Genomic DNA, 72,089 nt, shown 5'->3' on the forward strand with positions numbered 1-72,089 from the left:
CCCTCTGCCTTCAATCTTTCCCAGGAGCAGGGTCTTTTATAATGAGCTGGCTGTTCGCATCGGGTGGCCAAATTATCTGTTTCAGCCTCAGCCTCAGTCCTTCTAATGAATATTCAGGATTGATTTCCTTTATGATTGACTGGTTTGATCTCTTTGCAGTCCAAGGGACTCTCAAGATTCTTCTCCAACACTACAGTTCTAAGCATCAATTCTTTGGTGTTCAGCCTTCTTCAAGGTCCAATTATCACATCTATACACAACTACTGGAAAAACCATATCTTTGACTAGATAGACCTTTGTTGTCAAAGTAATGTCTCTGCTTTTTAATATGCTGTCTAGGTTGGTCATAACTTTTCTTCCAAGGAGCAAACGTCTTTTAATTTCATGGCTGCAGTCACCATTGGCAATGATTTTGAAGCCCAAGAAAATAAAGTCTCTCAGGTTCCATTGTTTCCCCATATATTTGCCATGAAGTGATGGGACTGGATGCCATGATCTTAGTTTTCTTAATGTTGAGTTTTAAGACAACTTTTTCACTCTCCGTTTTCACTTTCATTGAGAGGCTCTTTAGTTCTTCTTCGCTTTCTGCCATAAGGGTGGTGTCACCTGCATATCTGAGGTTATTGCTATTTCTCCCGGCAATCTTGATTCCAGCGTGGGCTTCATCCAGTCCGGCATTTCTCATGATGTGCTCTGCATATAAGTTAAATAAGCAGAGTGACAATATACAGACTTTACATACTCTGTTCCCTATTTGGAACCAGTCTGTTTTTCCATGTCCAGTTCTAACTTTTGCTTCTTGACCTGCATACAGATTTCTTGGGAGACAGGTAAGATGGTCTGGTATTTCTATCTCTTGAAGAATTTTCCACAGTTTGTTGTGATCCACACAGTCAAAGGCTCTGGCATAGTCAATAAAGCAGAAGTAGATGTTTTTCTGGAACTCTCTTGCTTTTTCTATGATCCAATGGATGTTGGCAATTTGATCTCTGCTTCATCTGCCTTTTCTAAATCTCACTTGAGTACCTGTAAATTCTCAGTTCACATACTGTTGAAGCCTGGCTTGGAGAATTTTGAGCACTACTTTGCTAACATGTGAAATGAGTGCAATTGCATGGTAGTTTGAACATTCTTTGGCATTGTTTTTCTTTGGGATTGGAATAAAAACTGAGCTTTTCCAGTCCTGTGGCCACTGCAGAGTCTTCCAAATTTGCTGGCATATTGAGTGCAGCACTTTCACAGCATCATCATTTAGGATTTGAAATAGCTCAACTAGAAATCCATCACCTACACTAGTTTTGTTCGTAGTGATGCTTCCTATGGCCCACTTGACTTTGCACTCCAGGATCTCTGGATCTAGGTGAGTGATCACACCATCATGGTGATGTGGGTCATTAAGATCTTTTTTTGTATAGTTCTTTAGTGTATTCCCTGATAGCTCAGTTGGTAAAGAATCTGCCTGCAATGCAGGAGATCCCATTTGATTCTTGGGTTGGGAAGATCCTCTAAAGAAGGGATAGACTACCCACTCCAGTGTTCTTGGTCTTCCCTTGTACTCAGCTGGTAAAGAATCCACCTGCAATGTAGGAGACCTGGGTTCTATTCTTGAGTTTGGAAGATCCCTTGGAGAAGGGAAAGTCTACCCACTCCAGTATTCTGGCCTGGAGAATTCCATGGACAATCCATGGAGTCACAGAGTCGGATATGACAGAGCGACTTTCACTTTCACTTTTCTGTGTGTTCTTCCCACCTTATCTTAATATCTTCTGCTTCTGTTAGGTCCATACCATCTCTGTCCTTTATTGTGTGCATCTTTGAATGAAATATTCCCATGGTATCTCTAATTTTATTGATGAGATCTCTAGTCTTTCCCATTCTATTGGTTTCCTCTATTTCTTTGCATTGTTCACATAGGAATGTTTTCTTATCTCTCCTTGCTATTCTTTGGAACTCTACATTCAGTGGGTATCTGTCTTTTTCTCCTTTGCCTTTTGTTTCTCTCTTTTTATCATCTATTTGGGAGCCTTCCTCAGACAACCATTTTGCCTTTTTGCATTTCTTTTTCTTGGGAATGGTTTTGATCACAGCCTCCTGTACTATAGCAAAAGTTCATATTGAAGTTTTGCATACAAAATTGCATGGAGAAATAAAAAGGATCAATGAACACTTCAGGAAAATGAATAATGCTGTCTTATGATGTTGTCAAGATTTAAACTGTTTATTTTAAAGTCATGGAAAGATTGCAACTATGGGAGATGGACTACTGTCCTTCAGCAAATTAATGTCTTTATTTTGCTCTAAGTCAAAATATGTTGAGTAATCTACCCATAAAGCATTTATATGGTGCATATAAATAGGTGGCTGGCAATAGAGGTAGCAGCCAATAGGTTTACCCTGTCGACAGCAATTTATTAAGATGACAAAAGATAAAAATAACATATAAAATGAGCCATAATCCTACTTAATTTTCATTTCAATGGTCACTCCAGAAGAAATCTTATTATCATTGTATTTAAATGTCTCCCTATTGAATATTTGGAGTGTTTTTGATGGAGAAGAGTCTGCAGAGTCATCAAGTTTGCTTTTGAATGACAGCAGAATGTATCTAGAGTGGCACCCTTTAGAAGGGAAAATTATTCTGAAAATATAGAAATTATAGGCTCTTCATGAACATGACATAAAAAAATATAGATGCCATTATTGAATAATGGACTCACCATTAGTTATCAGTAAGTCAAGGTTGTTAATATGTTATGTATTAATATTCAACTTAATATTTGATCATGTACATTATTTTTATGGGAATAACTGTAAGTGTAGACAGATTGCAAGTATAGAAAGATTGAAGGCAGGAGGAGAAGGGGACGACAGAGGATGAGATGGTTGGATAGCATCATCAACTCAATGGACATGAGTTTGAGTAAACTCTGGGAGTTGGTGATGGACAGGGAGGTCTGGCGTGCTACAGTCCAAGGGTTACAAAGAGTGGGACAGGACTGAGTGACTGAACTGAACTGAACTGTAGACCCTAATAATAACCTTCCAGTAAATGTTTAATTTAAAATAAATATTTGTAGATCATATTAAAATAAATTTTAATGAATAATTGTAAACCCTCTTTGGAAAATTTAGTTAAAATTATTAGTTCCAATAATTTGTTGTTGTTGTTTAGTCACTCAGCTGTGTCTGACTCTTTTGCAACCCCATGGACTGTAGCCTACCAGGATCCTCTGTCCATGCAAAATCCCAGGCAAGAAAATTGGAGTGGGTTGCTATTTCCTTCTCCAGGGAATCTTGCCTACCGAGGGATCAAACCCATGTCTTTGGCATTTGCAGGTGGATTCTTAACCACTAAGCCACCAGGGAGGTTCCAATATTAGCTAATATTTATTAAAATTCACTATGTATCAGGTACTGTTTAAAACAATCTACACCCATCACCTCATTATTTGATTGACTTATGGCAGCATATTAAAAAGCAGAAACATTACTTTGTCAACAAAGGCCTGTCTAGTCAAAGCTATGGTTTTTCCAATAGTCATGTATGAATGTGAGAATTGGACTATAAAGAAAGCTGAGTGCTGAAGAATTGATGCTTTTGATCTGTGGTGTTGGAGAAGACTCTTGAGAGTTCCTTGGACTGCAAGGAGATCAAACCAGTCAATCCTAAAGGAAATTAACCCTGAATATTCATTGGAAGGACTGATGCTGAAGCTGAAACTCCAATACTTTGGCCACCTGATGCGAAGAACTGACTCATTGGAAAAGACCCTGATGCTGGGAAAGATTGAAGGTGGGAGGAGAAAGGGACAACAGAGGATAAAATGGTTCAATGGCATCACCGACTCGATGGACATGAGTTTAAACAAGCTCCAGGAGTTGGTGATGGACAGGGAGGCCTGGCATGCTGCAGTCCCTGGGTTGCAAAGATTCGTACACAACTGAGTGACTGAACTGAATTGAATGACTTATGAAGTGGGGGCTCAGACAGTAAAGAATCTGACTGCAATGCATCCTTGGCTTGGGACAATCCCTGGAGAATGGAAAGGCAACCCACTCCAGTATTCTTGTCTGAAGAATCCCATGGATAGATGAGCCTGGCTGGCTACAGTCAGGGTTGCACAGAGTTGGACAAGACTGAGCAATTTACACTTTCACTTTCATGAAGTAGGTACTGTTATTATTATTGTTCGATTATAAAGGGTTCTAAAGCTAAAGTGGTCAGTGATGAGGTCTAAGTTACCAAAGTCAGCAATGGTAGAACTGAAACTTGAAATCAGTTTTGTCTGTCCAATGAATTTTAACCACTGTGCTCTATCTTGTAGAGCAAACTGGCAGTGCAAGAAAGAGATCTGGCTGAAATGTTTTTCAGGAGACTATTACAAATATATTTGAACTTGAATATATTTTGGCATGGCCTCACTTTACAGCTCTTTGCATTTCTGCATTTCTCATAGCTCTGTATTGCCTAATTACCCAGCTTAGTGCAATTGATCTCCCTGGCCACTGAAGACATCTGATTTTGAGACTCCTATTTAATCACATTAAAGACATAGAATGGAATAGTAAATGGTAGAGGCTGGGGGCAAAAATAAAAGAGTTTAGGATCAATAATACTAGCTGAAGATCCAGCAAAAGTGTACCTCAAGGCTCTAAATAACATCTGTGTCTATGCCTATGTCTGTATCTTTCTATCAACTCCATCTGAATTGTCTTTTAGAGCATACCTCATTTAGTTTTGACAACATATATGTAGCAATTTTTATATGCAGATATCTCAGTTTGGGATTACAGAAGACGGAACTAATTTAGAGGACACGGATCTGGCCCACAGGCATTTTGTTATCTGAATTAGGAGACATCTGGTAGGAAGTAGCTGAATAAAAGCACTATACTAAGAAATGTGAGCGCATAATTTGAGATTCAGAGCTTTATAATAGAAAGAGCCCAGGCTTTGGTGTCAGAATGACCTGAATAAAAATCTCAGAGATTCTATTTAATAACTCTCATCTCCTGAAAATACCTTGATCATTCTGTTTTACCTTTGGCCTATCTAGGATGAGTAGCAGGGTATTCCTCCCTTCTAGCAAGAGCTTATGGAGCTCTGAAATGAGTCCATTCACCTTTTTTATACCTTAACTTTCTGTGGCTATAAAAATCATGATATTTATACAGTTCATAGGTCTTTCTTTTTCCCCATAGGTCTTTTCTTTTGAATTGTCCTTTCTGCTTTTAGAAATATGAAATGACTTTCATTTTTACTGTTGTATTTTTTTGTTCTAGAATTGTCATTTGTTTGTTGCATTGTTAATTTTTTCCTAAATATCCCTTCATGCTCAGTACTTACCTTTTCTGCTGAGCATGTTAACATGTTTTTATAAGAGTTATTTTAAAATTTCTGTCTGTTAATTCTAATCTCTGGAATACATTTGAGTCTGTTTCTATTGACCATCCTTTCTTTTTTAAAAAATGTTTTCCTATTTTTGTATTTTTGGGCCACGCCATGTGGCATGGGGTTGAACCAAACCCCCTGCAGTGCAGAGGCTTAACCACTGGACCACCAGGGAAGTCCCATTTCACCTTTCTTTTGAGAATAGGTCATGTTCCTGTGCTTCTTTACCTGATTGTAATTTGTATTCTGGATATTCACCAGGGGCTTCCTTGGTGGCTCAGTCAGTAAAGAATCTGCCTGCAATGCAGGAGACACAAGAGACATGGGTTCAATCCCTGAGTCAGGGGAAGGCTCCCCTGGAGAAGGGCATGGCAACCCACTCCAGTATTCTTTGCCTGGAGAATCCCACGGACAAAGGAGCCTGGTGGGCTACAGTCCACAGACCTGCGAAGAGTTGGACGTGATTGAAGTGACTGAGCATACAACACACACATTGGTATAAAAGAATAGTGGATATTGAAGTAAATTATATCTGTTCCCATTAAAGATCATGTTTCTTCCTGTAATTTATATACAAACTGAGTCTAGAAGGAGTTGAAGTTTGGTTTAATGTCAAAACACCACTTGTTCCAAATAATTTGAGAGTTCAATTCGGACTCTCCTTCAAGCAGGACTTGGGATTTAAGCACCAATAAAAGTCTCGAGATATCTCTGTATTTTACAGTCCTGTGCTTTAGGTCACCAGAAAGCTCTACTCCCACCTTTCATCATTTCAGAGATCTCAATCTGTCTTCTTTTTCTGCTCTTAGTCCTTCATGAGCTCCCCTGTTCACAATATAACCCTCATGAAATTTGTGGAATTTCTTTCAGCTCTCCTGTTATTTCCCCAGCTTTGCCTTGTGTAATGGTGAAGACCCCACGGAAAAGAGTTGGCAGATGGGTGCAGACTTGTTCTACACCTGAAGGTCTTCAAGATTCTAGTCTGACTTATCAACATATTGTTGCAGAGAAGAAGCCAATTCTGACTCCCTGGTGGAAACTGTTTCTTTGACTTGCTTTTCATTAATTTTGTTATTATAAGCATACATAATGGCTTTCTTAAAAGGACCCTGCCCCTCTGCCTGACTGTTAAACTGAAGTGCCTTTGTTCAGAACTTTGTCCACCTATAGATGGCAGAAAGGAAGGAATGAACACCTCCCCTGCCTGCGGCTTGCCATTCTAGGAGATGTTTGCAAGATTAATGACCTTTTTATTTTGCTTCCTCACCTCCCCCATCTCTGATCTATTAAGGAAACTGGATTCCAGACCCCTGTAAGATGGTTATTTTGAGGTGCTAGGCTGCCTTCTTCTCAGTCAGCTGCTTTCGGAATAAAGTCATTTTCCTTGCCTCAGTGCCTCATCTCTCAGATTCACTGGCCTGTCATGCAGTGAGCAGAGTAAGCTTGGACTCCGTAGCATTAGGAGAGACTTTTAAAAGATTAGCTGGTTTCTCCTTGCTTTGCAACCTTATTGTCTACATTTGGCTTGCATTGTCTCCCACCATGTTTCCAGAGGTGAACACACCAGGAGACCTAGGAAGACACTGTAACGCTCTGAAGTTTAGTTCCATTAATGTTTTGTGTACCTCACCTCTCCGTGGGGTATAAAAACTCTAATTTTTGTAGTTCATCCATCCATCTTTTCACTTGTTCCATTAAGAGCAATAATCTCTTGTGATTTGTTTCACATGGAGTGAGCCAAGCTTGCCTTAACCATTCTCGGTAACTATTTTGTCATCTCTGAAAAGGAGAACGTTGTGAAGATTTAAGATAGCAGGTGAAAATTGCTTAGCATGATGCCTGACATTGGTAGGTGCATAATAAATATTAATGTCCTTTCTCCATTAGGTTGGCTATCAAGGAATGTTAACTAAAAAAAATAAACTGCTGTGCTGATTTTGCCTGAAAGCTTTTGGAAGGGGTTAGGTTTTGAAAACACAAAGCACAGATGGGCATAAAGGAATAAGAAAACTATGTCTCTGTCTGCCTTGTTTATTTCTTTCAGCTAATATTTACAGAATGTTTCCTTATCAACTGTGTTTATTATGATAGGAACTGTTCTTAAGAGACTTCTAAACCAGAGGTCTTGTGCTCACAGATTAATTTTTTTAATCCTATTAAAGTATCCACTTCATTCTACAAAACCAAACATGGTTATTTGCACTTAGGGGTTTGTTTAAAAGAGAGTGAGAGATGAACTGGAAGTTATGAACACAGAATGGAATCTGATAAAAGGAAAACTAAATTAGAGAGCAAAATAAGCACAATGTGTAACAAATTAAAAAGAAGTTAGGAAAGTTCTCCACAATCAAGGACAGAAGACAATGACTGATAGTGTTTATGTCTCAAGGAAGGAAATGAATTTTTAAATGCCTTGTTATATACCAGAAAAAAGCTATAGATCATTGTTAGGATTCACACCTGGAAGAATGAATTGGCTTACTGGGGACTGGAGAAAAGATCAAAATAGGGAAGCTGCATTGTCAGTTACATTTCACCCTGCTGGAGTCTTCTCTGGATGGTTTGCATCTACTCAGACCAAAAAGAATCTTTTTGTTCAGACTGCTTTTCTCTCCTGAGGAGAGCCAGATGGGTGATCCCAATAGGAAAATGAAGTAAACCTTTATGTGTTAAGAGATTGTTGTTGAACAGAATAATTACATTTGGGTATGTGAATTTTCATATCTTCCAAGTTCAGCATGTGATTCGTGGAAACAAAAGACAGGAAATTAAAAAAAACACACACATACACACAAGGAAAGAATAGAAGTGAGGCTCTTGCACATTTTTTTGGGGTCAGTCCCAAATTAAAACCTCAATGAATGGACATCCTTGTGGGAGTGGGAGCAGGAATAAATGTCACCATTTGTGATGGGACCTATCTGCTATTCCATGAGATTTCCCAGCTGCTGGCAAATTCAGTCCTTGCTCCCTGGAGGCAGCAGCTGGGCTCTCATCATCCCCTCTACAATTTCCTGCTTGATCTGGGAGAATTTGATTTAGAAAAAAATCTAACAAATTTTAAAGTCTATATGTTGGCTAGACACTTCATTTATCCAAAAGGCACTTTTTTTCATGACTAAGAATTATAGTGTGTCATCAGTTACTGCAACCATTTTATATCCTTTCCCTCTTCCTTCCTTCTCTGAATCTCTGTGGAAGGAAACATTTCATCAGAAGTCTGTATTTTTTAAAAAATTATTTATTAAATTCATTCATTTATTTTTGGCTGCACTGGGTCTTTATTCCTGAGCATGGGCTTTCTCTAGTTTCAGTGAGCAGGGGCTACTCTTCATTGAGGTTCAGAGGCTTCTCATTGCAGTGGCTTCTCATTGCAGAGGCTTCTCATTGCAGAGCGTGGGCTCTGGGTACACAGCCTTCAGTAGCTGCAGCCTGTGGGCTCCAGAGTGTGGGCTCCGCAGTTGTGGCTCATGTGGGATCTTCCCGGATCAGGGACTGAACCTGTGTCCCCTGTAATGGCAGGTGGATTCTCAACCACTGGATCATTAGGGAAGTCCAAGAAGCCTGTATCTTTCGCAGCTCTCTAAAATCAGGAATTAAGAGCCTCTTAATTTTATGATTGTCTTTGTTGAATATCACACCATATTTTACATATAATTTTTTCTCTTCTATTTATTGCTGATAGTACTCTAGGAAACAGCAATACTTTCTGAGGGTTTAACTTATAAGTCACTGACCTTGCTATTATTTCATAACTTACCCTCTCCAGTCTATTTGAAACCTGAATCACAGTACTGTGGGCTACATGCATCCCAACACTTAACATATTATATCTTAACTGGGAGATGTGACAGTATAGTAAAAAGTACATCCACCTTGATATCAGTGTACCACCTCTGATACTAGTTGTTTGACATTGGGCAAGTTACTGTAAAACTCACTTCTTTTACTTGTAAAATAGGCATAATAATAAGAAGCCTTTCATTGTACATTTTCAGCTTTGAGAAGCTTGGAATTAGTGCCAAGCAAAATTACTGAGCAGCTGAGCACGCACAGCACAGAAGTAGATAGCAGTTTTCAGGGTTCTTTTTTCTGTTTAACTTGATTGAGATTCTTTCCCATATTAATTCATCAATTTCTAAGCCTTTGGGGTCAAACAGGGCGTTGCACTAATCTTCCAGGATTCCTGTGGTTTATCCCCACTGTCTCCCTGATGTACCCCTTCCTTATGTTTCAGATTGGACCTGGTTAAAACATGTCAAAGACCCTGATCTCTAGAATTTAGTAGGGTAAAAGAGCCAATTTTTGTGGCCTATGCAGCTTGATTGAGGGATATCTGAGAGGACGTTATGCTTTATTTCCCAATTTAGGGTTTTTGGTGGATTTTAAATAACCTCTGATGATAGCTGTGAATATTAGAAACCCAGAGGAAAGGATGATAAAACTGATCAATTCCCAGATGAACATATGAATGAGAAGAAAAGTCTTGCTTTCTAAGAAATATATATATTTTTAAGCAAAGTTGAAGGGAAAACTCAATGAAGCAATCACAAAAACAAAAGCTCCCAAACTCCAAACCTATAGAATTTGATCTTCCATTTCAGTGAAATCTCTGAAAATCTGTCCCCCCAACCCGAAAAGAATCTCAATGTCTCTAGTGAAAATTTACCAACAAATATGAAGTCCTATTCATGCCAGTATGGTTTGTTCTATTCAGTCCATCTTGAACTAGCACTTAAAAAGGAAATGGTAGATGCTAATTAAGAGAGAAAGAGTTCTTTAAGGAAACCAGGATTGTGAAGAAACACACTTGGATTTAAACAGCCATTGTACCCATACAAGTTTCAGTTTCAGGAAGGAGAGAGTGTTCATAAGGTATGGTGTTGACAAAGAAACACTTTAAAACACTCCACTATTTTGAATTTGTGTCCCTAACTCCTATGTTCCTATACTATGCTCCTATCTTATAGGAGCCCCTAACTCTTCTAAGAGGCAGTGATCAAGACCATCCCCAAGAAAACGAAATGCAAAAAGGCAAAATGATTGTCTGAGGAGGCCTTACAAATAGCTGAGAAAAGAAGAGAAGCTAAAGGCAAGGGAGAAAAGGAAAGACATACTCATTTGAATGCAGAGTTCCAAAGAATAGAAAGGAGAGATAAGAAAGCCATCCTCAGTGATAATTGCAAAGAAACAGAGGAAAATAACAGAATGGGAAAGACTAGAAGTCTCTTCAAGAAAATTAGAGATACCAAGGGAATATTTCATGTAAAGATGGGCACAATAAAGGACAGACATGGTATGGACCTAACAGAAGCACAAGGTATTAAGATGAGGTGGCAAGAACACACAGAAGAACTGTACAAAAAATATCTTCAAGACCAGATAATCACAATGGTGTGATCACTCACCTAGAGCCAGACATCCTGGAATGTGAAGTCAAGTGGGCCTTAGGAAGCATCACTACAAGCAAAACTAGTGGAGATAATGGAATTCCAGTTGAGCTCTTTCAAATCCTAAAAGATGATGCTGTGAAAGTACTGCCCTCAGTACGCCAGCAAATCGGGAAAACTCAGCAGTGACCACAGGATTGGAAAAGATCAGTTTTCATTCCAATCCCAAAGAAAAACAATGCCAAAGAATGTTCAAACTACCACACAATTGCATTCGTCTCACACACTAACAAAGTAATGCTCAAAATTCTCCAAGACAGGCTTCAACAGTACATGAACCGTGAACTTCCAGATGTTCAAGTTGGATTCAGAAAAAGCAGAGGAACCAGAGATCAAATTGCCAACATCGATTGAATCATCAAAAAAGCAAAAGAGCTCCAGAAAAACATCTATTTCTGCTTTATTGACTATGCCAAAGCCTTTAACTATGTGGATCACAACAAACTGTGGAATATTCTTCAAGAGATGGGTATACCAGACCACCTGCATGAGAAATCTGTATGCAGGTCAAGAAGCAAAAGTTAGAACTGGACATAGAAAAACAGACTGGTTCCAAATCAGGAAAGGAGTATGTCAAGGCTGTATATTGTCACCCTACTTATTTAACTTACATGCAGAGTACATCATGAGAAATGCTGGACTGGATGAAACACAAACTGGAATTAAGATTGCCGGGAAAAATATCAATAACCTGATATGCAGATGACACCACCCTTATGGCAGAAAGTGAAGAAGAACTAAAGAGCCTCATTTTTTTTTTTTTTAAAGAGTCTCTTGATGAAAGTGAAAGAGGAGAGTGAAAAAATTGTCTTAAAACTCAACATTCAGAAAACTAAGATCATGGCATCCGATTCCATCTCTTCACGGCAAATAGATGGGGAAACAATGGAAACTGAGAGGCTTTATTTTCTTGGGCTCCAAAATCACTGCAGATGGTGACTATAGCCATGAAATTAAAAGACCCTTGCTCCTTGAAAGAAAAGCTATGACCAACCTAGACAGCATATTAAAAAGCAGAGGCATACCCATTTGAATGCAGAGTTTAAAGAATAGCAAGAAGACATAAGAAAGACATCCTCAGTGATCTTTGCAAAGAAATAGAGGAAAATAACAGAATGGGAAAGACTAGAAATCTCTTCAGGACCTTTGCCAACAAAGGTCTGTCTAGTCAAAGCTGTGGTTTTTCCAGTAGTCATGCATGGATGTGATAACTGGACCATGAAGAAGGTTGAATACCCAAGAATTGATGCTTTTGAACTGTGGTGTTGGAGAAGCCTCTTGAGAGTCCCTTGGACTGCAAGGAGATCAAACCAGTCAGTCGTAAAGGAAATCAACTCTGAATATTCATTAGACAGACTGATGCTGAAGCTGAAATTCAGATAATTTGGCTACCTGATACGAACAGCCAGCTCATTATAAAAGACCCTGCTCCCAGGAAAGATTGAAGGCAGGAGGAGAAGGGGATGACAGGATGAGATGGTTGGATGATATCACTGACACAATGGACATGAGTCTGAGAAAACTCTGGGAGTTGATGATGAACAGGGAAGCCTGGCGTGCTGCAGTCCATGGAATCACAAAGAGTTAGACACTTCTGAGCAACTGAACTGAACTGAACTCCTATGTAGTTTCAGTTTTCTGAAGAGTTAACATTTTTGTCAAAGAGAGTGAGGACCATTACTGATTCAATGGCCTCCTCTGCCCTCTCCAAGTCTTACATCTTATTCTCCAATAGGAAAGAAAAAAGAATCCAGGACACACACACCCAAGGGAAAAGAAAAAACACTGATCCCACATCTAAGGTGAGCTGTCCTAGGCCGTCCTCTCCAGGACTTCTTATACAGTTCAGTTACAGTTGCCCCAGACTTGCATCACCTCACCAATTGTGATTTTGAAAAAAATTCCTGTAAGTAGTCAGTGGATGGAAGCACAAAGAGAGGATACTAGCTTAGACTCCCTTCCTAAAAGGAGCAATGCTGACCTTATTTCTATATCAGCTCCAGGGAAGACCTACATCTAGAAAGAGATTTAGGGCCTCAAGTTTAATTGATTTCTTCTTTGGAAAATATCTATAATATATAATATATCTCCATTTTCAATTCCATGTTATATCTTCAGTTGTTTTTTTTTTAATTTCTGTACTCTAGAAAAGCATATAAATTTTTTCTGTCAATCAGAGTTGCCGTCTTATAGTTTCAGTTCTTCAGTTTATGACCTCGACAGTGGACTTAAGCTGTTCATACTTCATCTTAAATTTTCTAATATTTTGAAGTTATTTTAGTTTACTTACATTAACTTAGAAATCATTTATGAAATTCTTAGTTTACTGCACTCATATGGTTCTTCATCAATCTTAATTGTGAGACTAAATAGTTATTGTAGGCAATTACTTAAGATTTGTTAATGATAAACTGATGTTACTTGCCAAAGTTACAAAATATAATTTTCAGCATTTACGTGGACAAAAAGGAATTTTGTAACATGTATCTTGCTGTTTCAATATGACGTCTTTACAGTACAAAAATATTAAATGGGATAAGAGAAAATCTCCCAGAATGTAGAGCACAAAGCCAAAATTATAAAAAATGTAAAAGGGAGTGATGAGACATGGAAAATTAAATAAGAAAGTCAAACATACACTAAAAAGCATTTCTAGGAAAGTAGGAGAGATATTAGTCAATGAAATAATACAAGAGTTTTTACCAGAGACAAGGAAAAACATAAATCCTAAGATTAAAAATGTCGAGTAGTATAAGTGAAAGATTCATATTTTGTCATATACTCCTAAGTTTTCTAAAACCAGGAATAAAGAGCAGATTCTAAAAGCCTACAAGAAGGAAAAAAAAATGACTACATAGAAGTGAGAAATGGATTTTCACCATGTTCTTCAGCAACAGCAATGGCTGATAAAAGGCAGTGGAATATGCTTCACTGAAAAAGCTTCATAATATTAGGGAAATGAAACTTACACAAGAGTGAGCATAAAATTATAATACCTAACTTAGATAAGCATCAGCTTCAAGGCAATGCTTTCAACTGAGTTCCTAAAGAACAATTCACTTTACTGTTCAGTTCAGTTCAGTCGCTCAGTCGTGTCCGACTCTTTGCGACCCCATGAATCACAGCACTCCAGGCCTCCCTGTCCATCACCAACTGCCAGAGTTTACCCACACTCATGTCCATTGAGTCGGTGATGCCATCCAATCATCTCATCCTCTGTCGTCCCCTTCTCCTGCACCCAATCCCTCCCAGCATCAGTGTCTTTTCAAATGAGTCAGCTGTTTGCATCAGGTGGCCAAAGTATTGGAGTTTCAGCTTCAACATCAGTCCTTCCAATGAACACCCAGGACTGATCTCCTTCAGAATGGACTGGCTGGATCTCCTTGCAGTCCCAGGGACTCTCAAGAGTCTTCTCCAACATCACAGTTCAAAAGCATCAATTTTTCGGCGCTCAGCTTTCTTCACAGTCCAGCTCTCACATCCATACATGACCACTGGAAAAATCATAGCCTTAACTAGATGGACCTTTGTTGGCAAAGTAATGTCTCTGCTTTTTAATATGCTGTCTAGGTTGGTCATAACTTTCCTTCCAAGGAGTAAGCATCTTTTAATTTCATGGCTGCAATCACCATCTGCAGTGATTTTGGAGCCCCCAAAAATAAAGTCTGACACTGTTTCCACTGTTTCCCCATCTATTTCCCATGAAGTGGTGGGACCAGATGCCATGATCTTAGTTGTCTCTTACTAAGTGGTAAATGAAATTACCTAACTTATTTGAGTATGCCAGAGAAAAGGTAGCTACATAGATAAGACATGGACTGTAGCTTAGCTGGAAGATTAACACTCCCTCACCAAGAACTCAGATCAAACAGGGGGAAGGACCAAGAGTTCTGCATCACAAAACCTATTCTCAGTTAAGTATGAATGAGAAAATTGGGAGAAAGCACATCTTTTCACAGATTTTCTGTATGGAAATCATCAAGTTACAAAAATTTTAATCATCTCAAACCAAGGTGACATACACCATGAGATGATTAAGAATGAGACTGATAGAGCACATAAGAAGAAGATGAACAAGAAAGAACATTTCCAAATTTTGAGGATCCCAAGTAATCTGGGTAGAGCTTCCCTTAGAACTCTGAGTAGAACGATGGATGCCAAATAATTCATGATTATTCATAAGATAATGTGTAATAAACTTATTATTTTATATTTTGTATGCATTGAAGAAGCCTGGAAGAATATATACCAAAATGCTAATAAAGAATTATCTTTAAACAGTAAAATTATTGATTATTTTTGCTTTCTTCTTTGCATGTATTTATAAAGAGAAATGGGACTTCCCTGGTGCCTCAGCTGGTAAAGAATATACCTGCAATCCGGGAGACCTGGTTTCAATCCCTGGGTTGGGAAGATCCCCTGGAGATGGGAAAAGCAATCCACTCCAGTAATTTTGCCTGCAGAATTCCATGGGCTGTATAGTCTATGGGGTTGCAAAGAGTCAGACACAACTGAGCGACTTTCAGAAAGAGAATTAAATACTTTTATACTCAGAAAAAATAAATCAACTTTTCAGTTGATAAAGTAGAAATCAGAACCATTTTAATAACAGCAAAACTATACTATCTAAATTCAGGCTGCCATGATTAGTACACTGCTTAATATATCTAGAAGAGCTAAGACTTTACCAATTTAGTTCAAAAGAAAGCTGAAGTGATCAGTGACAAATTTAGTGCTTTTTTTTTTAATCTTTGCAAACTTAGGTAGCTAAGTTTATCTCACAGTTTATGTTCCTATTGAGAAAAAAATGTAATAACATGTATACGACCACAGCTCTGATATATCCAGAAAGACCTTCTGATTCACTGTAAAGCACCTACTCTATATTGCTGGACATCAGCCACACTATTTCACTTGTTTGGCTGGACTGTTGAATTCATGCAAAGCCTAAAGACAAGGCTAGACTCTCTAACGTGGTCTTCTCTGAAATCTCTGGTTCACAGATTCTGAATTAAACTCTGCCCAGAAAACAAATATCCATCTATTCCTTCAGGCAAAGATTACTGATCCCCCAATTTCTTCTACATATAGATAGAAGTTTCAGCCGGGCACATCTCCCAGACTCTCACGCAGGTAGGTGTGGCCTTTTTTGTTGTGTTCTGGTCAGTACAAAAGTGATATGCACATATCCTCTGTAGGAGAGGACATCCTTCTACTCCTTTCCTCTTCGTGCTTCCTAGAAAGCAGACTACAGTGAAAATGAGTTGTATTGGACTATGTAGTGGATGAGAAAAATGCCTGGACAGCTGAGCAACATGATAGAAGGAGCCCGGATCTTCAGCATTATGCAGCTGTCTTATCTGCCCCACACCGTGTATGCCCGGACTATTATTAAGTGTGAATTTTTTTTTTTCAAATAAACTGTATTGTTTTATTTATTTATTTTTGTATCTAGATTTTTTAAAAAAATTATTGGAGTATAGTTGCTTTATAATTTAGTTATTAGTATTAGTTTCTACTATACAGCAAAGAGAGTCAACCATATGTGTACATATATCCCCTCTTTCTTGGACCTCCCTCCCATTCAGGTCACCACAGAGCACTGAGTCCTGTGATGCAGTTCCCCGTGATATACAGCAGGTTCTCATTGGTTGTCTATTTTATACACAGGATCAGTTCAGTTCAGTCGCTCAGTCATGCCCGACTCTTCACGACCCCATGAACCGCAGCACGCCAGGCCTCCCTGTCCATCACCAACTCCCGGAGTTTACCCAAACCCACGTCCATTGAGCGGTGATGCCATCCAACCATCTCATCCTCTGTCACCCCCTTCTCCTCCTGCCCTCAATCTTTCCCAGCATCAGGGTCTTTTCAAAGGAGTCAGCTCTTCACATCAAGTGGCCAAAGTATTGGAGTTTCAGCTTCAACATCAGTCCTTCCAATGAACACCCAGGACTGATCTGCTTTACGATGGACTGGTTGGATCTCCCTGCAGTCCAAGGGACTCTCAAGAGTCTTCTCCAACACCACAGTTCAAAAGCATCAATTCTTCTGCACTCAGCTTTCTTTATAGTCCAACTCTCACATCCATACATGACTACTGGAAAAACCATAGCCTTTACTAGATGGACCTTTGTTGACAAAGTAATGTCTCTGCTTTTTAATATGCTATCTAGGTTGGTCATAACTTTCCTTCCAAGGAGTAAGCATATTTCAATTTCATGGCTGCAATCACCATCTGCAGTGATTTTGGAGCCCCAAAAAATAAAGTCAGCCACTGTTTCCATTGTTTCCCCATCTATGTTAATCTCAGTCTCCTAATACATCTCACCCACTCTCACCTTCCCCGCCTTGGTATCCATACATTTTTCTGTATATCTGTTTCTTTTTCTGCTTTGTAAATAAGGTCATCTATACCAATTTTTTTCAGATTTCACATATATGCATTAGTGTACAGTATTTGTTTTTCTCTTTCTGACTTATTTCACTCTTTAGGTGGGAAATACATTTTTTTTTAAGCTACTGTGATTTTAGCCCTCTATTACAGCATCTGAAAAGTATCCTAAATAAAGCATTTCAAAACTGAAGTAATGAGGGAATTGTTTATCTGCGGGATGGTCAGTTTAAACATGCATTCAAGAACTCAGTCAGTAGCTTTTTTTAAATGTGCTATTCCCTCAATTGCTAGAAAACTGCCATATTCACTTATTATTTCAAAGTAGCACAAACCTCATTATTTAATAGTCAAGATTAGAGCTTAACAAAGAGGAGTTGTTTTTTTTTTTCATATGTTACTTTTTCTCTTTCTCACTCTCTTTCTTCAAGAAAATGCATATAAGCTACCAATTAAATTACTATGGGTTGGTGAAAAGATAATTTAACCAAATATTCCCTGAAATTAGACATAACCCACTACTACAGTACCCAAGGGCACACAAGGTTATTGGCATTATGGATGATTTTAATATCATTTAGTGAAATTCTTCAATAGAAGCTGCAATTGATAATCAATGAAGTTATTTTCTTGTACAGGGTGAATTCATATTTATGCACTGCTTGAGTCACAAAGGGACAATTAATATAAATCAATTAACAAAGAATAAGATATTAAAACAATATATAGATGCCAATAAAATGTAGAATCATATTGTAGGGAACTCTGGCAACAACAGAATAGCACTGGTACAACTTAATTACTTTAATTTTGCTTCAAAAATATCTGAATTTTTCTGCAGGTATTTAATACTTCAAGAACACTATAATATTACAAAAGTAGCAATATTGTCTAGTCCCTTCTTAATTATTCACACTGATGATGAATAGATACATTGAAGTTAAGCCAAATTTCTGATTGTCCTTAAATCATTTCTAGTATAGTAGAATGTGTTACGTGGTTTCAGAGATAGAAAATACAACAGATTTACCTTCCTAATTATGTTTTTCTGAGGCTAATATTAACATTAATTAGCATTCCATTTGTACCCACCAGGAAAATTATTCCAGACTAATTTGCTACAGTTAAGGCATATTCAAATTCATTAGATTTTTCCATGTATATTCAAATTTAAAAATTTTCCCATAATGAGGAAAAAAACTTCCAAAATAACTTACATTTTAATAATTCTTTCAACTTTTCAATCTCTTTTATAGCAATATAAAAGGTTTTCCAAAATTGTATAGCTAATAACAGTTCTTAAGATCTCCCCTTCAAAAAATCTAATCTTTTCTTACCACAAAACTGCTACTTGGATACCAGCTAGCCCCAACTATATATATAGCTAAATAAGGATTGAATTTAAAATAGTATATGAGACCCCAATCTAATACCTTGGTAGCTATTACTTAGTGTATTAGCTTGCTAGAACTGGGTAGCTCATATGTCAAAAGTTTACTTTCTCATACTTCTAGAGGCTGGAAGTCTAAGATCATGTGTTGGCAGTGAAAACTTACTTGCTATTGGCTAGATGGCCGTTGCTCTCCACATCATCACATGTCTTTTCTGTGTGTGTCTGTGTCCTAAACGCCTTTTCTTATAAGGATACCAGCTGTATTGGATTAGGTTCTGCTCTAATGATGTTATTTTAACTTAATTAGCTTTTTATAGCCCTGTCTCCAAATACAGTCATATTATGAGGTACTGAGAGGTTAGGACTTCAATATAGGAGTTTGGAGAGATACTACTCTGCTCATAACATCTGGAAAATATAATTTCCTTTCTTCCTATCACAAAGATCTCAGGTATAGTTTCATAGACAGAAGGGTATGCTCCATCTGCTTTGTTGATATCTGAGGACCATATTCCCAAGTCACATATCCAGAGCCTGTTTGGAGTAGACAGCACTGACTGTCTTCTTCATACACAATATTTCACGTGATATTTCATTTGATCCTCAAAACAAATGTGCAGTAGGTTATTATTACTATTGTCATGAAATAGATGAAAAAATGAGGATTGTCAGAGCTAAATGGCTTGTACAATGTTACATACTGATTGACAAAGTAATAATTCAAGCAGAATCCTGAGACCATACCACCTGCAAGGAATTAACTAACTAAATTCCCTTCTTTGTCCCTTCTTGTCTTTCATTTATATCTTTTGTTTTGGTTTTGGGTGCCCTGATGAATTTTTTTTAAATGCTATAAAGTTAGTTCTTCATTACCTCCATCTGTTTGGTCTCAGGTCAAACAACAGGAGGGAACACAGTCCCACCCATCAAGAGAAAATTGGATTAAAGATTTACTGAGCATGGCCCCACCCATCAGAATGAAACCCAGTTTTTCCCTCAGTCAGTCTCTCCCATCAGGAAGCTTCAATAAGCCTCTTATCCTTATCCATCAGAGGGCAGGCAGAATGAAAACCAAAATCACAGAAAACTAACCAAACTGATCACATGGACCACAGTCTTGTCTAACTCAATGGAACCCTGAGCCATGCCCTGTAGGGCCACCCAAGATGGATGGGTCATGATGGAGTTCAGTTCAGTTCAGTCACTCAGTCGTGTCTGACTGTTTGTGACCCATGAACCGCAGAACACCAGGCCTCCCTGTCCGTTAGCAGCTCCTGGAGTTTACCCAAATTCATGTCCATTGAGTGGGTGATGCCATCCAACCATCTCATCCTCTGTCGTCCCTTTCTCCTCCAACCCTAAATCTTTCCCAGCATCAGAGTCTTTTAAAATGAGTCAGCTGTTTGCATCAGGTGGCCAAAGTATTGGAGTTTCAACTTCAACATCAGTCCTTCCAATGAATATCCGGGACTGATTTCCTTTAGGATGGACTGGTTGGATCTCCCTGCAGTCCAAGGGACTCTCAAGAGTCTTCTCCAATACCACAGTTCAAAAGCATCAATTCTTCTGCACTCAGCTTTCTTTATAGTCCAACTCTCACATCCATACATGACTACTGGAAAAACCATAGCCTTTGCTAGATGGACCTTTGTTGACAAAGTAATGTCTCTGCTTTTTAATATGCTATCTAGGTTGGTCATAACTTTCCTTCCAAGGAGTAAGCATATTTCAATTTCATGGCTGCAATCACCATCTGCAGTGATTTTGGAGCTCAAAAAATAAAGCCTGACACTATTTCCACTGTTTCCCCATCTATTTGCAATGAAGGGATGGGACTGGATGCCATGATCTTAGTTTTCTGAATGTTAAGCTTTAAGCCAACTTTTTCACTCTTCTCTCACTTTCATCAAGAGGCTCTTTAGTTCTTCTTCACTTTCTGCCATAAAGATGGTGTCATCTGCATATCTTGAGGTTATCGATATTTCTCCTGGCAATCTTGATCCCAGCTTGTGCTTTATCCAGCCTGGCATTTCTCATGATGTACTCTGCATATAAGTTAAATAAGCAGGGTGACAATATACAGCCTTGACGTATTCCTTTTCCTATTTGGAACCAGTCTTTTGTTCCATGTCCAGTCCTAACTGTTGCTTCATGACCTGTATACAGGTTTGTCAGGAAGCAGGTCAGGTGGTCTGGTATTCCCGTCTCTTGAAGAATTTTCCACAGTTAATTGTGATCCACACAGTCAAAGGCTTTGACATAGTCAATAAAGCAGAAATATATGTTTTATCTGGAATTCTCTTGCTTTTTTGATGATCCAGTGGATGTTGGCAATTTGATCTCTGTTTCCTCTGCCTTTTCTACAACCAGCTTGAACATCTGGAAGTTCATGGTTCATGTATTGCTGAAGCCTGGCTTGGAGAATTTTGGGCATTACTTTACTAGCGTGTGAGATGAGTGCAATTGTGCGGTACTTTGAGCATTCTTTGGCTTAGTCTTTCTTTGAGATTGGAATGAAAACTGACCTTTTCCAGTCCTGTGGCCACTGCTGAGTTCTCCAAATTTGCTGACATTGACTGGAGCACTTTCACAGCATCATCTTTTGGATTTGAAAAGCTCGACTGGAATTCCATCACCTCCACTAGCTTTGTTTGTAGTGATGCTTCCTAAGGCCCACTTGACTTCACATTCCAGGATGTCTGGCTCTAGGTGCGTGATCACACCATCGTGATTATCTGGTCATGAAGATATTTTTTGTACAGTTCTTCTGTGTATTCTTGCCTTGGTGGAGAGTTCTGATAAAACATGGTTCACCGGTGAAGGGAATGGCAAACCAGATCAATATTCTTGCCTTGAGAACTCCATGAACAGCATGAAAAGCCAAAAATATAGGACACTGAAAGGTGAACTCCCCAGGTCAGTAGATGCCCAAAATGCTACAGGAGATGATGGGGAAATAACTCCAGAAAGAAGAAAGAGACAGGCCAAAAGCAAAAACAACACTCAGCTGTGGATGTGACTGGTGATGTATGTAAAGTCCAATGCCATAAAGAGCAATATTGCATAGGAACCTGGAATGTTAGGTCCAAGAATCAAGGCAAATTGGTAGTGGTCAAATAGAAGATGGCAAGACTGAACATTGACATTTTAGGAATCAGTGAACTAAAATGGACTGGAATGGGTGAGTTTAACTCAGATGACCATTATATCTACAACTGTGGACAAGAATCCCTTAGAAGAAATGGAGTAGCCCTCATAGTCGACAAAAGAGTCTGAAATGCAGTACTTGGATGCAGTCTCAAAAACGACAGAATGATGGTCTGGCAAACCATTCAATATTACAGTAATCCAAGTCTATGCCCTGACCAGTAATGCTGAAGAAGCTGAAGTTGAATAGGTCTATGAAGACCTACAGGACCTACTAGAACTAACACCCAAAAAAGAAGCCTTTTTCCTTATAGGGGACTGGAATGCAAAACTAGGAAGTCAATGCAAAAATAAGAGATACCTGGAGTAACAGTCAAATCTGGCCTTGGAGTACAAAATGAAGCAGGTCAAAGGCTAACAGAGTTTTGCCAAGAGAATGCACTGGTCATAGCAAGTACCCTCTTCCAACAACACAAGAGAAGACTCTTCACCTGGACATCACCAGATGGTCAATACTGAAATCAGTCTTTGCAGCCAAAGATGGAGAATCTCTATACAGTCAGCAAAAACAAGACCGGGAGCTGACTGTGGCTCAGATCATGAACTGCTTATTGCCAAATGCAGACTTAAATTGAAGAAGGTAGGAAAACTACTAGACCATGCAGGTATGACCTAAATCAAATCCCTTATGATTATACAGTGGAAGTGACAAATAGATTCAAGGGATTAGATCTGATAGACAGAGTGCCTGAAGAACTATGGACAGAGATTTGTGACACTGTACAGGAGGCAGTGATTAAGATGATCCCCAAGAAAAGGAAATACATAAAGACAAAATGGTTGTCTGAGGAGGCATTAAAAATAGCTGAGAAAAGAAGAGAAGCTAAAGGGAAAGGAGAAAAGGAAAGATAAACTAATTTGAGTGCAGAGTTCCAAATAATAGCAAGGAGAGACAAGAAAGGCTTCCTCAGTGATCAGTGGAAAGAAACAGAGGAAAACAATAGAATGGGAAAGACTAGAGGTCTCTTCAGAAAATTAGAGATACCAAGGGAACATTTCATGCAAATATGGGCACAATAAAGAACAGAAATGGCATGGACCTAACAGAAGCAGAAGATATTAAGAAGAGGTGGCAAGAATACACAGGAGAACTATACAAAAAAGTTCTTCATGACCCAGATAACCATGATGGTGTGATCACTCACCTAGAGCCAGACATCCTGGAATGCAAAGTCAAGTGGGCCATAGGAAGCATCACTACAAAGCTAGAGGACGTGATGGAATTCCAGTTGAGCTATCTCAAATCCTAAAAGATGATGCTGTGAAAGTGCTGCACTTAATATGTCAGCATATTGGGAGAACTCAGCATGGCCACAGGACTGGAAAATGTCAGTTTTCATTCCAATCCCATAGAAAGGCAAAGCCAAAGAATGTTCAAACTACCACAATTGCACTCATCTCACATCCTAGCACAGTAATGGTCAAAATTCTCCAAGTCAGTCTACAACAGTACATGAACCATGAACTTCCAGATGTTCAAGTTGGATTTAGAAAAGGCAGAGGAACCAGAGATCAAGTTTCCAACTTCCTCTGGCTCGTCAAAAAAGCAAGAGAGTTCCAGAAAAAAGTCTACTTCTGCTTTATTGACTATGCCAAAGCCTCTGATTGTGTGGACCACAACAAACTGTGGAAAATTCTTCAATAGATGGGAATACCAGACCACCTTTCTTGCCTCCTAAGAAATGTGTACACAGGTCATAAAGCAACAGTTAGGACTGGACATGGAACAAAAGACTGGTTCCAAATCAGGAAGGGAGTACGTCAAGGCTGTATATTGTCACCCTGCTTATTAACTTATATGCAGAGTACATCATTTGAAATGCTGGACTGGATGAAGCACAAGCTGGAATCAAGATTGCCAAGAGAAACAGCAATAACCTCAGATGTGCAGATGACACCACCCTTATGGCAGAAAGCGAAGAGGAACTAAAGAGCCTCTTGATGAAAGTGAAGTGCGAAAAAGTTCGCTTAAAACTCAACATTCAGGAAACTGAGATCATGGCATCCAGTCTCATCACTTCATGGCAAATAGATGGGGAAACAGTGGAAACAGTGAGAGACTTTATTTTTGGGGTCTCCTAAATCACTGGAGATGGTAACTGCAGCCATGAAATTAAAAGACGCTTGCCCCTTGGAAGAAAAGCTGTGACTAACCTAGATAGCATATTAAAAAGCAGAGACATTACTTTGCCGACAAAGGTCCCTCTAGTCAAAGCTATGGTTTTTCCAGTAGTCACATATAGATGTGAGAGTTGGACTACAAAGAAAGCTGAGCACCAAAGAAGTGATGCTTTTGAACTGTGATGTTGGAGAAGACTCTTGAGAGTCCCCTAGACTGCAAGGAGATCCAACCAGTCAATCCTAAGGGAAATCAGTCCAATCAGTCATGGAATGACTGATGCTCAAACTGAAATTCCAATACTTTGGCCACCTGAAGCAAAGAACCTTTCCTCATTGGAAAGGACCCTGATGCTGGAAAAGGTTGAAGGCAGAAGGAGAAGGGGATGACAGAGGATGAGATGGTTGGATGATATTACCGACACAATGAACATGAGTTTGAGCAAGCTCTGGGAGTTGGTGATAGACAGGGAAGCCTGGCGTGCTACAGTCCATGGGGGTCGCAAAGAGTCGGACACAACTGAGCAACTGAACTGAACTGATAAAGCTAGTGAGGATTGGTTTTAAAAATGCATATATTCTCTCTATATATGTATGATGTTTGTATATTTATTTTTAATATTATGTGTTTAAAGCAAAATATACAGACTATTTTAAGCCAAATGAATTTCTAACATTTAATCATGTTTGACCTACAACAGTGGCAATTTCATAAGATTGAATCAAGAAATAACACAGTGAACACTCAGCTTCCTATTTGCATCTCCCTTGAAGGCTTTCACTGAAGATTTACTTCCACTTCCATCTCTCACCAGACTCCACCCCAAACCTAGCCGTTTGTCGGCCACTTGTTTCCTTCCTGATACCAACCTGGGAACAAAGTAGAAAGCTCAGAGCAGACATGGCGATATGTCTACTGAAAAGTGCAAAAGTGAGTGGATCATGTTCAGAAACTAACTCAAAATAACCACTTCCAAGCATAGCTTCTTATGATTCTATTCTGCTAAGAAATTAAAGGGCTTCCTAGGTGTCTCAGTGGTAAAAAAAATCTGCCTGCCAAATGCAGGAGACACAGGAAATGAGGGTTCTATCCCTGGTTTGGGAAGATCCCCTGGAGAAGAAAATGCCAACCCACTCCAGTATTCTTGCCTGGGAAATCCCATGGACAGAGGAGCCTGGCCAGCTACAGTCCATGGGGTCGCAGAGAGTCAGACAGGACTGAGTGACTGAGTATACACGCAGGTTAAAATGAGTTGATGTTTTCTGTTAGGTATTCTCTTCCCCAGAATATCTTGGTATATCTTTACAAAGAACACCCCTCCCCAAAAAAATCATTTATGATGATTCTTGTTAGCTAATATGCATGTGAATCACAGTTAATACTTGTAATTACCTATTGTTGTATAAAATGTGTGTGTGCTCAGTAGTGTCTGACGATTTGCAACTCTATAGACTATAGCCCACCGGGCTCCTCTGTCCAGGGGATTCTGCGGGCAAATTGTATAAAAAATTCACCCCAAATTTGGTGGCTTAAGACAATACACAGTTATTAAGTCACAGCTTTTGAAGAGTGGTTTATTTGGGCAGTTCTGGCTCAGCTTCCTCTTTTTGCTGCTGTCGGGACCTGGTAGGAGCTATAGGCATTTGAAGGTTTGGTTGAGGGTGGAAGGTCCTTTCCAAGATGCCTCACTCATATGGCTATTTACGAGGGACCTCAGTTCCCCACTGACTTTGGCAGGAGGTCATCATTCCTGCCACGTGGACCTCTTCTCCTGGCATGGAGGTAACTGGCTCCAGACTCAGCAACCTAAGAGTAAACCAGTCAACTGGAGGACACAGTGCTTTCTATGACCAAGTCTCTGAAATCACAGGCCATCACTTCTGCTAGTCTACTCCATTCAATAGAATCAGTCACTCAGTGCAAGAAAGGGAAATTAGGCTCCACCTCTTGAAAGGAGGAGCATCAAATAATTTGTGAACATGTTCTAAGCTACCCTAATGCCATAAAGCACTCAAGAAAGAGTCTGGGTCCCAAACAGTAATTGAAGATCAAGCAGGAAAGTTTTTGACTTTAGTTTTGTACGGATATTATAGAATATATTAAATGAGTTAACTAAGCATTAAACATTTCTGAAAAATAGATTACCAATACTAAACATATAAGCAGAAAAATTGCCTTTACTCATTTAAAAGATCAAAATATCTCGATTCTAAAGCATAGCATACATGATATAAGGCCATTCATTCATGGTTAGCTCACCTGTTGCTCCCATATTATAGCTTTACTCAGCACCTGATTTTATTTAAATTCCAAATAATTGACAACTTGCACAGAATTAGGTAAAATTAACCAAAATATATTAATTTTATGATATGTGTGACAAATTAGCATCTAAAAGTTACCAAAACTTCATCCTTACCTTTGTTCTTGGTCTCCAAGACGGGGCACCAAGACTTGAAGAATCACATCTTTATTTTGAAAGGACATCTCTGGTAACTTATACCAAGATGGAAAATGTTCGAACTGATTCTGGCATTATACCATTGCAGTATTAATCACTATTTTCCTTCTAGTTTAGTAAAGACCACATTTCCTTTTTCATCATTCAGTCACTGTACATATTAAGCTTTGTGAAAGATTACATTATGTTATACTTGAAGAGGGGAAGGAGAATGGTACAGGAGCAGCTGCCTGGGGTAACCTGCCTGCCTGATAACGCTTGCAGTGTGCAGACATCTAAGGGCCGCATGACCCACAACCAAAGCAAGACCCTGGCATCAGCCATCCGCTTCTCTGTCCCTCTCTCTCTCTTTCTCATCTTGAATTTTGGGGATCTCATGTAATTTGTTTCTAATAATTGTCAATTTGGATTAGTCTTTTGTGGTGGAATTAATTCACAGACTTTTCTCCCAGGGCTTCTTTGAAGATTCTTTACAAAGATGCTTGGAACCCTCTGCCCCTCAAAGGGGCAAATTCTTGTCTGCACTGTCTTCTTGCTTGGATTTCTTAGCTTGACAAGGTACTTTTTTGGAGTGTGTTGCTAACAAGGAAGCCCAAAGTCGAGCTTGCTTCTCTCATTTCAGCTCCATCCATAGGAAACTGAAATGTCCCTTCCCTGTCAGACAGTGGGCATGCAGGCTACTTTACAGCGACCCCTTGTCCCCATTCTTACCACTTCTTTATAAGACTGTGTTGAAGGTGTAGAGTACACTTGAAAAACATATGCACGTAAAAAAAATAATTAATTAAAATGTATAATTGTTATCACACAGATTTCTTACCATTATCTTCAAAATTAATTATATATTTTATCAATCTATAGAGATGTTTCACATAAGGAAGTAAAATGAAATATTTTAAAATAAATTTTATGAACATATATCAGTAAGATCACTGTGTATCATGAATCTCCACCATACAATGAAAACCTTTTAAACTAAGTGTGTGGCAGGAAGGATTCTTTGGCAAATAAGATGCACCCTGTAAAAAATTGTTTTCATTGCGAGACAATTTCTTTATTCTATATAAGCTTTCCCATCCATAATAATCTTCACTTAAATAGTCACACAACTTCTATTCTTCATCATCACAAGTAAGCTACTACTGATACATTTAAAGTGGGTGTAAGCCAGTGGGATATTAGAAAGTGGGGCAGAATGCAGAAACAATTTTTCATGATGCATAGAACTGTCCTGGGTACTGCAGAATATGTAGCATTCCTGGTCCTTGTCTTTAAATCAAAAGAAAGTCCAACTCATTACGATGACTTAATTCCCATATTAAGACCTAAGAGAAGTAGAAGATATTAAGATGAGGTGGTAAGAATACACAGAAGAACTATACAAAAAAGATCTTCATGACCCAGACAACCATGATGGTGTGACCACTCACGTAGAGCCAGACATCATGGAGTGGGAAGTCAAACAGACCATAGGAAGCATCACTACAAACAAAGCTGGTGGAGGTGATGGAATTCCAGCTGAGCTATTTCAAATCCTAAAAGATGATGCTGTGAAAGTGCTGTACTCATTATGCCAGCAATTATGGAAAACTCATCAGTGGTCACAGAACTGGAAAAGATCAGTTTTCATTCCAATTCGAAAGCAGGGCAATGCCAAAGAATGTTCAAACTACCACACAATTGAACTCATTTCACATGCTAGCAAAGTAATGCTCAAAAATTATCCAAGCCAGACTTCAACAGTATGTGAACTGAGAAATGCCAGATGTTCATGCTGGATTTAGAAAAGGCAGAGGAAGCAGGGATCAAATTGCCAACATCTGGTGGGTCACATAAAAACAAGAAAATTCCAGAGAAACATCCACTTCTGTTTTACTGACTATGTCAGAACCTTTGCCTGTATGGATCACAACATCTGTGGGAAATTCTTCAAGAGATAGGAATAACAGACCACCTCACCTGCCCACTGTGAAACCTGCATGCGGGTCAAGACAGTTAGAAGCAGATATGGAACAATGGACTGGTTTCAAATTGGGAAAGGAGTATATGCAGTCTGCACATTGTCACCTTGCTTATTTAACTTATATGCAGAGTACATCATGAGAAACGCTGGGCTGGATGACATGCAAGCTTGAATCAAGTTTGCTGGGAGAAATATCAATAACCTCAGATATGCAGATGACACCACCCTTACGGCAGAAAGTGAAGAGGAACTAAAGGGCCTCTTGATGAAGGTGAAAGAGGAAAGTGAAAAAGTTGGCTTAAAGCTCAACATTCAGAAAACTAAGATCATGGCATCTGGTCCCATCACTTCGTGGGAAATGGATGGAGAAACAATGGAAACAGTGAGAGACTTTATTTTCTTGGGCTCCAAAATCACTGCAGATGGTGTCTGCAGCCATAAAATTAAAAGATGCTTGCTCCTTGGAAGAAAACCTATGACCAACCTAGACAGCATGTTAAAAAGCTGAGACATTATTTTGCTGACAAGGTCTATATAGTAAAAGCTATGGTTTCTCCAGTAGTCTTGTATGGATGTGAGTGTTGGACCATAAAGAAAGCTGAGTGCTGAAGAATTGATGCTTTTGAACTGTGGTGTTGGAGAAGACTCTTGAGAGTTCCTTGGGCTGCAAGGAGATCAAACCAGTCAGTCCTAAAGGAAATCAACCCTGAATATTCACTGGAAGGACTGATGCTAAAACTGAAGCTCCAATACTTTGGTCACCTGATGCGAAGAGCTGAACCGTTAGAAAAGACCTGGATGCTGGTTAAGATTGAAGGCAGTAGGAGAAGGGAATGGCAGAGGATGAGATGATTGGATGGCGTAACTGATTCAATGGACCTGAGTTTGAACAAGCTTCAGGAGGTGGTAAAGGACAAAAAAGCCTGGTGTGCAGCAGTCCAAGGGGTCACAACTCAGCGACTGAACAACAACAAATTCCCATATACAATTTCCAAATATCTCCTGAAGTGAGGCATGCCACTGAAAATTACTGAATTATGGGAAGAGAGTGGAAGCAGTTGAGCTGGTTTGGCTCCTTCAGTAAGAAGGCAGACACCAACTGCTAAAACCAACTGAACTTAGAATATGGAACGTATCACATTTGGGGCCTGGTCATGATACCACAACCCAGGGGATAAAAATCACACTTTTTCACCACTTCAACTTCATCTACTGATGAACACCAAAATCTAGATATTTTTTCTCTTTAATGAGTCGATTACACACACATATATTTTAGCATGTTACTGTCCGCTTGTAATTATAAATAAAAATTTAATTTAGCCTCTAAGGTTTTGACTGTGAGATTTTCCCTCCTTGACTATCTGAAGTAACTAAAACAATTTACTTATTTCTTTGCATAAAGATCATAAACGAAATATATTAGCTAGTAATTCTGCATACACATTTTCACAGTTTTGACTCATTTACCTTACCAAGTGGTTTTTGCATTGAGAATATTTTATTCTGTAAATTTTCCAAACAAAGTGCGGAGGACAGTAAGAAATGTCCTTGTAATTTGAGCTCCTGCTGCAGATCAACGTTCAGGACCTCTTTCTCCTTCATCATATTCTTCGGGTCAGGGGTACCCAATCAGGTTATTGACAAGAGTTTATTGACAAGAGTACATCTCCTGAATTGGCAGGCAGGGTCTTTACTATTAGTGCCACCTGGAAAGCCCCACATCTAAAGAAATGTTTAATATTATTGTAGGATTGGAGAGGGGGAGGGGTTATTTTTCAGGCACAGAGGTGACAAGAGGAGGTGTGGCCATGGTGCCCAGTGAACTTCATTGCACTATTTCCATAGCCATAATGTCTGTCTCTGAGACAAATATAATCAAACGTCGAATATCTGGTTATGCCTGCAACAGGGTGAAAGTGGCAATGATGCTATCTCAAGCCAGAGGTAACTTTTAAAAAGAAGGATCCCTGTGGATGCTAAGTGCAATACAAGTGAGAAAATATGATGTTTCTGACATTCCAAGTAATAACTCAGGATGCCAAATGTCAGTTTCTGGTAAAGACAAGGTTGGCTTTGTAATAAGAATTTATGGAGCTTCCAGAGACTATATATACATAAGTATACATATATATATATATATATATATACATATATATATATATTAGTCACTCAGTTCTGTCCAACTCTTTGTGACCCCATGAACTATAGCCTGCCAGGCTCCTCTGTCCATGGAATTCTCCAGGCAAGAATACTGGAGTGGTTGCCATTTCCTTCTCCAGGGGATCTTCCCAACCCAGAGATAAAATTCACGTCTCCCACATTGCAGGCAGATTTTTTGCCATCTCAGCCTCCAGAGAAGGCCACAGAGTATACAGCCATGAATAAACTGATTTTAAAATCATGTCTTCTTTTTCCCTATCTGAACAGGAAAACATGTTTCCAAATCATCAAAGCCAAGAGTTTAGGAGCTACACCATATTTCCCTGTTTCATCTTTGTAGAGGTAAGAAAATTCTGGAACTTGACTTTAGAATACATATTAAGCAAAAGAAATATGCTACCCCTTAAAAGCTACTCCATATATCTTCTGTTTACATTGAAGCTTTAACTATAGAAATCTGTAATGTCATGAATGTATTTTCCTCCAAAATGTTTCATGGTCATGATGATTATAAGCATGTGTCACATGTTTGTCATGTGCAAATGCCTTTCTAGATCTGCAGTTTCATTATCTCATGAGTGCATTTTCTTTTCTCTGCCTCCACTTCCTAATATCTACTCCTACCTCCACAAGTTATTCTTGTCCTAGGACCTCTCAGCTTTGTTCTGGAACTCCATGAGTTGACTTTACTTGGTTGATTAATATAGTTATAACTGTAACTGTGCTGTGCTCAGTTAAGTCCGACTTTTGCAAGCACATGGACTGTAACCCACCGGGCTCAGCTGTCCATGGAACTTTCGAGGCAACAATCCTGGAATGGGTTGCCATTTTCTAGCTGGCCCTAAATTAGCCAGCAAGTGCTGATGCTGATGTCATGTAATTCAGGATCTTCTACCTTTTTCTGCATCATCACCACTCCCCTGTTTGGGTTCCTTCCATCTCATTTTGCTTTCTCTCCTTCTTTTCCATCCTATGCTCATCTTTTGGACTCACTATTTTATCAAAGTTTATAGGAAAGTTGAGCTTATGGGAAATTAGGGTATATCTTCAAGATTTTTGTATTGCACAAGCCAACTGTGTGTGTACCCCCACGAGAGAGATCAGTTCAGTTCAGTTCAGTCGCTCAGTTGTGTCCGATTCTTTGCGACCCCGTGAACTGCAGCACACCAGGCCTCCCTGTCCATCACGAACTCCCAGAGTCCACCCAAACCCATATCCATCAAGTTGGAGATGCCATCCAACCATCTCATCCTCTGTCATCCCCTTCTCCTCCTGCCCTCAATCTTTCCCAGGATCAGGGTCTTTTCAAATGACTCAGCTCTTCCCAACAGGTGGCCAAAGTATTGGAGTTTCAGCTTCAACATCAGTCCTTCCAGTGAATACCCAGGACTGAACTCCTTTAGGATGGACTGATTGGATTTCCCTGCAGTCCAAGGGACTCTCAAGAGTCTCCTCCAACACCACAATTCAAAAGCATCAATTCTTCGGTGCTCAGCTTTCTTTATAGTCCAACTCTCACATCCATACATGACCACTGGAAAAACCAGAGTTGACTAGATGGACCTTTGTTGGCAAAGTAATGTCTCTGCTTTTAATATGCTGTCTAGGTTGGTCATAACTTTCCTTCCAAGGAGCAAGTGTCTTTTAATTTCATGGCTTCAGTCACCATCTGCAGTGATTTTGGAGCCCAGAAAAATAAAGTCAGCCACTGTTTCCACTGTTTCCCCATCTATTTCCCATGAAGTGATGGGACCAGATGCCATGATCTTTGTTTTCTGAATATTGAGCTTTAAGCCAACTTTTTCACTCTCCTCTTTCACTTTCATCAAGAGGCTCATTAGTTCTTCTTCACTTTCTGCCATAAGGGTGGTGTCATCTGCATATCTGAGGTTATTGACATTTCTCCCAGCAATCTTGATTTCAGCTTGTGCTTCCTCCAGCCCAGTGTTTCTCATGATGTACTCTGCATATAAGTTAAATAAGCAAGGTGACAATATACAGCCTTCATGTACTCATTTTCCTATTTGGAACCAGTCTGTTGTTCCATGTCCAGACCTAACTGTTGCTTACTGACCTGCATACAGAGAGAGTTCATGAGATATTTAATGTGCATCTGGATGAACCATTACTCACATTGGCTTTTAAATTGTGTGTGCATAAACAAAATATTCATAATGCATCAGTGACAATGGAAAAGGGACACTAATCAAAACCTGTTTGGCCAGCCAAAGTAAAAATATTTATTTTTTATATATTTTTGTTAAGTATATGCACAACATTAGAGATACCACAAAAACATTTTACAATGACCTCATCTTTATTATAGGTATATTGCCCCTGTTATAATGAGTAAAAGTAATACTGCAATTAAGCCAGAAACAGTAATTGATAATTGCTTCTTGCAATGATGGCTTTAACAATATTACAGCTTAGCGCTCAGACATAACATTTGCTTTCTTGGAGTCAATCTCCCATTTTTACCACTGCAATATTGTTCTCTATTATCCTTCTAAAAATGATTCACAGCAATCATATGTCTTGAAAGGCAATGGTATTAAGATATTAGCAGAGAGAAAGTGATGAGATAAACTTCAAACTGGTTTTTAATCTTTCAAACTTTCCAATTATTTAAATATACACTTTAAAACTCTAGAAGTACAAGACATAAAGCTCCTTTATGAAACTAGGTTTTGTAAAAATCCAGTAAAAATACAAAGCAAGGTAAAATTAACTATGTCTAGTATTTGTAACAGAGAATGTTAGCCTTAGTGAAAGCAATATTTACATAAAGATAAATAAACTGATGACTAATGGACAAGAGCAAATGCTTTCTTTATGGGTAAAAGATATACAACATGCTACTTCTACCAATTTTTCTTCCATTACCTGGAAAAGAAATAGTATGAAAGACAGTAGGAAGAATTTAACTCAGTCAGACTACAAGTTAAACAAGCAGAAGTTCCTGAGTAGCTAAATAAGGCTGGCCATGGGAGGCACAGATCGAAGTGTTACACTATTTTAAGTTCTCCAGTTGAGTTGGAGCAGGAGAACTGGAGCACAGCAGGATAATTAACAACCTGAAATGCCAAATCACATGGTTCCTGAAACCAAAACAGTCTGGTGTTTGGAGAGCAATGGATGTTTAAAAAGATTCTAACAACTGAAAAAAAAAATGTTTTAGGGTGAGTTAGGGACAATTGCTAAATTATATGTGGAGTCAATCCAGGAAAACAGTTAAGCAGAGACAGAAAACAGTTGAGGTTGAAGGGGTAACGCATGAATGGTGACTAGATGTTTTAAACAAACTTTAAATATTATTTTAACTGATGATAATATATGAAAGAAACTGCTAGTCTATCAATTTATTTTAAGTGATGTTAACTTGTGCTTCAGTTGAGTGAACTAGAGATTAGATTAAAAAAACATTTTAAATAGCATTAGTCTACTAAACTATGCTAAGGAGGAAAAAGCCAGGCATGGTCTTCCTTCTCCACCATTTTATCAACTGCACCCACCCAATACTTAACCGGGCAGTCACAGTATAAAAAGATGCTCTGATCTGGTCCCCTTGGCCCTCCTTTGGGTAGCTCTGCTCCTTTGCTTTCACAGACCTGAGTGCAGTTTTCATGCTCCAGGTTCTTTGCTTTCGCTACCTTGTGTGTGTGCTCAGTTGTATCCGACTCTTTGTGGCCTCATGGGCTGAAGCCCGCTAGGCTCCTCTGTCCATGGCATTTTCCAAGCAAGAATACTAGAGTGGGTTGGCACTCCTGACTCCTGGGGATCTTCCTGACTCAGGGATAGAACCTGCGTCTCTTTCATTTCCTGCATTGGCAGGTGAATTCTTTACCACTATCACCACCTGGGTGACATTTCTCAAAGAAGCAAGACCAAACCACCTCTACCTGCTTGAACATCCGCTTCATTCCCCTGTTTTCTTCCCACATAGCATTTAAAATTTTTCCTTAAAATAGAAATTGCTTTTATTTTCTTTCTGTTTTTCAAGTAAGAAATAATGTTTTAAAAATGGATATTATAGCAAAATTTTTTAAATTCTCATTTATTCGTTTCTGTTTACTGGATGCCTTCTAAGAAGCAAGCATTGTTTTTGACTCTGGGGATACAGAGGTGATGAAAATAAGTAATATCTCTTCCCTCATGGGTGTTGCATTCCAATAAGCTGAGAAAACAACTGACACATAAATGAGTAGAATATTTACAATATCAATTGTGGATAAGTGCTATAGGGAAAAAGAAAGCAGGGAGTGAGGATGGGGTCAGCTGATGGCAGGCAGCCTCAATTTTCCTTATAATGTTGCCACTCATAGGTAATCCTATTCATATTTTAGCATATGACTTACCATAAATTTTCATTTTAAAATTCATTTTATTTTTATCTATAAATATACTCACATAATTTAAAAGGTTAAAAAGCATAAAAAGTTATAAAAAAAATTGCAGACTACTTGTTTCTGTCTCCTCTTCCTACAAAATAACTTTTTAATTTGTTTCTCCAAATAACATGTGTATACTACTGTCTTGAATTATAAATTTTAAACATCTATTGACTAGCCTTTAAGGGAATGAAGACAACATCTTTTACATTCCTTACTCCTTTCTCTCCATTCCATTCTCTTGTGTGTGTGTGTGCGCGCGCTCAGTCCTATCAGACTTTTTGTAACCCCATGGATTGTAGCCCTCCAGGCTTCTCTGTCCATGGAATTTTCCAGGCAAGCAAACTGAAGTCTGTTACTGTTTCCTACTCCAGGGGATCGTCCTGACCCAGGGATCAAACCCACATTTCTTGCACCTCCTGCATTGGCAGGAGGATTCTTTACCATTGTGCAGTTGGAAACCCTTCTATTCTCCTATGAAAGTGTCTGTGAAAAAGGTTCTCCTTAAAAGTACGCAGTATCTATTTTGGATGTATCAGAGTTTCTGGTAAAGTCTGTACCCAACATTTTTGTTATGATTATGGCTTTTTAAATTCTGTTCAAGTAATGAACTATTGGTTCATTTCCTTTCTCTTATAACTTGGTTTTCCTTGGAGTTAATAATGGCTTTATTATCTTAGTTTATTATTGCTTAGATCCCTTTACATTTCTGATTAACTCTTGGCGCACCGTTCTGTTACAAATGTCTTTCTAGAACTTTCTGCATGATCAAAGGTAACATATCAGATAATCTATTACTTGCTTTTTCCCTCTTAATCCCTCTAGATACCTTTCACTCTCTTGTTTGAAACTGGTCTGTTTGGTCTCCAGGCCTGGTTCACAGTTTTCTTGAGGTCATCTTTCTTTCCCTCCCCTGTGTTGTATTGCTTGTTTGCTGTATCTGACTCAGGTCTCCTGTACTTGTTTTATTCTCTTATTTTAGTGGAGAAAATCTTCCAGTAGGCCTCAAGAAAAAATTAGTTTTTATTGTTTCCCTAACAAGTAACTACAAATGCAGTGGCTTAAAACAACAAAAATGTATTACTTTGCTGTCTGTATTTCAGAGTCAAACTTAGACGACACTAGGCTAAAACCAGGTAAAGGGAGGGCTGCATGCCTGTCCGCAGGTCTGAGGGTGAATCTTTGTTTGGTAAACAGATGCTAGCAGATGCCTGCATTCCTTGGCTTGCGACCCTCCCCATTTAAAGCCAGCGATGGTAGGTTGCGCCCTTCTCACACCGCAACACTCTGACCTTCTCTTCTGCCCCCCTCTTCTTCTTTTAAGGACCTTTGTGATTACATTGGGCCCCTCTGGATAATCTCTCTATTTTAAGGTTAAATGATTAGTAAACTTTACTTCATCTGCATCCTAAATTTCCCTTTGCTACATAATCTAACATATTCACAGTTTTCAGGGATTAGGGCATGAACATCTTTGGAGAATTTATTGTTCTGCCTACCTCAGGGTAGATAGGAAATACATATTAAATTATGGCATGCATGGGCATCTGATTAAAAGATTGGTTGGATATGGGATTCTGTGTTTAAAATGATTCCATTCACAGTTTATATAGCATTACTTCATTCTCTTGTAGTTTGCAACTTTCTCTTTAATTCAGATGACATTCTGAGACTCAAGAAGCCTTAAGCAACTTGTTATTACTGATTTTGCACAATTATATAACCATGTGTGTTAGTTTATATGCTTTATATTTACTGTTCTTGGAATTTGGGCTCTTTCACTTTGAAGACAAATATCCTTCAGTTTGTATACTTTTTTCTAATTATTTGCATTTATTGATTTTCTCCTCATTATTTTTCTATTTTCTCTATCTGAAGCTTCTATGATTTGGATATTGGATTTGCATAACATACATATATGAGATAGAAGAAACATCATACACACATAGATAAAAGAAGAGAAATTATGCTTAGATTGAGTCTTGTGGAAATTAAAATATATAAATCATATATGTTTATATATTCTTTGGCATTGCCTTTCTTTGGGATTGGAATGAAAACTGACCTTTTTCTGTCCTGTAGCCACTGCTGAGTTTTCCAAATTTGCTGGCATATTGAGTGCAGCACTTTCATAGCATCATATAGTTTCTGTGGCTTTTTCTTTGCTCCTTTATTTTCTGAAAGTTGTTTAAAATTTTATCTTTAAACATTCTCACAGAATTGGTAAAAAAAAAAAGCTATAAAATTTTTAATTTATAAGAACTGAACTCTTATTCATCCTTTTTTGTCTTATTTTTTCCTATATTTTTTCTTTGCAAAGAATCATTTAATTGCAGTTGTCTTTTGCTTTCTGCATTGCCTCCACTTTCTCTTAATTCATTTCTGTTGTTTTTTCCTTGACCTGTCCCTTTCTTATTTTTTCAATATTTAGTGATATTCAAATATCAATTATATATCAGAATAAGACATAAAAGTTGCTGGGAAATTTTGCATATAGAGGTCAAGTTTATCGATGATTGTGTTAGGGCACAAGTATTGCTCAAATTCTACCCAACCAACACAATGATAAATTTTGAGATGCCCAAAACATATAGTTGTTGTTGTTCAGCCGCTCAGTCACGTCTGACTCTTTGCAACCCCATGGACTGCAGCACGCCAGTCTTCCCTGTCCTTCAGTATCTCCTGAAGTTTGCTCAGACTCATGTCCATTGGGTCGATGATGCCATCCAACCATCTCATCCTCTGTTGCCCTCCAGCAGGAAACATAGAGAAGTCACTGTATTTCTTACACTTAGAATTCATTAGTGAGCAGGTTGTTTATAATATGATGAGATAAATGTAGACACTGGGGAAAAAAAGCTATTGAGTGAATGTGGGGTGTAAAGTTTTTATGAAAAGGTCTTCCTTAAAGGTACACAGTATTTATTTTGGAAAGAAAGGAAGAAAAAACACTCCAGCTTAACAAACCACAATCCAAGTAGTTTATTAAGAGTTCTGGTTGGAGAAGAGTGGATATTAAAATTAGATAGATTATACAACTTCAGCTTTAATGGATCTTCATTTCCAGTCTGAAAGATTTATAGAAATCTTTAGATATAGAAATAATTTAGATATAATAGGTATCCATGGATATCTTTAGATATAATAGATATAGAAATACAACAATAGAAATAATTATAGGGATTTTTTAATGAAAGAAAATTCATGGGTAAGTAATTTTTAAAAAATTAAACATAGTAGAATTCCAAATGATTCTATTTTTTCTTTAAGTGAATTCTTGGAGAAGTCAAGGAGACCACAATGGAAGATATTTTATTAATCAGGCTTTTGTGGAAATAAAATTCTGAACTATTAAGTGACGTTGGGTGTGAAGAGGAAGTGATAACCTAAGATGCTATTTCAAAGAGAAGCATCACTATTCAATGATTAAATATGAAAAGGGAAGAGAAAAGTTAAAGATAACTCAAAAAGTTCAGGCCTAGGAGATAAGCTTTAAGTAATTTGTGTGGTGAGAAATATTTTCAGTATAAGCCTTGAGTGTTTCCTGATTAAAATTTAAAAATTTTACTCACTCTCTATCTTGAGCTTTCTATTTTTTTCATTTTTATAGCAAAACTTTGAATGAAATACCCATATGCTCTTTTTCTTTCTTAGAATTTAAAATTTATCATGTAGTAAAGATCTGAATGTTACAGCATAGATTTGTGGTGTGGGATAATCCCCTAACTGAGAAATGTATGTTTTATAAGCTTTTCAAAATGATAAAATCCATCTTCTTTTGTTTCAACATGGGTAAAGTTGATAAATATTCATTTATTGAATCTGACAACATTTTTTCCTTGACCAAACTTTTCTCAGGCTCCCATGAACTCTTTTTCAACTAGGCTTGAATTTTGACTTGGTGTTCTCTGTACTGTTCAGTTTTAGCAAGTGTCCTACAAGTCAGTTTAACCAATATCCCCCATCCTCCATATCTGATCACTTTTGATATATGATCAGGTTCCTTATCCTTTACTATCTCAGGTGGTGGTGTCTGATCACTCTGGCTTGCTTTCAACAAGAATCTTGTTGGGTGAAATTAGCCAGAAACAAATTAGCCAGAACCACCCCATACTCCTTATGTTTCCTCTTAGTAATTCTTTATCCACTGACCTCCACCTTGCTCCTTGGCTATCAATTCCTGACTGTCCTTGCTATAATAGAAATTGAACTCAATCTCTTTCTCCCACTACAAGACCACATTGCAATGATTCCTATACCCATCATGATACAGCCCCTTGAGTTCTCCTTACCCTCTTCACTTATCATGAATACTTTTTTTTACTTAACAAGTCTTACACCCAACTTGTGTTTCCCCATTGGCTCAGCAGTAAAGAATCTGCCTGCAATGCAGGAGCTGGAGGAGATGTGGCTTTGATCCCTGGGTCAGGATGATCCCCTGGAGGAGGGCATGGCAACCCACTCCAGTATTCTTGCCTGGAGAATCCCATGGATAGTGGAGCTTGGCAGGCTGCAGTCCATGAGGCTGCAAAGAGTTGGACATGACTAAAGCGACTTAGCATGCAGGCACGTACACTGAAGTTAATTTGAGCATTAGCCCTGCATAATTTATTTCTGTGGAATGAGCAAATGACTGTATCTAAATGTCATGGAGACTGCAGATTCTGGATCATCAGTACCCCCACAGTTACGCAACAGCAACTATGAACATGACCAGGACACCTACTAAGGCCTGGTACTACACTAAGTTCTAGAGGTACAGGTAGATATAAGACTTTTCCATGCCAAGCCAAAGATTACAATTGTTCAGAAGAAAAAGCATATTTCATAATGGCAAGTAACTATTTACAGCTTCTTTAGGTCAATATTTCATTTCATGATTTATGTTAAATCCCAGTCTTGTCTTATTGTCCCTATGAGTCCAGCAAGGAAATTGTATGTATTTTTAATCCTTTCAAATTGTCAGGACAGAAGAATGTGCAAGCGAATAAAATAAATTAGGAAATAGAGCAACATTACCAATAGACTACCACTATGTATTTGAATTTATCTTATATTCATACAACTTACTAGGTTACAAGAGTACATGCTGCCTCAAATATTCAGCACGAAAGTATATAATGCTTTGTATTCTAATTTCATTTCAGTTCAGTTCAGTCACTCAGTCATGTCTGACTCTTTGCAACCCCATGGACTGTAGCACACCAGGCTTCCCTGTCCATCATCAACTCCCAGAGCTTATTCAAACTCATGTCCGTCGAGTCGGTGATGTCATCCAACCATCTCATCCTCTGTATTCTAATTTACTATAGAATAATAAGATATTTATCTAATTCATATTCCATCTGACACATTTAAACTCAGTAGGCTCTTGAAAAATTTTGTGACTCCTGCTGATTCTTCTCATCTCCCTCTCCTGTTTCCTTTTATCTTTTGAGAAGCACATTTTTTAAAAGTTCTTCTAAAGGAACAAAGAGCAGTGTTGATGTTGTATACAATATGCTTCTCATCAGACAATTTAGACTGCTTTGGTAACCTGGTAATTTACATTCACTCCCTTCAGGTAGCATTCAGACTCCACAAAAGCATCTTCCCCATAAGGCTTATTGCTTTTTCAATCCTATGGAGTCTTATGCTGAGACAATTTCAGACACAGGCCTTCCATCCAATCACAACTCCTAGACTCACTAACACCCTCCTGTGATTCTTACATCCGTTGCAAGATGGTTTGATGGTTGACATTGCCAACTTTTTACAGGAATAATAAGAAATGTTGAGAGGATTTCATCTGTTAAGTCTCTATAAGAACTGGTCAATTTAAAACAACTATAAAAAAGCACCTTCCAAACAAAAGCTTTTCTTCATGCCATAAAAAGCATCATGGTATACCTTATAAAATTTATTTCACCAGAGAAAGACAGTCTGTCAAGCACTATATAAGTAACTGTAGGTATATATTCTCACGAATGCTTCTTTTTTCTCATTTGGTTCATTTTTAACCAAAAAAAAAAAAAAAATAGCTGTACTTTAACCAAGACTACTAATACTGATACAAATGATACTGAAGAGGCAGTGTGATAGAAAGCCCACTAAGTTGAGGTGCTCGTGATTCCTGTGAGACCTGGAATCACTTGGTGCAGAATGTTTTGTTTATTGGATAATCATATTTTGGAGTCAGATCCTTGGATTCAAATTCATCTCTTAGTACAAGTAAAAGCTTTGGGAGTTACTTTTTCTCTGAGACTCAGTTTCTGCATCTGTAAGATGTAAATAACTTGAGTGCATTGTTCACAGGATTGTTGCTAGAAATAACTAAATCATTTTACATAATGTATTTAGCACTATACCTAGTACATATTGGTTCTCAATAATGCTAGTTGTTAACGTTTATTTATTCAACAAGGAGTTATTGTGCAGTTTCTATGTCCTCATCCTATTTGAGTATTCCAAACTGAGTGTTTCTGCGCTCAAGGACTGTGCAACCTAATCTAAGCAATAACCTCATATTTGAGTCATTTGAACAAGTAGAACCTACAGGCAAACCTAAGAAGCCATACCTCCTTTCTGTAATTTTTTCTTTTGACCAGTTATTTTTACTAGGATATCTGATTCAAGGTGATTCTGTCAGTTCATGACAATGGAGATTTGGAATTGGTGTTAAGAAATACAAATTAGTCTCTGAATATTGCCTGAACTGAGGATAGGTATATTCAGGAATTAAGGAAATCATGGCCAAGTATTTCCGAAGCAAATCAGAGAAATTTGATATGCTAGGAAAGAAGAAGAATGAGAGTAAAGCTACCTTGCTTTTTGGTAGTTTTCCAATTTCCGATTACATTTCTTTGTGAAAGCAAGCTTCATTCTTCCGCCTATGGGTTACATTTTAAAGTCCATGTCTTAATAATTAATTTTCCTTTTGGTGTAAATTTGTGTCACTTAAGTTATTACTTAAAACCAAAGTGCTTTAACTAAGATTCACAAATTGATATGAGTAAGTGATATGAGGATATTTAAAGATCTGGAAAGAAAGTCATATGTGATGAAGAATTTGTTGTCAGTTATACCTAATAGAGATGAAAAGAGAGAGAGAGAAAGAAGTGAATGATAAGGAAGTCATTGCATATTTATATAACATAAAACTCCTCAGCAGCAAGAAGGCATAAACTATAAACCTAGCAGCACAGACGAATCTCAATTATGACAAGCAGAAGAAGTCACAACCCCTAACAGGACTATACCCTATTTTGGTTTATTTATTTATATATTTCTAGAACACAAAAAATAATATATAGTGAAATAATATGTAGCAGATCAGTCCTTGCTGAAGCATGGGAGAGGGAAGTGGCAAGGGGAAGTTTTACATAAAGGGCATGAGAAAAATTGAGTTGATGGATTTGTTCATTATCTTGATAATGATAATGGTTTCATGGGTGTATATAATCATCTCTACTTACCAACTTATATATTTAAAATACGTGCAGTATTTTGTATGTATGTAATATATTGTATTTGTTGTTTTTGTTGTTTAGTTTCCAAGTCTTATACCGACTCTTGCAACACCACAGACTATAGCCTGCCAGCCTCCTCTGTCCATGGGATTTTCCAGGCAAGAATACTGGAGTGCGGAGAAGGCAATGGCAACCCACTCCAGTACTCTTGCCTGGCAAATCCCATGGACAGAGGAGCCTAGTAGGCTGCAGTCCATGGGGTCGCACAGAGTCGGACACAACTGAAGCGACTTAGCAGCAGCAGCAGCAATACTGGAGTGGGTTGCCATTTTCTTCTCCAGGGGATCTTCCTGATCCAGGGATCAAACTCCTGAATTACAGGCCACATCTCCTGCATTGTAGGTGACTTCTTTGTTGCTGACCCACCGGAGAAGCCCATGAATTGTATACACTATGCATTATGAATTATATGCTTATATCTTCCACTATCCTATGTGCTTTTCTTGAGCCACCAGGGAAGTCCAAAATATTATATATGTGCAGTCAAATTTTATCAATTTTATCTAATAAAGCTGATAATGATTTTAAGAAGCAAAAAAAAAGCCTTTTAAATATGAATATTTTAGCATTTTTAAATTTTCAAGTGAAGAAAACCAATCTAGGCCAGTTTACTTTAAAACACCTTTATACAATCTTGAATGCCATTGGGTGGAATGAAAATAGGAGTTTTGTCATTAATCATATATCAATATTGTTTCAGGATAATGATTATCTCTAGGTCTAAATTTTTATAATGGTCCCCACTTAAATCTGTGTTCCTTGCTTCTTTGTTCATTTATCTATTAAGTACATTATTTTTAATTAAAAACTGATGCAAATAGCTAATTGATTGGATAAAGGCAAAAATATATTTTATTACTATGCCATTTATTGATGAGATTATCCATTTATATATTAGCTATAATAGGCAAAAGCTTTCTTTGCTTTTTTAATCAGACAAATTTAAATAATTTACTTAATTTTATGAATATTGATGAATGAAGAAACAAAACATGATCCATTTCCTTATCATTTCCCATTTAAAAATTATTGTAGGAAGTACATAACACTCAGCTCAATACAGTGAACAGGGCCCGCAACATGAGGGTAGTTTTGCTTCATCTCCTTAATTGATAAACTGTCCTTAATCCATACAATGGAATAGTACTCAGTCATAAAAGCTATTAATATATGCAACAACATGGGTAGAGCTCAAAGATATCGTGTTAAGTGAATGAATCAATATAAGTAGATCACATACAGTATAATTCCATTGACATGGTACTCTAAAAAAAAGGTGGGTACCAGAAGTTAGGGATAGGGGAGGGTCTGACTATAAAGGGTCAGCAGAAGGGAATTCTCTGGGATGTTGTAATTGTTCTGTATCTTGTTTGTGTTCACGGTAAGCTTTCTTTTAAAGTTCTCCTGTTCTCCTTTAATTTATTTTTGGGTAGCAGTGTTTCAACTAAAACCTCAATTTCTTAGTCTAGCTGTCCTTGAAGCCATGTAACATAGCCATGTACCATAGTTATGGTTAATAATGTGGAAATATGGTACCAGGTGGGAGGTATAGAAAACTTTCCTCACCTAATAAAATATTGACCAGACTAATCTTGTGTGCACATTTTTCCCATTACGATTTCCCGTTACTCTTTCCCTTAGTGCAGATGACATGAATGAAGGGGTGGCAACCATCTCGTGACCATGGTTTATACACTATTAAAAAAGAGAAGAACAAGTTCTCATGTTCTCAATCAATGAGTTTGAAAAAATGCTGAAATTTTTATTACTCAATTTATGTTTTAAGATTACCATGTTCAAGTGAATAAACGACCTAGGAAAACTGCTTGGTTAACAAAGAACCTTGCCTTCATGTTGGTAACATGAACATTCTAGTGATCTGTTATAAAAAGCTTCCCCTTTTAATTCCCCAGCAACTTTTCATAGTGATCATTAAATCTACTCTGACACTCTATCAACACGTTCAGACTTTGCCTTTTGTGGGTAATACAAACGTTGCACTCTATCAACCTGTCACTGCATTTGGCTTTTGGAGATCTTACTCAAAGAGATTCATTCCATGTTATCTTGAGGTGGTAGCAGCTTGTAAAATTTTATCTGTGGGAAAAGATTTTTCACCTAATGCCCATCTCTTACAATGAGTAATTATCAAAACAGATGGAGTAAAAGGAAAGTTAATAGTTGATAAATAGCAAAATGTGAACTTTTAAAAGGATATTAATACCTATACACATATTTGTTTAGTCTATATCTATATCATATAGATAAACGCAGGACACTGTATGGAGCTATTCCCTACAGACAGACATTAAGAAGTGTAAGACTTCCTGGTACTTCCCTCGTGGTCCAGTGGTTAAGAATATGCCTTCCAACTCAGAGTATACAGTTTTGATCCCTCATCTGGCAACTAAGATTGGACATGTCTCAGGGCAGCTAAGTTCACGTTCCATGTCCACTGAGCATGTGGGCTGTAGTGAAGACCCAGAACAGCCAAAACAAAAAGACTTCCTGATCTTGTGTTTGAGAAAGTACTATGATTTTAAAAAATATAATACAATGAGGCATTTGCTAATGTAAAAAATAGCAGAATCTCTTCAACAAGGAAAGAAAGAAGTCTTGTTAAATAAAATTGTCTAAAGACTGCTACATAGCTCCTTCTGCACACTGCTGAAAGCAGTAAGAATTTTAATGGTAGTAATTATCTGGGGTCCCCCCCCTTCCTGTATATCTATGACATCAAATCTTTCTTGGGGAAAAATAGGCATTTTCCTTAATAGATACTTTGACATAGGAAAATGAATTTAAACCAACTCATTAGCAGTTGGCAGCAATTGGTAGCATTGTGGTGAGAAGAAACCTGAAGTCAAGTTTGGGTTGAACATGGAAGAACTGATTCTTTTTTAAAATAATTAATCAATTAATTTTAATTGAAGCATAGGTACAACATTGTGATGGCCTCTGCCATACATCAACATGAATTGGCCAGGCATACATACGTCCCTTCCCTCCTGAATCCCTCTCCCACACCCCTCCCCACACTATCCTTCCAGGTTGTCACAGAGCACCGACTTTGTGGTTTCCCGTGTCATACATAAAACTCTCCCTGACTGTTTTACATATGGTAAAGTATATGTTTTAATGATATTCTCTCAAATCATCCCAACCTCTCCTTCTCCCGCTGTGTCCCAAAGTCTGAAAAGAACCAGATTCTTGATTACCAGTGTCTGCACTGGCTCAGCAGGTGAAGTGAAGGTTTATGTATTGTGCACAAGCCAGCCCTGGACTGGGTTTTAAAAGATGAAGGGATTCATATACAAATGTCTGATTTCTCCTTAAGGAATTGATGAAAACCCTCAGTTAAAGGAATTGTTTTCATTCTGAGTTTGTTTTCTTTTAGGTTCTCCTTATCTGTGTGTGTGTGTGTGTGTGTGTAGCCCCTGTCACCATTTCTCTAGTAGGTTTGCACTGGAATCGAATGTTCTGGAATAAGACACTACTTATTGCAGACAATTTTTGGTCTTGGCTTCTGTATTTGCCATTTCTTGCAATAGATTTTGTTTCCTTATTTCTGTCTTCCTAGTATCTGGTCTCCTTTCCCGTGCTGTGTGAATTTCCTACTTCCTATGTTGTGTGAATCCTTAGGCTGTGTGTACAATTTTTGGTCTTTATGGAAGGCCTGATTCCCATTTTAGAAAGCTAACTGACAAGATGCACATTATTCCAGATTCTTGAAGCAGAGTATGTATAGTTCACCCGTGTGTATGTGTCCTCAGCCACTCAGTCATATCCAGCCCTTTGAAGCCCCATGGACTCTAACCCACCAGGCTCCTCTGTCCGTGGAATTTTTCAGGCAAGAATACTGGAGCAGTTTGCCTTTTCCTACTCCCACGGTATCTTCCTGAATCAGGGATTGAACCCATGTCTCTTGCGTCTCCTGCATTGGCAAGTAAAAGCAAAAGCCACTCAGTCGTGCCCAACTATTTGGGACCCCATAGGCACAGTCTGTGGGATTCTCCAGGCCAGTACACTGGAGTGGGTAGCCTTTCCCTTCTCCAGGGGATCTTCCCAACCCAGGGATCGAACCTAGGTCTCTCACATTGCAGGCGGATTCTTTACCAGCTGAGCCACCAGGGAAGCCCGAGAATACTGGAGTGGGTAGCCTATCCCTTCTCCAGCAGATCTTCCCAACCCAGGAATCAAACCAGGGTCTCCCGCCTTGCAGGCTGATTTCTTTACCACCTGAGCTATGCGGGAAGCTCCACTCCCTCCCCCACCTCCCCGGCCCCCGCCCACCCCTGGGGGATTGGGGGGGGGGGGGAACGCTTCAGAATTTGCGTGTCATCCTTGCACAGGGGCCATGCTAATCTCTGTATCGTTCCAATTTTAGTACACGTGCTGCGGAAGGAAGATTCTTTACCACTGCGCCGCCTGGGACGCCCCACAGTTGCCTAAAGATCAGCCAATCAAACACTGTAGCCATTCAGACAGGAGCTAGTGATTGACAGGAGCAGATACAAAGACTGCAGTAGAAGCGGGTGTGGAGATTGTGAGTGGCCGCAGCAGTGGTTTCCAAGCGCAGCTCCGGCAGCAGTTCCAGGGGCAGCATCCCGGGGCCGGGGCGCGTCCCCCAGGCGCTGGCCGCGGCAGTGTGCCCTGTAGCACCTAGCGACCCCTGGCGGCGGCCGCGGTGTCTTCACTAGACCAGCTCTGACGGGATTCAGGCTGGGCTTCTTGCTACTGACTGATTTCCTGTGCTTCTCTAAAAGTCTGTTTCTCCACACTTAGCAAAATTCTGTGGCAAGCCCAGTATATTTTCAGCAAGTACTTTTTCTGCTTAAATGAATCAGAATAGCTTTCTCTTGGTTGCAGCTAAGATCATTGACTAACAGATTTGTGAAGTCTTTATTAGTGGAAAAACCAGTGAAAAAACTTCTCACTTTGCTCTGTCGATGATAGTTAGCTTGCTGTGTTGCTAAGATATGTCTGACTCTTTTGCGGCCCCATGGACTGTAGCCTGCCACACTCCTCTGTCCGTAGGATGTCCCAGGCAGAATACTGCAGTGGGTTGCCATTTCCTTCTAGCAGGCATCTTCTTTACACAGGGATCCAATTCTTTACCACTGAGCCACCTGGGAAACCCAGCTTTGCTACTCGGTAAACCTCAAAAAAAGTTTTTCTGTCTCCCTGTTGAAATGTGCTCCTTTATATAAGCTCTCTATATAGATTATATGCTGTGGTTTCTGCTGCACTTAAGCAATGAGGCTGATAAGTTTTCCACCTTTTGACAAAAAGTAACTTTTTTTTTCTTTTGAGAATGTGTTTATTATGTTCCAAAAAGTAACTTAAATTCATCTTCAGAAACACAGATACCATAACTATTTTGTCATCATTTCTAATGATGATGATGATATATTCCAAATTCAACCAATTCTCACATCTCTGCTTCAACACTATCACCATCATATCTCCATAGATGACTCAGCAACTGAATAAGTGGTCCCTGGTTTGTCTCCGGCCCATCCTAGCCATCTCCCATGAGTCCAGGTTACCTTCCAAATAAAATTGTTAGTGACATCTCAGCATGATTTAGGGGAAAAGTCTAGAATCATCTCCATGGTTTACGAAGAGCTACATTCCTTCGGTTTTGGCTGCATCTCTGACTTCATTTCCCATCGCTTTTCCATTGTGTTGCGCCAGCCTTTTTGCTGCTCCTCTACCAAGTCAGCAATGCTCCTGTCTCAGGGCCTTTGCACTTGCTCTTTTCTCTGTCTGGAAGATTCCTTTCCCAGGTGCTCACACTAAGATCACTCACTTGGTTCTGATCTCTGTTATGACACCATCTCCACAGAAAGGACTTAACTCATCCTTCTTTCTAAACGACCACACTTGTTACTCTTTGATCCCTATGCTACTTTATTTTCTCCTCATAATTCTTATCACCATCTGACATTATACAAGCCTTTGTTTGTTACTTATTTTATTCCCCACCCCCATGAAAATGTGAGCTTCGTGGAAGAGGCAGAGACTCTCATATATATACATATTTCATGGCTATATTACAAGTGCCTGGTCAAGTGTCTGACACACAGTATTACATAAAGGGCTGAAGGACAGTTTAGAGTTGAGTACTGGTTGAGTATAGAAAACTGTTGCATAGAATCTCAGATTTTCTTTACTACTATTACACAAGTTGTCTTATTGGAGCTGGACTCAAACATAAAATCTTTGAGAGAAGCATGAACCCAGCACCTGACAAATTCTAAAAATCTGTGTATGAGTGACTGAGTAATGACATAAATTAATCAGTGACAAAACCTTTCAATAAACATTTAAATAATGATCAAATGATTATTTATTTTAAATCACTTATTTAAGTGAGTGATCAAATATTAATTGAACAGTCACCTTGGAATGCTTAAAAACACTAGGAAATGTCTTGGCATTCCTCAACTCTATATTTTTTTCCAGAGGTTTATATTATGTTTTTGTACCAGTGGCTTAATAAATTTTTGTGAGCTTTTATGTTAAATCAGAGCAGCATAGACAGTTTAAATTATTTGTTTAGTTATAGTTCTTATTTGGTTGGTATTTGTGACTTTTACAGAAATTCAACTAAGCAATTCATTTGCCATCATTTATCATGAGTGTCCAGGTAAATATTATTTACTCTGCTCCAAGACTATGATGTTATCTGATGCTTGCCTCAAGTCAATCAAATTCAGAGCACAGTGCAAGGAAATGTGGAGACTCTCTAAGGAAAATGGCATATTTCCTGCCTTCAAAGAATCTGTCAGTTCTAACATTAGTACAAATTGGGTCTCTTTCTGAGTATGACACTTGGTCTGTTTCCAGCTGAGTCAGTCTCCATCTTAGTTTTCCCGGCTGAAAAAGAAAGCTAATAATATCACTGTCATGAAAAACAGTGAAGAATAGTGAGGTAATGTTTAGAGTTTGAACTTATTAGTAAAATACAAGTTAAGTCAATACATTCTAGAATGTTTTAGTTGTGTGAAACAATGAACAAAGAAGTTAGAGACCCTTCTAGTATCTATTAGAGCTAGGTGATCTATTAAAGCTGTAAGTCTAACAATTCTCACAAAATAGCTAATGTGGTGTTTTGCAAAGTTAAAAAATTGAAATCATTTTGCAATGAAATCTTAAGCCGAGGCATAAGTGCTTAAAGTTGTTAACAGTAAAACTGCTGCTGCTGCTGCTGCTAAGTCACCTCAGTCGTGTCTGACTCTGTGCGACCCCATAGATGGCAGCCCACCAGGCTGCCCCGTCCCTGGGATTCTCCAGGCAAGAACACTGGAGTGGGTTGCCATTTCCTTCTCCAAGGCATGAAAGTGAAAAGTGAAAGTGAAGTCACTCAGTCATGTCTGACTCTTAGCGACATCATGGACTGCAGCCCACCAGGCTCCTCCGTCCATGGAATTTTCCAGGTAAGAGTACTGGAGTGGGGTGCCATTGCCTTCTCCACAGTAAAACTATATACATATATACTGCTTAGTTAGAATTTGACATTTCGGGGACTTACCTCCTGATAGGCTGTTATAGGATACAACAGCCTAGCAGTTTTACGGTCACCTACACCAATTCAGATATGGTCTTCCCTTTGGCACCATTAGACAGAGATACCCATTTCCAGGACAGTAATATAAGCTGTCCTAGTGTAATCAAAAGTGAAGTCTAGTTGCTCACCTCCCAAAAGTCATTAAAGAGGCCCAGTTGGTGGAAAGGAAAGTTTGCTTTATTTTGGATGCTGGCAACCAGAGGGGAGGGTGGCAATGGATGGACTCCTGTCCAAAGGTTGACTTCTTCCCAGTGACAATCAGTGGGCTAGAGCTTTGATAGGTGGAGGGAGGGGGTTATATGTAGACAGCACTGTCAGCTCTTGACAGTCATCTTAAAATTGGTCTGATCAGCATCATCTTGATGGTTTTGAGTACAGTTAATCTTCAGTTCCAGGGACCATTTGTTCATATTTCCTTGAGGCCAGTTCTTAGAAGTGGAACTGTGGCAGTTAATATAATCATGTAGTTTGGTCATCATGTAGCTAACCTGCTGGGGGTTCAGTGCCTATAAGATAGCTCACAGGATATGGCTCAGAATATTCTCTGCCACCCTTGAGGAGGAACTAAATGTCCTTGACTATGCTTAATGACTAAATTACTATTATTTGGTCTCCTTTGACTCTTTTCTTTTGTGTCTGCATGTTCTCACTTCTATGATTAGATTAGACTTACTCTTTGGCTCAAGTTTTTCCACAGACAAAAGAGAAGCTGAGGACATAGGGAGGTGGGCAGGACCAAAAGGTCTGGCTCAGTTTCACCAGCCCAGAGAGATGAGGAGGAAATTTAGCTGCCTTAGATAGATGAGCTAGACTCTTTATCTTAGCAATTTCCTCTTGATATTTTGAGCTATAATCAGCCTTCTCATCTCTTTAACTGTGCTGCCTTCTGAAAAATTAAGAACCTAACTATTGCCCCAGGTGTGATTATCTGTTCTCCCAGTCTGTGTGTGCAGGAACACACACACGCACACACACACACACGCAATCTGATCCCATTCAAGTTGGTGGTCACAACCCAAAGCAGACATGCCTCTATCTGTTCTACCAAGACAGTGTTGGCAGAGAACTTATAGATCTTGTTCACCATTGTATTGATATTCCAGACACTGCCTGTATTCATGTATGCATGCATCTATTTACTCACCACTTAGTTAAATACATGCATGCTTTCTCTGCATCTGACACTGTTCTTAACACGGAGAAACAACATTAAGAGAATTTATTCCTGCCTTCCTGGGTATTACCATCCCGTATATGGCTGGTTTAATAGTAACACTTTTCAGTTAATGAACAGTTTCCTGCTGGAAAATAAAGAAGCAGTCATGATTGGACAACAAACAAACAAGGTTTTTAGAGCAGATTTAGGTTCACCGCAAAATTGAACAGAGAAGATATGGGAATAGAGAGTTCCCATATACTCCTTGCTCCTCCACCCTCACAGCTTTCCCCACTACCAACATCTGGTAAAAGAGTGGTACATGTGTTACAACTGATGAGTCTATGCCATCACATAAATTGCTACCCTAAATCCACGGTCTACATTAGGGTCCACACTTAATGTTGTACATTCTATGGGTATGGACAAATGTCTGATGACATGTATCTGCCATTTTAGTATCATACAGCCTAATTTCACTGCCCTCAAAATTTGGCTAGACTTTTAAAATTCTATTTTAGGATTTACAGGATTTAAGTTGAATAGTATCTCCTTTCAGATTTTCTGATCAAAAGTTCTGGCTTGGATGATATTTGGTTTTCTGAGGAAGCAGCCCATTCTGGCTGAAGCATGCTTTCAGATCAGGTGACCTCACAAATGTAAAAGATCTGGCTTCTCAATCTCTCATAGCAAAGTAGTTTCTAGAGATATTTCCCAAATGAGGCAGTACATGGAATGAAAAAAATAAAAAAAAAAACAACTCTGCCATTATTATTGCTGGGCATGAACATCATGTTAATAGTCTTCTGTTTAAGCTTTTATTCCCTTCTGGACAAGGAGCCTCAGTTGGATGATTTTATTTTCAGAAACCCACACAATCTAGAAGGGTTTCTTTATAAAGTAGGGATTGGCTGGCATGAGCCCCTCTCCCAACCATTAGGCCAAACAGGATTGCCACTAAGACTTGCCTTTGCACTTGGCCACTCACAGGTGGGCTCTAGACCAGGGGTCCCCAACCTCTGGAGTCTAATGCCTGATGATCTGAGGTGGAGCTGATGTAATAATAATAAAAATAAAGTGCACAATAAATATAATGTGCTTGAATATCCTGAAACCATTCCCTACTCCAGTCTGTGGAAAACCTATCTTCCACAAAATCAATCCCTGGTACCAAAAAGACTGGGGACCACTGCCCTAGACCCAGAACGTAGAGAATCTCAGAGGTCAGGAAACAGCATGAGTTGAGCACAGTTCTACCTGACCCAGTGGTTCCTGAGGCACTGAACACAACTTGAAAGTCAGATTTCTAATTCCTTCCTTTTCAGAGAAGGAAACAGAGGCTTCAGGGTGAAGTCACCTACTTGCTTCAGGTTAAACAGCCGCGTGGAGGCAAAGCTTATGCCACAGCAGCACGATCTGGCGTCATCCCACTGCTTTGTATAGTGATGTGTTTTCCAGTGTACTTCCTGTCATCAGTCTAAACCGACTAATCGGAAACCAAGATTTCATAGAATGGCATGCAGATAATATTCCTGATTTAGTAAAACATTTTGCAGCAAGATGAATCAAAATTTTCCCATTGAGGAAACAGTTCTCTAAAAGCAGAAATATGATGTCTGCGTATCTGAGAATATTTCCTTATCCTAGAAATTCTTGGGCTACCCTGGAGGCTCAGTGGTAAAGAATCTGCCTAACAATGCAGGAAACATGCATTGGATCCCTGGGTCAGGAAGATCCCCTGGAAAAAGGAAATGGCAAGCCACTTCAACATTCTTGCCTGGAAAATCCCGTGGACAGAGGAGCCTCATGGGCTACAACAGTCCATGGGGTTGCAAAGAGTCATGAAGAGACATGACTGAGCGACCAGACAACAGCAGCAACAACAAAAGGATCACTCAAGATAATTTTTGATGACGCTACTCCTTCCTGAATCCCACGTATAGGGCATGAGTAGCCATTTGCAGGGCCTTGGATTTCTTCAGACTCTATTATTTTCTGCATCCTTTAAACTCAAGTACAAATCTGACCAACACAACTCTGCAACTACTGAAAACAGAAAGGAAGACTGTTTTAAGTAGGTGAAATCCCTAGGAGTCTCAAGCAAGTCAAATATAATTATTTGAGAACTACATGGCATTTTTAGCGAGACAACACAGTAAAACGTTAGTTTTTTTCCTTCAAAAACTGATCACATTTAACTCCTCTGAGAATAATGCAAGAGTTAACCACTACTTCCATCTGATTATAGAAGTCTAGATTTCTTCTTGAAATATACAGAAGCTGACAAATTCGTTGAGCCAAGGCTACAGCATCCCACAGGGTTTCACTTGAGTACTCATAACAGATGGCTGTCTAGACTGTGTTTGAATACCCTAGGGATGAAATTCCAGTTTTAATTATGAAAATCATTTATATAATACATTAATATGCTTAAACATGGTTTTCCTACTTTACACAGCAATGGTGAGGATAAAACGAGATAATACGTACAAAATGTTAAACACAGAGGCTGGAATATTATAGAGTTTAATACAACTTACTTTCTTTTCCATTCCTATCACCAAAAGTAAACAGGAAATAAATTTAAAAGACAGTAAGGTAACTGCATGTGCGTTTTCCTAATATAATAGTAAGAAAGAGTGTGAAAGGAGAAGGGTGAGGAGAAAGGGAGGGAGGAAAGAAGGGAAAAAATGAGAAGGGAGAGGGTAGGAGATAGCAAGCAGTCAAACAAGCCTATATTTTTCTAGTAATTCCCTGCCATTTTTAGCTTGGATACACATACAATTTATTTTCATCTCCTTCTCTGTCACCAAATGTAAACAAAAAATAAATTGTATATACCTGAAACAAATACAACATTGTAAATCTACTATACTTAAATACATTTTTTTTTTTATATTTCAGAGACAGTAAGCTAACTGAATGTGAATTTTTTTCTAGTGGACTGTATAAGCCCTGAAATCAGACACTCATAATTCTGTACTCTTCCTGCCTAGTTCTGTGCATTGCTGGAGAGTAGGAACTAAGGAAGGAAGGAAAATAAACATGAAGGGAGAAGGGAGGAGACAATAAGCATCAAACAGGATTTCTCAGTAATTAGCTGCCACTTTCAGGAGGGAGAGACATGCATCTCCTAAGCTTGGTTTACAAGAAGGATCTTGTTTGGCCCTGGCAGCCTCTGTAACCTCTATAAATACAGTCCGTATTCAGCTTCTGCTGCTGCTGCTGCTGCTACATGGCTTCAGTCATGTCCGACTCTGAGCGACCCCACAGACTCAGTCATGTCCGGTTAGGAGAACTTCCGTGAATACACTCTACAGCCAGAGCCCCCAGCGTTTGCACACTTTACACTTCTATCTAGAACATGCCTCCTCTTGATTTCTGTCCCTTTAACAGCCTAGCTAACTTCGCTCCATTTAAGCCTTGCTTAATGCTTTTCATATAATGACAGTAAGTAGATTTTTTTCATTCTTTTCCTTTCTATTCCCTCCCATTTCATTAAGATGTTTTGTGATTTTTTTCTCTTTCAAATACTCATACATGATAGCATATTTGCTTTCTTAAAATGTACCCCAAATATTTTTTGTTTCCCATCCTATCCATTTTATATATACCAAGTCCACATAGAAATTTCTTTATCCATAATATGTGCAATCTTCTTCCCCCTAAATGTTACTGGTTCCCACCTATTCTTTCCCTGCTATGTATTCAAGAACCAGTGTTACACCTTAAGTAGATAGTTCTCTGGGACTCTAGAATATTCTGTAGGAGAGCTTTTTTTTTTTTTTTTAAACTACAGTCCTACTTTAAAGAAATGAAACTTTTTTATTTTATATAATTGTAGACTTATATGCAATTGTGAGAAACAGTAAAGAGATGTCTTGTACCATTTTCTTAGTTTCTTCCAAATGTAACATCTTTGAAAACTCCAGTACAACATTACAAGCACGATTTTATTATCAATATAGTCAAGATATCAAATAGTTCCATCATTACCAGGATCCACTGAGTCTGCCTTTTATAATACAGTCCCCTCCATTTCCCCAACACTATGTTTTACAGGTGGCAACCACTAATCTGTTCTTCATTTCTATAATTTTTCATTTAAAGAATGTCATAGACATGAGATCATATAACATGCGACTTATTAATATTGGTTATTTTCACCCAGTACAATTCCCTGGAGAGTCATCCAGGTTGTTGCACGTATCAGTAGTTCCTTCCTTTATGTCACCAGCTAGTATTCCATGATGTGGACATACTATAGCTTCTTTAGCCAGTCACCCACTGAAGGATATCTAGGCTATTTTCAGTTTCAGGAATTATAAATCTTGTTTATGTTTGTTTAATATTTATTTATTCAACGAAGAGATAAGGCCCATGAGAAAAGAGGTTATTACTCTATTATTTAAACCTCTATGTACATGTAACTGTATCATCAGCACACATGTGCTTGATACATATTTTTGAATAAATAAAAGGTAGAAATTTGTTTTCACCTTATGATCCAATTGAAGATAGCTATACACATAAAAACTAGGTATTCTGAGTATTTCATGGTCTCTCCTTTCTGTCACATAAGGTGTGTATTTTGCAAATATATCAAGATAGGAAGGTAGCAATCAAGTCACTCAGTCCCACCATTCCTTGTGCCTGACAGATGCTATCGCTCTATGTCTCCTCTGGGTCTCTCTGCTCTAACTGCAGCTGACAACCTCTGAGAGCTTCACTCCTTCAGTCCCATCGCTGTGAAGTCCCTCAAGACTTTCAATTTATTCAACAATTGTATTGAGCACCTTCTCTGTGCCATGTACTGTGTTTGGAGCTGGAGGTAAAGCAGTAGACAAGATGAAAAGAGAATCTTAGCTTTTATGTACTCCATATTTTATCAGTGAATACAGGCAATAAGTATGAAACATAAATTAACAAGATTTCAGGTACAAAATACAAATGCAAAAATATTTAATTTTAATAATCCACATTGTCTTACATAGACCATAGTCTTATGGTCTTATATAGACCATTGTCTAACATAAACCATGGACTATAATCATTATATTGTGGACTTTTGTGAGAAATTTCATCAATATATTGTTTCAAAGTCCCTTATATCTTCAAATGTTGTTTTATTTGAGTAACTGTCATCCACCAATCTTTTTCTGATCCTCTTTTTCCCTTAGACCAAACTCTACTTGTTCCTGCCTCACTGTTGTTGGTAAACCCTCTTGCCATCCATTTTCACCTAATTTAAGATCCCAAGACAGCTCTTAGGTATTTACTCCACTTTCATAGGAAGTTATCATTTATATATGAAGTTAATTCCCCAGAAATTTTTTAAATGTATTTATTTATTTTGGGTTGCACTGACTTTCTTTAGTTGGGGCAAGCAGGGGCTACTTTCCATTGACGTGCACTGGTTTTTCATTGAGGTGGCTTCTCTTGTCGTGGAGAATGGGCTCTAGGCACACAGCCTCAGTAGTTGTGGCACATGGCTTTAGTTGCTCCAGGTCATGTGGAATCTTCCTAGACTAGGGATCAAACCCATGTCTCCTGCATCGATAGGCAGATTCTTATCCATTGTACCACCAAGGAAGTCCCTCAGAAATTTTAAGAGAGTCATTTTAGCTAGAAAAAAAAGTTCAGTTCAGTCTCTCAGTTGTGTCCAACTCTTTGCGATGCCATGGATTGCAGCACGCCAGGCCTCCCTGTCCATCACCAACTCCCAGAGTCCACTCAAACTCATGTTTGAAAAGAGGTGGCAAGAATACACAGAAGAACTGTAGAAAGAAGATCTTCACAGCCCTAATAATCATGATGGTTTGATCACTCACCTAGAGCCAGACATCCTGGGATGTAAAGTCAAGTGGGCCTTAAGAAGCATCACTATGAACAATGCTAATGGTGGTGATGGAATTCCAGTTGAGCTATTTCAAATCCTAAAAGATGATGTTGCAAAAGTGCTGCACTCAATATGCCAGCAAATTGGGAAAACTCAGCAGTGGTCACAGGACTGGAAAAAGTCAGTTTTCATTCCAATCCCAAAGAAAGGCAATGGCAAAGGATGCTTAAACTACTGCACAATTGCACTCATCTCACATGCTAGTAAAGTAATGCTCAAAATTCTCCAAGCCAGGCTTCAGCAATAGGTGAACCGTGAACTTCTAGATGCTCAAGCTGATTTTAGAAAGGGCAGAAGAACCAGAGATCAAATTGCCAACATCTGCTGGACCATCAAAAAAGCAAGAGAGTTCCAGGAAAACATCTACTTCTGCTTTATTGACTATGCCAAAGCCTTTGACAGTGTGGATCACAATAAACCGTGGAAAATTCTGAAAGAGATGGGAATACCAGACCATCTGACCCACCTCTTGAGAAATCTGTATGCAGGTCAGGAAGCAACAGTTAGAACTGAACATGGGACAATAGACTGGTTCTAAATAGGAAAAAAGAAAAAAAGACATGGAAAGACATTATTTTTTCCTTGGAGTTACTTTTTAGAATTTTTAATAGTTCTATATGGAAGTATGGTTCATTTATAATAATATATGGTTTAGGTGTGCGCATGTCCTAAATGTGTGCTAAATCATTTCAGTCGTGTCCGACTCTTTGCGCCCCCGTGAACTGTAGCCTGCCAGGCTCCTCTGTCTATGGGATTCTCCAGGCAAGAATGCTGGAGTGGGTTGCCATTTCCTCCTCCAGGGGATCCTCCTGACCCAGGGATCTAACCTGTGTCTCTTAGGTCTTAGGTGTATAACATAGTAATTCACATTTTTTAAAGATTATACTCCATTGGCTGTCTTGCCTGTGTTTTATAAATATACCTGTAGCTTATTTACTTTAAACATAGCAGTTTGTACCTCTTAATATTCTACTCCTTAATAGCCCCTACTCTTTTCTCTCTCCCACTGGTAGCCACTAGGTTTTTTTCTCTATATGTGTATCTGTTTCTTCTTTTGCTATCATCATTAGTTTGATTTACTTTTTAGATATCACATATAAGTGATAACCTACAGTACTTGTCTTTTTTTATCTGACTTATTTCACTAAGCATAATACCCTCCAAGTCTATGACAACTATTAAATGGTTTAAAAGAAAGAAACCTTCAACAGCCAAAGAAACTCAAGACTGTTTTCATAAATGTGGTAGAATTATGACCAACCTTTTCCTAAAGTAACTTAAGAACTGAACTAGTCCTTACATCGTGTGGCCAATCAAAGTGACTAATGTTTCTGAGACTTTGCTAATCATGGCACTATGTCAAAAGGCTAATTAATTCAGCTGAAAGTTATGAGATTTTACCTGCAACTGTACTTGTGGAAATAGCCATTGACTCAGCAAATAAAGAGCAATGAGAATTTCCTAGTAAATCAATTTAATCCCCATGTACGTGTTTATAAAAACATGTTTTATGCGATAACTGCCAGCAGTTAATGAGTTACTGAGGTGCTGTCTCCTAATTCTCTTTAAGCCACATCATTTTATGTTCTCTTTCTACAGAACTATAAACCATGTAGCAGAAATCTCACATTAAGCTACTACCTTTGCACTGTCTAATGGTGGGAGTTTTGCATAGTTAGATAAGTTGTAGAATAGATCTTCCAGTGACATACAAACTTTCTGGGAAAAAGACATAACTGGGTTCATTGCTGAACTTCAAGAACATCTGATCATGCCTGATGAATTGATGTGTTGGCTCCAAAGAAGTCTAATTGTAGTAAGAGGTTAAAAAACTATATAGAGGGAACTGATTCTAAAGAAGAAACCAGGCAAATGGCTGAGATCCAATAACAAAGATTTTAGTCATCAGAGGAGGAACAACTCAGTACGTCTTGGTTGATGCATGATTTCATTTTAGGCTCAGCTTCAAGGACCTATAAATTAAAACAGAAAGATTTCTTTTGCTAAATGCTGTAAGACTTTGTGACACAGGCAACACTAAATTCCACCATTATAGTAAAAATGTGTTTAAAAATATTCAGAGAGAAATAAAAAAATTGCTCCCATATCATTTCATAGACCTTGCAGACTTTTGTTGTAACTAAGGGCTCAGAGTAGACACTCAGAGGTCTTGAGTACCCAGGAAAGCAGCAAGAAAGACTCTCGCAACCATTGTATCTGTGTGGTGATAGTCAGCAGTCTCTCAATTCTTGAGAACAGAGATTTTCATGCTAGTGAAGCATCATATAGAACATATGGTACCAATGAAGCAGCGTGGATGCTATAAGTTAGGTCTTCTTCTTAAAAATTGAAGACACTTCCTAGGGAATCTCTGACTAATTTGTGGCTAGCTGTGTGGAGATGGAAGTAGGAAGGAGGTGGTGCAATGATAGGAGATGAAATTTTGCTAAGGTTGGATTTTTCTATATTGAGTATGTCAAGGCCAGAGCCAGGATAATTTAATAATCTAAAATAGGATAAAATTTTTAATTTACTCTATAATTGAGAATTTTTTCCCTAAAAAATCCAATCCCCCATCTATATAGGTAGCCATTTATACATTTTAAATATATTCATGACTGCCTTTATTTCTTCCCTTTGAAGCCAGAAATGGAAAAAAATTGTTCGTGCGTGTAGTTGGGCTTATAAAATTTCTGCCGTTTTTCAGTTCTTTGTCTTGTCTTAATCTTAGTTTCTTTACTCTTTCTTAGTTCCCTATCTCTCTTTGATTATGTTTTGAAAATTGTTCTTAGAATTATGAAGTAATATATCCATAAAAATGGACATTTTTGTTGTAAAATTTGTTGGTTATTAATTACTCACCATCCTTTTCTCCTGGTTCTAGCTAATTGAGAGACAGAATAGAAGGGTTAAATAAGGAATACAATTAAGTACCAATTTTATTGATAGCATGGGATTGAGAACCCATTCTGGATCTGAGGCCAGAATGGTCCTTCTGGTAGCCCCTGCTGAATGGAGTCTCCTCAGTCCCAGGAAAGTATTGCCTGATTCACAGGGAGAGATGCTAAGTCAGGGAGAACAGAGGCCAAGTTGGCTCACGAAGGCATGTTTCAGTTTGGTGACCACAGGGTGGGAGAGCAAGTGTGGCTTGGCCATCAGCACTTGTGGGTTAGTGGGTGGCTGGAGTTGGGGGGTGGGGATTGCTTAGCAATGTGGGAGCATTTCAACAGAGTAGCACTGCCTTGCAGTAAATGCAGCTCATAGACATTAAGCTCCTCTACATCTCACCAGATATTTTACCTCTGCTCCTATGTGTGGAATATGTTACACACTGTCTTTGCTACATGGAAATAGAGAGAAGGAAGTCAGGGAATGGGTTTTCTTCCCTGATATTCTCAAATTTTTGCTTATGTAATTGTTTGTTTTTAATAACCAAGCCTATGGTCATCCAAGGTAGTGGCTAAACTGTTACTGAGTCCAAGCTCACTCTGCTCACTACCTGACAGGAAATGAAGTGTTGAGGCAAGGAATATGACTTTATTTGGAAAGCCAGGGACCAATAAGATGGCAGACTAATGTCTCAAAATAACCATCTTATCACAGTCTGGATGTCAGGTTCTTTGATAGACTAGAGATGGGGCAGGGGGGCAGGTGTGAAGAAGCAAAATAAAAAGGCCATTAATCTTGCAAATACCTGGAATGTCAAGTCTAGGGGAGGGGATGTGTTCATTTTTTCCTTTCTGTAGCCACTCACAGGTGGAAGAGGTCCTGAATAGAGGCATTATGGTTTAACATTCAAGCAGATGGGCAGGGTTCCCCAAGGCAGGCCAATGTATATAAACAGTGTCCTTTTAGTGAAAAAAAGCAATCAGGAAGCAAAGGTTAAAGAAACAGTTTTAACCTGGAGTCAGAATTGACTCTTTGCTGCAACAATACCTCTTCAGAGGAGGAATTAGAAGGGTATCAGAGATGCACTGTGGCCTACCACTGCCCCTCTGGGCCTCCTTCTGGGTCAACAGTTCAGTTTTTGCATTCAGAAAGTTCAGACAAAACTTAGAATAAGCCTTGAATTGATGTAACTCACACAGTACAATGTGTTCATGGCCCAAAACTCCTTCCCTATTCAATTTCTAACCTCAAATTATGCCCGGCTACATTGTCAGATGTTTCTTATTAGAAGCTATGCAGAAAGTCCATATAAAAGCAAAAGTAACTCTGACCAAAAGCAAAATCTGATTCAAGTTAAGGAAACTTCCACGAAATCAAAAATCCAAAATCTTGCTTATTCAATACACTTTTCTTTCTATTTTCAACAAGAAGCATCTCAGTCACGTGCAATCAGTGTTCTTTTAGGAGCAAGCTGACCTTTTTCTATGGGAATAGGTGTAGCCTCTCCAACACCTTTGAAATTTAATGACTCCAATTTTAAGTCACACTCACATATGATGTTACCAGGCAGAGAATCCAGGGTCGATAGGACACGTAAGATGATCTCAGCTGCAGCCTTCACTCATAAAATTTGGAAGAGACAAGATAATTTCAATCCTCCCTCATCAGTTGTCCCCATACATAATATGATGTCACAGTGCCATCATCGGCGCTGAACCATAGCAGAAAAATACAGTACATCTGATTTGTCTTGCCAGAATGCCTGATAGGCTAGAACAGTTTATTTTGAGTCCTTAAGCCATGAATATAAATTCAGTTATGAGAATGCTTCCATTAAGAGGTTGATTATGACATTGTTTCTTGTTTTTGACATATTTGTACATTACAAATATTGCAAATATGCTGTGATGGCCTCTCCAGCCTCCAGGCCTTATCTGAAGCTCTTGTCTTTCACTTTATGTTCATTTCACATCTTTTCATTCCCATATCTCCTTGGAGCCATCCCCTTCCAGCATGATTCTGGCATGTGGATGCTGAGGAGAAAGCATGACGCCTGGGGATGCAAACTCCACACCCCCTTAGATCTGGATGCCCTACATTTTAAAAGAGTCAGAACTCCAAGGTTCACTGCATCACATTCTCCACAATGTCAGTCTTCTGCTCCTTTTCTGGATTTCTTCAACTTCAGAAATATCTCAAGACGTCTTTAGCAGTATGCTTTTTGCTATTGCTGACTCTTCTTCTGGAATTCCTTGGACCTAACAATCCTGTATCTTAAGGGGATCCTTTCTGAATCTTCAAACTTGTCTCAGCTGGAGATTTTCCTTCAATATATTATTGACTAAAAGCTGTTATTGATTTTTCCAATATTTGTGTCCTTTGCTGTTGTTTAGTCACTGAGTCATGTCCTACCCTTTGCAAACCATCAGGCTCCTCTGTCCATGCTATTTTGTAGGCAGGAATACCAGAATAGATTACTATTTCCTTCTCCAGGGGATCTTCCAAACCCAGGGATTGACCCCTGGTCTCCTGAATTGGAAGGTGGATTCTTTATCCTCCCAGATACTAGGGAAGCCCCAAATTACTCATTATCTACATTTGAATAGAACACCTCTGTCCCTAAAAATTATCCCAAATTCCTCATTTCATTAGCCAGTTAAATCACTTATCCTCCAATGAAGAAGAGCAACAGAGGGGTTAGAGATAATATCAGAAAATACTTCCTCCCATGCTCGAGAAAGGTAGTGTTTTCTTGGGGTCAAGGATCTTAAAGTCTCTGAGCTGTTGTGGAGACTAAATGATTTCCTGTAAGTTACCCTGATTAATAAAATCAGTAAGTGCTTCTCCACTCTCAAGAGTGTTACAAAATCTCCTTCTTTCTATACAGTGAAGGAAAGAGGGGATAATTGTGTTCTCCTATAATGTTCAAATTCAGGACACTCAGCCAAGGATGTGACTCCTCACAGCCATAGTGGAAGGAGAATTTGTTGATTCACTAACATCATATTTCTATCTTACAGCATGGAAGCAGAGTACATTGCTTAGGATTTAGCTTGTGGTGATTATGTCCCTTCTATATTTTATAATAACGGTGTTTGGTCATTTTTTCACAGCATTATATTGTGTATAAACTTTTGGACATTTCTCCTAAAAATAGCTTGACTTTTTAAAATTATAAATATGAAGCATGTCATTGCAAGTATTTCAAACAATACTTAAACAGAGGAAAAAAAATGGAAATCATTGATTATTCTACTTCCAAGAGACATTACTGTTAACATTGTCATGGTAACCTCCCAGGGTTTTTCCTGTTCATATGAATACACATACCTTAAAATTATAAACTGGGGCATCCACTGTACAAGTGCCCACTTATTTGTAAGAATGTATTTTTCCCTTAATAATGTATCATTGATAGAGGGGGATCAAGATGGTGGAGTAGGAAGCACTGAGCTCAACTGAGGGAATCCACAAGCACATCAAAGTTTCAATTACATACATGGCAACCCAGGTAAGAATTACCTGGAGACTAACAGAACAACCTAGTTCTTATTCAACCAAGGCTATGAGGAAAGAACCATATAGAGTCTGACAGGAAGGGAGGGGGCTTCCCAGGTGGCACTAGTGGTGAAGAATCTGCCTGCCAATGCAGAAGACTTTAGAGATATGTGTTCAATCCCTGGGTCAGGAAGATCCCCTGGAGGAGGGCATGGCAACCCATTCCAGTAACCTTGCCTAGAGAATCCCATGGACAGAGGATCCTGGCAGGCTACAGTCTATAGGGCCACAAAGAGTTGGACATGACTAAAGCTACTTAGCATACATGCAAGAAGGATAATTGATCTAGTTGGTACCCACACATTTAAGGGGTGATCCAGAAGAGAAAGGGGATGTCACAGGCTTGGGGATCCTCCCTAAGAAGTGAGAGTCCAGACCCCAGTGGAGTCCAGCACTGGGAAGATGAGTCCCTTTGACGTGTTGGAAAACTAGTGGGCTTACCTGAGGATTGTAAGGAAGTGAGACTCCACTCTTAAAAAGCACATGCACAGTCTAGCTTTTTTCCAGAACCAAGGCAGAGGCCACAAATCAAAAACTGCCTGATGCTCTGGCCACCTGCCAAAATTGCCCCAGTGCACCCCAACCCATACCAGGCTCTTGCTGCAGTTCACCCTGCTCCTACACTTCTCCCTGCGAAGGCAGAGACCACCACTGTCTGCACCAGGGAAAAGCAAAGAGAGCTCAGAAGAGCAGTTCCAGGGCCTTGGGTCCCACATCTGTCCCCAACCAAAGCAGAGACTACCATGGCCAGGAGGAGAAGCTCCACTCCTTCAGGGCTCCTGCTCTAGCCCCTGAGGCCCCAGCCCCACTCCCTGATAGCAGGACAACAGCCATCGCTCCCGGGAGAAGCCCCAGCCTGCACAGGGCTTTCACTCTAGCCCTTCCAACTCCCAGGCTTACCTCCCACCAAGGCAACACCACTAGAGCATCGCAGAAGACACAGCCCATGCTCCCTTCAGATTCAGCTCCCCTACCAAAGCCACAGGGCACACGCAGACTGCACACGGACAGTCCCAAACAGGGACTCCCGACTGGCCTAACGTGGCCAACCCCCACCCCGGCAACTGATCACAAACACACAACTACTTAATTGTTTACTGAGGGTAGATATTTGCAAATGAGTCCTCAGTTTACACCCACATCTGCCTAATGTCTTATAACTAATGTATTTTTTCTTTAAAATCACCTTCCTACAGTTCTCCAACAATGCTAGGAAGCATGGAAAATAGAATTTAGTTTAATCCAGTAACTTATATTGATCAATAACTTAAACTTCTCCTTTACATAACAGTCTTCTTCAAGCAAATTCTCCCTCTTCCAGATTCTCGGTCCTTTCTCTGATATATCCAAGATGTCCTCAAGTCGTGAGATGTAAAGGGCTACAGAACCCACGGTGATGAGAGGATGAGAGGGACAGTCCTGCCCACATGTCTCTGTATGCCCTGCTGGTGTACTGTGCTAACACTTGTGATTGGGGGATTTATTGCATCCTCTCTAGTTTGATCAGGACCCAGAGATCCTGCCTTCCTGATGAACCATCCCTTCACTTTCAAGTAAGAGATCCTACGTGTGGCTTCAGGGCTGTGTACTTAGTTGTACTTGACTATAGCACATTCAACCCTTGCCAGACCTCTGTAGAACCTCTGGCAAGTACCATAGCTGGACCCTCAACTACTTCATCCCCGCATCAACTTCACTCTTAGGACATGTGGTACCTTCCAGGTCTTTTTCACGGCACGTAAACATTAACAGTGCCTTAGGAGTTTTGTCTAAGATTCTCGTTTTGCCGAAAACCTCCAAAAGGAGAGAAAGAGGGATGCTCTCTGGGGCTATGTCCTCTTTAAGGCAGACTGATGTAGACCGTTCTCAGTGCCAGCTGATACATTTCTCCATCTTGATATTAATGTTTCCTGTTTGGTGTGACAGACACATATGTATACATATCAGGTATAGTACAAATACTATGTTCCCAGCTTGTGTCAAAAATATTTTCGATAGTCCTTGGTGTTTTTCCATTTAAAAATGAAGCTAGCTTAGTGAAGTATATAGGATAAGACAAGTTTCAGTCACAGCTCATAAAACAGAATTACCGTCAACAAGTAGCTACAAAAGTGTTTGATCAAGGCTGTTGGGAAGAGTGACACAAGCAAGCATAACAGAGACATAGTGAAAGGGTGCCCGGGTCAGCATTATAACACAAAAGTTGTTGCCAGTATTCTTTTATTTCCTCAAGTCATTTGCAATTTTAGAGGTGCCCAGTTTGTACTAAGGCATAAAGAACTAAGAATGAACCCCATGAGATTTTAACATTGTTGGCCCAGTTTTAAAACGTGGTTAACTGAGTGGTTAATGTAGGGTGAGTTGCCGGGACGGCATTAGGCCAATCAGTCTAATTAGGTTGCCTGCCCATTGGGCATGAACTGTGGGTATTTTGCTAAGTTTTTCTTTAAAACTTAGCACATTTTTTGTTTCAATAAATTTCTTTTGCACTAACTCTCACAAAGAGGCATGCTAAATCACCACTTAAGTATTATAAAAATAAAACACATGGTTTGTAAAACTAATACTTTCATTCAGTCTTCAAAACTGGCCTCTGATTTTATGAAAGTGCTTTGGTACTGCTAGATAATTTTTATCCTGAAACATGAATGGGAAAAATCTGTTGATACAGTTATGCATTAACTAGATGTTAGGCTATTGGACTTCTGTAGAATTCTACAACTCTCTGTCTATGTAAAGGAACTTTAGAAAATTATTCTATTTCCACCCAAAATTTCTAGACTGATTTATTAGTTGTTCAGTTATTCTAATCAGTAGTTCAAAATACCTTAGGACTTTCTGCTTTTTCAATAGTTTGAACAGATATTAACACTGGTCTACATAAACAGGACTTTTCACTTCATTGATAGTTAACTAAAAATCTTAAGAGAACTAACCTTTTCCTTTTGTCCACGGATGTTTGTATTATATATGTTCTAAGAGTTAACATATTTTTCTAGAGAATTTTCCAATCATATGCCCATATCATGGTATTTAGACTACAAGATTCATGAGGGCATATCAAGTCTTTTTCATCTTTGTTTTACAAGAGTTTGGCACATGATAAGTGCACAACCAAATATGAATAAGTAGCTTATTGAAACTTCTTGGCAATAAAGGACATCCAGTCATGTATTCTTGAGATGCCACCTTAGGAAAGAGAAAGAACAATGACTCTAGGAGACTCTGCTTATGAAGATTCAGGAGATTCATAAGAACTTCAGTAAGAAAACAATTCATTCAAGATGGTGAGATCCACGTAGGCAAATATTTCCCTACAAATAACATACCTGTATCTTACTCTGGTTATTGTGACTTTAACATCCTTGAGAACACCCTGTAGATTTCACAGAGTCCATGAAATCCATAAGAGGTGCATAAAAGAGAAAATAAGGCAAACATTTTATAGTATCAGATTCCTAGAACTGAGAAACATCTTAGAGTTCATCAGTCTAAATTTCTACCAAAAATTAGAGATTCCCTTTCTAGACATGGTATTCATCCAGCTCAAATCCTTCCATTAGTAGGAAATATGTGCTTTGTAATTATGTGCTTATGTGCTTGTAATACAAACTAAGGGCTTTCCTGGTGGCTCACGGTGAAGAATCTGCCTGCCAATGCAGGAGACGCAGATTCCATCCCTGGGTCGGGAAGATCCCCTGGAGAAGAAATGGTAAAATGGTAACCCACTCTGCTATTCTTGCCTGGGAAATCCCATAGACAGAGGAGCCTGGAAGGCTAGAGTCTATGGGGTCCCAAAGAGTTGGATATCACTTAGCAACTAAACAACAACAACAAATCCAAACTAAACATGTCCTAAAGAAATGAGTGGGCTTGAAGAAAACAGCCGTACATATAGGACAGAAAATTCCAGACATACTGAAGAAGAAATTTACCTAATTAGAAATAAAGCCTATACCTAGATCAAAGGAAAACATTAGACTTCAAAAGCCAGGATTAATGAAAGAGACCAAACGTAAACAAATATTGGGGAAATTGTGATTTCAAGGATGAAGCATCCTTCAGGCTATTCTACAACTGCTAATTGATACTCCTGACCCAATATGATTTCTCATCTGCTTTTGTAATAAGCACATTTTAACAGAGCTACCTAAAATAAACATTCCCTTTCCCAGCCTCTCTTGCATCTCAGTGTGGCTATATATCACATTCTGGTCCAAAGGATGTGAGCAGAATTTGTGTATGTAACTGCTAGGTCCCATTCTTAGGAACAAGAGGTATATTTGTCCCTATGACCCCTTTCTCCTTCCAGCTGGCTGAGATGGGAACATGGTGGTGAACCATTTACCATGTGGATGAAAACAACCTCCTAGAAATGGCAGAAAGGCAGGCTGAAAGGACTTGCATGTTTCCCTTGATTGTTTATGTTAGGACTATTACAAAAGAGAAAAATAAACTTACTTCTAACTTCTTTAAATGTTTTTCTTAGATTCTTACTTAATATACAGCTTACCCAGGTGGACAAATTGCAAAATATCAGGATCAGGATCTAAGAGATACAGATATAAATGTGTTTAGGAAACTTAAGTGTCGTACAACAGATATGATACTTTCTCTGCAGAAGCTCATGAAATATTTTCCAATATTACGTTAAGCCACCAAAAACTCATTAAACTACAAAAAAACAAAATTTGTGTGCATGATTTTATTTGGTAAAGAAAAGAATAACAAAAGGGTTCCGTTCAGTTCAGTTGCTCAGTCATATCCAACTCTTTGTGACCCCATGAACCGCAGCACACCAGGCCTCCCTGTCCATCACCACCTCCCAGAGTTTACCCAAACTCGTGTCCATTGAGTCAGTGATGCCAGCCAACCATCTCATCCTCTGTTGTCCCCTTCTCCTCCTGCCCTCAATCTTTCCCAGCATCAGGGTCTTTTCAAATGACTCAGCTCTTCACATCAGGTGGCCAAAGTATCAGAGTTCCAGCTTCAACATCAGTCCTTCCAATGAACACCCAGGACTGATCTCCTTTGGGATAGTCTGGTTGGATCTCCCTGCAGTCCAAGGGACTCTCAAGAGTCTTCTCCAATACCACAGTTCAAAAGCATTAATTCTTAGGCGCTCAGCTTTCTTCATAGTCCAACTCTCACATCCATATATGACCACTGGAAAAATCATAGCCTTGACTAGATGGACCTTTGTTGGCAAAGTAATTTCTCTGCTTTTTAATATGCTGCCTAGGTTGGTCATAACTTTCCTTCCAAGGAGTAAGTGTCTTTTAATTTCATGGCTGCAATCACCATCTGCAGTGATTTTGGAGCCCCCCAAAATAAAGTCAGCCACAGTTTCCACTGTTTCCCCATCTATTTGCCATGAAGTGAAGGCACCAAATGCCACGATCTTAGTTTTCTGAATGTTGAGTTTTAAGCCAACTTTTTCATTCTCCTCTTTCACTATCATCAAGAGGCTCTTTAGTTCTTCTTCACTTTCTGCCATAAGGGTGGTGTCATCTGCATATCTGAGGTTATTGATATTTCTCCCGGCAATCTTGATTTCAGCTTGTGCTTCATCCAGCCCAGCGTTTCTCAGGATGTACTCTGCATATAAGTTAAATAAGCAGGGTGACAATATACAACCTTGATGTACTCCTTTTCCTATTTGGAACCAGTCTTTTGTTCCATGTCCTGTTCTAACTGTTTCTTCTTGACCTGCATACAGGTTTGTCAAGAGGCAGGTCAGGTGGTCTGGTATTCCTGACTTTTTCAGAATTTTCCACAGTTAATTGTGATCCACACAGTCAAAGGCTTTGGTATAGTCAATAAAGCAGAAATAGATGTTTTTTCTGGAACTCTCTTGCTTTTTTGATGATCCAGCGATGTAGGCAATTTGATCTCTGGTTCCTCTGCCTTTTCTAAAACCAGCTTGAACATCTGGAAGTTCACGGTTCATGTATTACTGAAGCCTGGCTTGGAGAATTTTGAGCATTACTTTACTAGCATGTGAGATGAGTGCAATTTTGTGATAGTTTGAGCATTCTTTGCCGTTGCCTTTCTTTGGGATTGGAATGAAAACTGACCTTTTCCAGGTGGATAATTATGGAAAACATTTGACTACTTAGCAAATTATATTTTTTTCTTTTTTTAAATTTATTTATTTATTTAACTTTACAATATTGTATTGGTTTTGCCACATATTGACTTGAATCTTCCATGGGTGTACATGAAACGTGTCTCTTAGGTCAAAGAAAAAATTTAAGTTGCAATTATTGTTATTTAGAAAATAATGACAAGAAGTTTCTATTAAAGTTTATGAGATGTGACCTCAGCACTGTGACTGTGGTCTCTGGATGTTGTTTTCTGCCAAAAGGAACCAGAACTCATTGAAGAAAGCTGTTTTCAGTTTTGTTTCAGTTTAGGAAATGTACAAATGTACAAGATGAGTCCAGAGTATTTTTCATAACATATAAAATTTTCACAGTATACTGAGTTCATGTCAAAATGACTCCAGAACAAACATGAAAAGATTTCCACTGGACAAAGTGAGTATTGTGAAAAAAAAGAATATCTGCCTTGGATTGAAACACAAGTATGTTAAAATCTTTCAATCGTTCACTTCCCCCAACCAATTATTTTTTAAAAAAATCCTTGGATATCTATGAAGGTAATAGGAAACCAATTCAATATTTTGAAAAATGTGAAAAAGAAAATAATCAATTATTTATCTTGTCCTTCATATAGGAACTACACACCAGAAAAAAACAAATAATTGATGAGTGAATGTTTCCTCTTATGGAAATTTTGCAGCTAGTAAATGAAAAAAAGAATGATAAAAGTGAAAATTACTACTCTGCAACCCCCTAGGGCAGAACTAATGTAAATACTCCAGGCAATAATCAACAATGGCTGTAATATGACAAAATGACACTCAACATAATGTGTTTCTTGATGGAAGTACATAATTACACCTTTGATTGAAATCAAATCTGCTCTGATAAGGACCAATTTAAAGGGAAAACAAGGGACAGAAAAAAGTATGATACATGATACCTAAAGAAAATAATCATCAAAATCCAGTCTTGGGAAACTTCTATAGAATAATAGAAACAAAAAATCAGATTTCTTCAGTAAAAAGATGGAGAGAGATGGAAAGAAAAAGAGAGAGACTTGTAGGGCAAAAGATATTTAATAGACATTTCAAGGTCCTGATAGATAAAATGATACGAGGTCTAAGATTTCTTTTAAAATAATCCAACAGTAAAAGAAAGTGAAAGAAGATGGACCATTAGTTGATATATTTGGAGCTGAGTAAATGGGAGTTTATTACACTAATTTACTTCTAAAATAAAGAAGTTAAAAAATTATGGAAAAAAGCATTTCTCAGAGGAATTATCTTAGTCTTAGAACTCTTATTAAATAAAATATAAACAGATCATTCAGCTCAAGAGCTTTAAAAAGAATAACAAAGCAAACTCAAGGAGTGTAAAATTAATTTAAAAGTTAAAGCAAATATAAAAAAATTCAGAAGTGTAAAGATGTCTTTGTTATAAATGGTCTTCAGTACAGTAATTGATTTCTAATTTCCTGCATGAGGGCATTTGAATCAAGCAGTCTTCAAGTCTAGCTTAATCGCCAAAAGACCTTCTAATGGAATTCAGCCAGCATAGCTTCCTAGTCTTCATCTAACAGATGTAGAATATGTAGACGTCTTACGAGTCTTGGTGTTGCAAAATCAATAAAAGTGATGGAAATGATTTCCCATATAGCAGTATTAGAATACTGGTCTGTTTCTGGGACCTCATGGGTATAGTCTTAGGACTGCTGACTCTCCTCAGATTTGATAATAATCCAAGTGACAGTCCCTTAAAGAGTCTCAAAGCACTGTTCACACATCAAATTCTTCAAGGAGTTTTCTAGTCATGTTACATATTGTTGACTATAGTGTTTTCCCTCCTTAACCTGACACCTCCCTTTACTACTTCTATATAGGGCAAAAATGTCTGGAAGACATGGTTTTCATCTGACAATTCCTTCTACTCAGGCAAGATAGATTCCAAAAGCAAAATCATTATACAAACATCAAAGATGATACTCTCTATTTAAAAGGGTGCTGGCATTGAGCTAGTTAAGTTTCTGATGATGAAGGTCATTTTATAATACACCCCATAAATAAACAGTAAATCCTCAGTGACAGCTTATGATATGTATTTTCATTTCTTTTTCATTTCATTTCTTTTTCTCTAACATGTTTTCCGTGAAGTTGAATTGGCAATAGCTCATGTAGGCATTATTTTATGTATCTGTGTAACTATTTGCTTAAGAATATATGCAATATTGGGAAGATACTTTATTTCTCTGAGGCTGAATTTCTTTGCAAGTAATATTGAATAGTAACACTTATTTTATATTGATGTACAAATTAAATAACAACATAAATGTTCAACATAGTGCCTGACATGATATATACATTGTATAACTTAAATTTCTCTGGACATAAAAAGGACAAACATTTAAGCATCAAAGTATATTCCTTAGGAGTTGTATGTATATCACTATGCTATTGCAGTGGCAACAAT

The 72,089-nt window shown here is 38.6% G+C and overlaps 1 pseudogene; it reads right to left on the reverse strand.

Moving 5' to 3' along the window:
- Positions 1 to 46,749: 46,749 nt before the first annotated feature.
- On the reverse strand, positions 46,750 to 46,848 carry LOC122678500 (annotated as a pseudogene).
- Between the last annotated feature and the right edge of the window lie 25,241 nt (positions 46,849 to 72,089).

This window comes from Cervus elaphus, chromosome 20 (assembly GCF_910594005.1).
Source record: "Cervus elaphus chromosome 20, mCerEla1.1, whole genome shotgun sequence".
Classification (NCBI taxonomy): domain Eukaryota; kingdom Metazoa; phylum Chordata; class Mammalia; order Artiodactyla; family Cervidae; genus Cervus; species Cervus elaphus.